At 38.6% G+C, this 58,475-nt stretch overlaps 1 pseudogene; it reads right to left on the bottom strand.

Moving 5' to 3' along the window:
• Window positions 1–21,983: 21,983 nt before the first annotated feature.
• Window positions 21,984–22,077, bottom strand: LOC115068267 (annotated as a pseudogene).
• Window positions 22,078–58,475: the final 36,398 nt, after the last annotated feature.

The raw sequence follows: 58,475 nt of genomic DNA, 5'->3' as shown, positions 1-58,475 counted from the left end.
TAGTTTCTGATTCTTGTGTGAGACTCAAGCCTTCAAGTTTAGGTCTGTTTCTTTTTGTGAACTTTATGAGTCTTTGTGGTTTACTTTTTGGGCATGATAGGCTGGTTCCTCTAAGCTTCTAGTTCTGTCTTTTGATTTTATATTGGAGTGGCCAGATTGCTTTTGTCTTCAGGAGTTCCCACAGAGGCCCAAGTCAGATGAGAATCAGATGCTCTCAGGCTTTCTCCTAAGGTCTGGGTCCCTCCAGGATAGATTTTGGCCTCAGGAATTTGGGGGTTGGACTGGCCTGGGAGCCGGGGCCAGGAAAGATGCTGGTCTAGGGCAGCTGGTGGCTGTACCACACAGAGACTCAAAGGAAGATGGGAGCGGGAGGCAGCCCCAAGGGCCCCTGGGGACTGCACTGAGGAGCTGGGTTGGTCTGGGTGCAAAGGACCAGGAAGAGGAAATGTCAACCCTGGGGTCCAGGAAAGAGGCTGGAGGGTTGTGCAGACCCAGGGAGGCAGAGGGAGGTGAGGGTGGGGCGAGGCCCAGAGCGCCCCTGGGGACCCGAGTAGGAACTGAGTTTGTTTGGATGCACAGGATCAGAAAGAAACAGTGGTGGTTCCCCAGGTGTCCGGGACACCAAGACAATGAATGGAACAGGGCCCAGGCTAGGAGGAGAGCTCCTGCAGGGGAGATGGGAAGGTGAGTGAGGCTGAGGCAATCAAGGCAAGGAAGGCAAGATCAACTTACCCAGGAGAGAGAGGCATGCTGGTAAGAGAGAGGCCTGAGGGTCCAGCAGGCCCAGGGAAGCAGAGGGAGGTGAGGGTGGGGTCAGGCCCAGAGTACTCCTGGGGACCTGGGAAGGAACTGGGTTGCTATGGATCCACAGGATCAGGAGGCAGTGGTGGTTCTCCAGGTGTCCGGGGCGCCAAGACATGGGATGGGACAGGACCCAGGCTAGGAGAAGAGACCCGGGGGAGAGGGGAGGGCTAAAAATTACTTTTAAGCTATTTTTTCTTGAAAAAAAGGAGAAACTCATTGGGCTTAATTTAAACTTTTAAGATTTAATTTATTTTTATAAATTTTTAAAGTTTACAAGTTAATAAATTTCTGGTAGATAACTGGCTAAAACCAAAATGACATTTAAAAAATATTTTACTTATTATTTTTATGAGTATGAGTGTATTGCCTGCGTGTCTGTAAGTGCACCCATGTCATGCAATGCAATATCTGCAGAGGTCAGAAGAAGGTATCAAATCCCCTGGAACTATGATGGATGGTTGTTAGCTGCCATGTGAGTGCTGGGAATTGAACCACAGTCCTCTGTAAGAGTAGTCTGTGCTCTTAACTGCTGAGCCATCTCTCCAGCCCTGGCATTTAGTTTTGTAAAGGTAGGCCAGATAAATTTATTTCAAATAAAGTCTTCAAATTGATTGAATTAACATTATTTAGAATACACAGACATTTGTATGATAAATATAAAACCACGTGCCATTATGTCAAAGTACTGTAAATAAAATGTCATTTGTGATATATATTCACAAAGGTATGTATGTAGAGTGTGTATGTGTGTGTGTGTGTGTGTGTGTGTGTGTGTGTGTGTGTGTGTGTGTGTTGTTTGACTTTGAGAAATGTTTTCTTATTGGGTGATATGATTAGACTCAAAATTAGGCCTAACAGTTACAAAATTATTAAGCAAGTACATTGGTTCCTTGATCCCTTTTGGAGACCTAATTTGGATAAAAGTATTATTTCAATAAAAAAGAATGAATGAAAGTGACATTATTCAATGTGAAACCCGTGACTTGGTTTTTTGTGACTAGCCAATGCTAGGCTAAATATCTGGAGAATGTATACGAGTATTCTTTTTTCAACTACTAGAAAATTCTGTCCTTTTTCTGATGCTTGTTAAATAAGACAACACTTGCTTATCATAAGTCAAAGAAGTTTGAAACACACACGAAAATTTGCTGCTTCTCTGTAAGTGGCAAGATGCTTTGCTTTCACAGAAACTCGGACATCTGCAGAACTCACATTGTATTCTTACGTGAAGGAGCTGATTTCTGCTCAGAGTTCTTCCTCTTTCCTGACCCCATCATGTCATGTTCCTGGATGGAAGAGTAAACCTTCTCCCAGGCTGGGTTCTCTTCTGTTCTCAGGATGGCTTTCAATGTGTGCAGATCTCCCCTTGCTTTCTAGGCCAAAAAGCAGTTGAAACATCTCAAAATATCCATATGACTTGTTTCTCTAAAGATTTAATTTCCTTTAAATCACTTGAAGTAAAAACACATCCCCAACTCTCACAAGACTTATTCAACTGAATAATGTGATTTTAAAAAGTCAATGTAGATTCATTTTGCAGTCTAAGCATCATGTTCTAAGCATCAATAAAACATGATGTACTCATTTCTTGAAAGTGTTCCCTCTGAAGAGCCAAACACCTTGCTAAGAACTTTCTCTGTGTAGCTCTGGGTGTAGAAGGAGTGAGTGCTCACACTGGGGTTTTCACATTATCTTAAGCCCCCAGTGAACTGATCTTTGTTTAATAAAGTTAACTATCATTCAGATGTTTTCCCGTTACACAGTCGAGATGTTTTCGCACCAGTGACTCTGGCGAGAAATGTGTGTATGACGCCAGTTATGAGTTTTCTTAGGGCACCATCCCTACAAATGTCAATGCAGTTCTTGTAATAAAATAGAGCTTCTGCTTTCAGATATGAAGATAAACATCATATTATCTTGTCTTTTACTTATTTTGAATAGTGTTTTGCAGCAAGAAAACAAACACTAAAGCGTGACATTTACTGGTGAAACTTGATTCTTCATCAGTCTTGGCTGAGAAGCTGTTATATTCAAGATTATTACATGAACTATTATCAGCATCAAGAGATACATCATCAGCACATTAGCATTTGCACTGGTTGATATGGAGACCTTTACAATATCTTGTATGGAAACTGGTCCTGGCATTTTCTAAATTATAATTACATACTGTCATTATTTTATACTCAGCAAGTATTCAACTGTTCCTTTCCTAGGTAATACATTATACCCAGAATAATTCCTAATAACTTGTTCCTTAAGCCAAATTCATTGGGTGTGACTGTTTTGTTAGCAAAATCCTTATTTTGTTGGAGATTCAGATTGCCATTTCAAATAATCAGCATCTTGTCTCGTGTGGTGGCTCATTCCTGTCAGCACTTAGAAGGTGGAAGCAAGAGAATCAGGAGTTCAAGGCCGGACTTTGCTACGTAGCAAGTTCAAGGGTAGCCTGGAGCAAAAAACCCAAATAAACAGATAAATAAATAAATAATAAATAATAATAAATCAGTACTCATGTACTCAGCATCTTTACCTGTGAAAGGCTATGATTTAGAGTTAAGTGTTTTTTCAGTTTTCTTTTTTGCTAATTGTATACCATAGATTGTGCACAATGGACTGTTCAAGACATTGATTAGTACTTTTCATGGTGAAAGGGAACCTCTTTTGGTTGTTTTGCTGCACTGGTTCAGGGAATTGACTCAGAGGCTTATGATTCCTCATCATTGACCACATCATGCTTGTCCATGGTTCTATGCTCAGAATCCTTTTCTATCTCGCATCTTGTTTTCTGAAATCACCACACTGTGAGATCAGACATTTTTATGAAACACAAATACAAAGGAACAATAACAGAGGAATCCTTGAGAAATGTCAAACTTGACAGTACAATTTATTTTTAACCTCTGACTCATGTTTTGCATCATTTGCTAAAAACAAAACAAAGTAAAAACAAAACAAAACAAAAAAACTCAAGCCCTTCCCCTGAAAACCAAGCAGCAGGAGAAATGAATCTTGATGTGTGTATCTACGTAGAGTGAAAATGGAACTTGTTCACTTCCTTCATTTTTATACTATGTATAAAAGGAGTTTGGAAATTCAGAAAGAGGTTTGACTCTCACCTGCCTTCCTCCTCTTTGTGCAGCAAACAAGAGAGCCAAGACCAATGAACAGACATAACCAGATGACTGTTGTCCGATGCACTGCTATGAGGTGCTGAACATTCTATAACACTGTTGCCAATAGGAATACTCATTTGCAGTCCGTCTTACAGCACAGGAAGTTGAAAAATGGATGTTTAATATCATCTCTATCACTCTTCCTCAGAGACACCCTAGTAACATTTCACAGACTCTTGGGAGTCTATAGAACTTTTGCCAAGATAATCTCACTGCAATGACTTCACTTTCCTTCTTTCTGACATATACAATCACTCTTCACAGTTTTCCCCTGGACATTTCTTTACAGAAATAGCCAACTCAGTATGTGTGAACCCACATTCCTGACTGTATCTGCTCCCTCTCCTGTCACTCAAAAAGAAACATTACACGTCACTTACAGTGTTGCCTGTCTAGGAACTAATACCAATGTCCAACAACTGTATATCCAAGAAACCTAGCAGCTAGTCTTTACTAAACCCTCCTTCAATATTCATCTAGTTTTCAATTCTATTCTGTTTCCTGATTATCACCAAGTTGAGTATTCTCTTAATCACTGTTCTTACCACCCTTCCGCAAACTCTGTGTTTGCTATGAATTTCCAGATGAGGCTCTGAGGCCATCTTCCTTATCTATTATGAAATCAGTCCACTCTTTGTGCCAATTGGGTGATTTCTAAATGTAAAATAAGTGCAAGGATATTGCTCTCAAGACACAAATAAAAAAGAATCCCTAATGAGACACACTGATTGCTTCTGACCCTGTCTGTGCTCCCCCCAGAAGCTTTGTTTCTAACTTCTCCCCTTCCTTCCTTGCACTCCGCCTGGGCAGACCTGGAAATACCCTATTCTAAGAAGCTCCCTCCTTTCTTGGACTGCGATTGGTATTATTTCTGCCTGTTCACTTCCTGCTCCTTCATTCCCCGCTCACTCATCCTTCGTTCCCCAGAGAAGCTGAAGATTCCTTGGTACTCTGTTCTTCAGCATAACTTCATTCACCACAATTCCAATTATACAATGAATTGCCTAATTTACTGGTAATTATCTACCCTTGAATAATGGTGATTGCTCCTGGAAGGCTGGGGATGCTTTTGCTATGTTTATCAACTCATTTCCAGCTTCAACATCCACCAGAGAAATAACTTATGGGATGAATGTGCAAATGAGTGAATCATTAAATTCATACTTTGCTTCATTCATGCAAGACTCTCAGGTTTAAGAATAAAATTATCATAATCATTGCATATAAGAAATATGAATTTCTATTTTAGTTTTTTGTTGTTGATTGAACTTTTGGTTATAAATAAATTGCTTATCATTCCTTGTGAATTTCTGTTTTAGTTATTTCTATTAATTGGACATTTTACTATACACAAATTGCTTAAATTTGAAGCACTTTTGAACAGTGTATACCCTACCATCTCATGCAGAAGCTTTATGTGATTAAATGCAGCAGCAGCAAAGCAAAAACATGGAATTAAAAATTATAAAAATTCTTATCTGTAGCTTGAGTTTATTGGCATGAAAAAAACTCATTTGTAAGGGCAAACAAAAATATTGATTTGAGACTATCACTGTGCCTGTGGAATATTTTAATGCCTACAGAGTACAGAAGGGCATCATTTTGAAATTACAAAGATAATACAAAGGTCATTTTGTGATTTTATTTTTCTTAGCATTTATTAGAAGATATTTTGAAGTCAGCGTTTCCTATAAAAATACCTAAATGTATAATTTTAATAAATTTATCTGCCTAAATTACTATTTATTTTCTTTTAGGTTTGAATACAAACAAGTGTGGACACAAACTTAGCTCTTTTCTCCTGGGATCCAGGACACACTATTCAAATTCAATCAGCCCATCCACATGTAAATGAACTGTTTCTCCAGAGGCCAGGGGATGTTCATTTTGGCTTCAGTCCTAGACTGGATGCATATCAAGACTTCTTCAGTATTATTATTGTCAATTAGTACTTCTGGTAAAAATTAAATTGTGTTATTCTAGCTTGAAATCCCTTTGACTGGTTATAGCTTAAAAAATGTTGTTAAGACTTGATCAACAGTTTGAAGTATGAAAATTAAAAATTAAATTCCTAGGCTGGGGAGATGGCAGCAAGCGTGAAGGATGGAGTTTGGATCCCTAGAACCCATTAAATACTGAAGGGTATGAGGGACTACTGCAATTCCTGTGCTGGAAAGGTAAAGACATGGAATTACCAGAGAAAGCTGGCTATCTAGACTCACATAATCAGTGAGTGCTGTATTCGATTAAGAGACCTTGCCTCAATGAATAAAGTGGAGAGCTGCAGTGTTATTATGCCAACATTATACTTACTTGAACAAATAGCTTACTCTTAAATTTAGTTTTAAAGAGTGGGCCTGAAATGGGAGGACACACGTTCCCCTAGACATTTCTTGGAACCATCTGCCTCCTGGAACCGTGCTGATGAAGCTGTCTCTGGAACTCTGTTTCTGGAACTGAGCCTGAGCCTGAGCCTGGCCCCAACTACAATTTTATTCAAAATGGTTTCTCCAGCTTCAATTGGGGAGGTTCAAGCTAGGCTCCATCCTAATTTTAAAAGACCATCCAGCCTTTTCATCCCAAGTTCTGGAATATCTCATTTAACCAAGGTCATGAGTCCTTCCTATCTCTTTCCACCATGTCCAGTGGAGATGGTGACTTTCAGAGATCTGATATATTAAGTCTCAAACATTCATTCATTCATTCGTTCGTTCATTCATTCATTCACTCATTCATTCATTCGTTCATTCATTCATAATTTTTAGGTGGAATACCAAATTGAGATTGTCAAAGGATCAAGATCAGGTGCCCAGGTCACAGGACACAAGAGCACATAGTTTTGCTGGGGTTAAATAAAAGTCATGAGTCCAGATTATATCCATGTATAAAAGCTATTCCCATAGAAAGCAATAGAGGAAGACTCCTGATAATCAACCTTGAGCCTCTGCACATACATGCATGCATACCTACAAGCACATGGGAACATGCATACACACACATACATACATATGACTAAAAGAGAAAAAGAATGTAATAATGCAACAAAATAAAAATTAAATTTCTAATATAGTCTGTGAGTACCATGCCCCTTGTAATGGTTAGTTTTAATTGTTAAATTGACAGAAGCTAGCACCACCTGGGAAGAAAGCCTCAATAAAAGGTTGTGTACGTCAGCCTGGCCTGTGGGTATGTCTGTGGAGGATGCTTTTAATTGATGTGGGAAGACACATCCCAAGTGTGGGTGGCACCTTCTGGTGGCAGCCGAGACCAAGGAACACAGAAGAGGGAAAGTTTTTGTTCTTTGCTTGTTGGCTTCCACTCCCACTGGCGAGTTCATTTACTCTACTACTGCTGCTGATTCCTTTGCTGATATTAGTTCATGCTTCTTCAGGCTTCAGGATTGAAGACCAGTGGCCCTTCAAGAATCTTCCAGACCTTCAGTGCCACATTGGAACTGTTGAGGAACTCCTGCCTCGTAATCTGAGCAATTCATTTCCTCTCTGGTCTGACACAGCCATTCTTGGACAACTCTGACTATATTGTTTAAGCTGATGTAATAAATCCTTTTTTTTATGATCTTTTTGAGACAGAGTCTCCCTGTAGCCCCAGCTGTCCTGGAACTCACTATGTAGACCAAGCTAGCCTTGAACTCACAGAGATCCGCCTGCCTCTGCCTCCCAAGTGCTGGGATTAAAGGCATGTGCCACCACCCCCAGTGTAATAAATCCTTTTTAAATGTATATTGATTCTATCAGTTCTGTTCCTCTAGAGTACCTTGATTAACACAAGCTAGATTTTAGGAAAATATTTTAGGTGCTTTTCAGAAAGGAATTTAAAACCAGAGGAGAAAAAATGGTGTGGATTTTCACATCTTCGCCTTCATTTGATCTCTTCTTTCTTTGCACACATCACAGATACAGCCTTATGCCGTACTGCTTCTGAGCACTGCTGTGGTTAACTGACTGTGGATTATCAGGACATGATTGCACCAGTTGTGGAACACTACAGCCAGAACACCTGCCACAGTCACAGAAAATGTAATGCATTTTTCTTGTTAGTTCCAAGGGATGTTGTATGATAAATTACCCAAACAAAAACCCAACAAAACATCAGATACAAAAATTATTTTATACTTCTTGTCTGACTTCAAATATTCCTGATAGTAATTCAACAAATCAGTTATTTTTAAGGTTTATCCCTATGTTTTTCCAAAAATGACAATTTCTTTGTCATTAGTTACCAGCCATTGTGACTTAAGATAGTAATAGCTTGAAGGTCTCTCAGATCTATTTAGCATAAAAGCCTTTAACACTTTATTAAAATGGACCTGTATTTGTAGACTGTCTCCCACACTACTTTCTATTTAACATACATTTTTGTGCAATGCCTTTCTTAGAATAATTCCATCTATTATTCATGCATACCCCCAAGCAGGATCAATACAAAGGAAATCACATCTAGGCACATCATACTCAAACTGCTAAAACCCCAAAATAAAGAACATCTTAGATATGAGGTTAGGGAAAGCAAATGAAATAATGATATGAATGATCTAAGTAAATGAAATAATAATATGAACGATATCCAACTTCTTAGGCCAGAGGGTGCCTAAGTGGTGTTTTAAAGCATTAAGAAAAAAACAAAAACAATATAGGCTTTTGTTCAGTACAACATACATAGCACTAAAAAATGAAAACAATGTAAGAACATCTTCAGGTACCAAAAGTCTTTGGTAGGTCTGCTTTTACAAAACACCAGAACAAAGTTTTCAGGTTAAAAACATTTGAAGGAGAAGCTAGATCTGTAAAAAAGAGTCAGAGCAGAGAGTCTCTGTTTTCAATATATACTTTCTTTAACTTCAAAAATTCTAAGGCAAAATTAATATTACATTGAGCTATAGCATATACAGAAGTAAAATGTAAGAAAAGAGTAGATAAGCCAGAGCTGGAGAAAATGGAATTCTAGACAAAGGCTCTCATCCTGTTTGTGAAGTAATATGCTTTGGAAACACATTGTGATAACTTGATACTGTAACTTCTAGACAAGATGAAAGTAAAAGAGTAGGAAAAACACGAACAGGAGGCCTCTGAAAACGGGACATACTATTTCTTCCAATTAAATTTTTATTGCATTTATTTACTCTCTCTCTCTCTCTCTCTCTCTCTCTCTGTGTGTGTGTGTGTGTGTGTGTGTGTGTCTGTGTGTGTCTGTGTGTCTGTGTACAATGTTGCAGCACTCATGTGAAGGTCAGTTGATGAACTGCAGAAGTCGCTTCTCACCTTCACCTACGATGTGGTCTGGGGATTCAACTCAGGTCACAGGCTTAGTAGCAAGTGCCTTTACCCAACTGAGTCATCTCACCAACTCAGATTATTCTTTTAAAAATTATTAATTTTAATTTTATATGTATGAGTGTTTTATGTCAGGTATGTAAGTACACCTGTGTCATGCAATGCCGATGGAGGCCAGAAGAGGGTGTCAGATCCCCTGGAACAGGAGTAACAAATGGTTATTAGCTGCCATGTGGGTGTTGAGAATCAAACCCCTGTCCTCAGTGAGAGCAGCCAGTACTCTTAACTGTGGAACCATCTCTCCAGACCCCAGATTATTCCTGATATGAATGAGACTCCTCTAATCAATTGAAGACTTGAAAGCAAAACTGGGTTTTCTGGAGAAGAAGATATTTTACCTTATACTGGAGCATTCTCTTCTGCCTGGGTTTACAAGCTGCTTCCTTGTCCTGCAGCTGGCAGACTCAAGACTGTAGTATCAAGTCCTGCCTGAGCTTCCCTTCTACCTGCCTACTCCATTGATTTTAGACTAGCCAGCTCCAATAATAATATAAGCTGATTCTTAAAATAAACCTCTTGACATATAAAATGCACATGTCCTATTCATTACATTTCTTTAAGAACTCTGACTAATATCTCTGTGTCTGTGTATTATGTTTATGGTGCTTATAGATGCTTACATAAGTGAAATGGATGGCAGCCATGATCCAAAAGACAAGAAGACCTTAAGGTATTTGTGCTATGAGAGTGGTGTAGTATTAATTGGAAATGGATTTTGATTAAAGTATACATTACACGCTCTATCATAATCACTTTGATAAGTACAAAAAGAAGTGCAAATGTTGTGCTTAGAGAAAATGCTTTGAAATAAAACGCTCAGTTACAACTGGAGGTGGGAGAGATGGCTTAGTGGTTCAGAGCACTGACTGCTCTTACAGAGGACCTGGGTTCAATTCCCAGCACCCACTTGGTGGCTCACAACAGTCTGTAACTCCAGTTCCAGGAGATCCAACACCCTCTTCTGACCTCGGAGGGCATTGCACGACATGAGTGCACTTACATACATGCAGGCAATACACTTGTATACATAAAATAAAAAGAAAAAAGAAAAAAAAAACTACAAGTGGCAGAAAAGAGCAGAAGACAAAGAGCAAAGAAATCAGTGAAGAGAAGACGCTGATGAACAGGGGACGATCAATGTAGCTACACTGACAATCATCCTGCCTTTCTAAGTTCCAAAATACATCAATTCAAAGACATGTCAGAGTGGATTAAAAAAAAAAAGATAACACAGTTAAAAAAAAAAAGCCCACTTTAGATACAAAGACAAATACAGGTTAAAAGTAAAATGTTGGAGAAAGATTTCAAAATAAATTTCACTAGTTATTTAACTTCAGCTAGAGTAGACTTCAGAACAGGGCATCTCATCCCAGGAGGAACATTACATAGTAAGGAAAGGGTCAGGACTCCAAGCAGACTTCTCCCATACACACACATCAAGGACTTGCTTTTTTTCCCTATTTCTATTTGTATGACTTTGGATAAGGCTGATAAGCTTCTGAGTCTCAATTTATTAATTTGTACAATGGTAAAACCTTGCCTAAGGCACCATCTAGGGCTGTCAATAAATAAGGTAACAGGAGTGTCTGTATGTAGTAGATCCTCAAAGGATAGGGTTGCTCTTTAATTTCTTCAATGTCTTTGATTTTTCTCTAACATGAAGAATGAATATTGCTGGCAGAGTGAGACCAAGTGAGCAAGGCAGGGTAACGGTGCTCTTCACCATGAAATTCTCAACATGATGAGAGGCAGATATCAGGAAACCATTCAAGAGCCATACGAATGTTTCCAACTATCTGAAACTCCTCAAGCTAGCTATAACAATTAACTAAAACTAAATATTAACAAGGAAATCAAGTGACTTCAAAGGTATTATTACAGTAAGTTGTTTTTTTTATCCTAACTAGACCTTCCAATCATTTTAGGCATCCCAGCTATTTTGTAACTATTGTATTAATAGTTAAAAGATAGCTTTAGAGAAACCGAAAATAATGAGTGAACAGTTTGTCTCATCAGCCTTTGTTCATGTCCAAAATAGAGCAGCATAAAGCTCTACTTCTCATACAAAATGAATTTGATGTTGACTTTGTCTTAAAAATCAGCTGAAGCCAGGACTAGAGAGCCCAGTGATTAAGAGCACTACTGCGCTTTCAAGGGATGAGAGTTCGGTGCCCAGCACCCACATTGTAACTAACAACGGCCTGTAACTCCAGTTCTGAGGGGATCCAATGTTCTCGTCTGACCTCCATGGACATTGCATGAAAGGGATGAACTTACACACATGCAGACAACATACTTATACATATAAAATAAAACAACTAATAACTATATTATTTGAAGCCATATGAAACTGTGCATATATTTTCTACTACAGAAAGACCTTCATTGCACATATAATTTTGCATTCTGAAGGGTGAAATGTATTTTTTTATGCTAAAATGTTTTCAAGTTTTTTAATGCATGTATAGGATGATCAGCTATTCCTAAAAAATATTGTATTAAAACTACAGGTTATATTTTATTTTATGAACAAGGGTCAATAATTTAAGTGAATGAGGCTACCATTTAAATAGGGGAGATAGCTTATAATGGCTTTGTTTATGTAATGAGAACAGTATAAAGCATGCCATCTGAACTGTCTAAAGCAGACAACAAAGTTTCCCCGACTGTCTGATTTTAAACCAGATAAGACATGAACAAAGTCTATTGGACATAGGTGAAGAAATGTCATTTCATAAAAGATGGGTGATTTCTGCTTTAATAGAGCATACTAGCCAAAGCCTATGTGTAGGCAACTAATACCAGCCTGGCTATATGAGTAACATTCCATATATATTTCTTCTTTCCTTAGCATGAATTAGCCATCAAAATCTATTTTCATTAATTTAGGACATATTTTCTATGAGAGTGAAGAAAGTAAAAGAAGACCTTCCTCCAAGTAAGAAAGAGAGTTAATAGAAACATAACCGAAGCTGTTCATGGAGAGGTGCAAGGTTAATCAAGGATAAGGGTCACATTATGAAATGTGGTCTGTTCTGATCAGACCTCAAGTGTGTTGACTTTCCTTTAAAAAGTGGACCAGATGGTATGAAGAGAGGCATTACTCAATGAAGGTCATGAGTTCACTGGAGAAATGAAATAAAGCTGGTGGTATGAGTGGCCAGGGCTACAGCCAGAAGAATGCGCCCGAAGGACTAAGGCTAAAAACAGAACTGTGTGGAGCTGGGAGGTATAGCTGAGGCCTAGAAAAAAAAAAAAAGAAAGAAAAAGGTAGTAATAGAGTTGGGAGGTTCAGGAAGCTGGTTGGAGAACAAAGGGAATACACCGGTCTGTTCCTTCATGCAGTGCCAGCAAGTGTTCTCCAGGTTTAAGAGCTCTTGACAGGCACTACTATCCCAGGCCAGGCTCAGAACCAAATGGAATTGTGTTGCTCTGTTCCATTTGAGTAGGTGCCACTTCTCGAGAGCTCAATCTTCTTGCTTCCAATCTTGAACTTTCAGTATTGTTAACAATAAAAAATACATTTTCTTTTTTTTCCCATAAACATCTTTACATTGTATACAAACATTTCTTGTTGTTTTTTAGAACTTGGATTACAAACATAACCCTTCTTAACCCCTCAGCTATTCCCCAACAAATAAATTAAAATGACAAGATGTAGCATTCCTGAGGTTGAAGAATGTCACACACACACACACACACACACACACACACACACACACACACACACAAATAGAAAAACAATCTCATAAGTGAAAACCCTTTTATTCAGAACACAAGATGCATTCTTGAGCTCCTTCAGCAAGAATCTTCCAAACTACCTCAGATGATATCTGTGTTATATACATGTGCCTGTGTAATATCTGCATGCCACTCTGCAGGTGTGTCCCCATTTAAAAATCTCTAGTTGGGGGAGAGAGCATCTAACTTTTATATTACCATCTCATGTTAGCGCTCCAAAGGATGAAGTGCAGGTGTAAGGCATGGCCTCACAAATGACCCACTACTGTGGACTTACAAGTTTAAATGAAAATATTTTCATTGACCTTTGAAATTTTTAATTCATGTCTTGTATCTCTCCTATGTAATTCTTTTGACTAGTCATATCAGAAGAATTTAAAAATATTTGTAACTGACTTGTGAGCTCTTGTTATATATTCATATTATGTATGTGCTATGTATATATCATATATATATATATATTCCCTTTTGGTGGATGCTGGTCTGGAGCTACCTTACAAGTTATTTGTAACCTCTTATGGGTAGAACAATATCTACATACAATCTTAGAGGAAAATTTTATTCTCTTCTTCATTCCTTATTATTGAAAAACACTCGGGTTATATTCCACCATAGCTAGAGAATTGTTTAATGCAGCTAAACTGACTTCCTAATGTGTTCATAACATTTGTTTATGGAAATTGGCTCTAGAGCAGGGATTGCAAACTTGAATGTGCATAGTAGCCACTTGGATATCTTGTGAGTATTCACGTTCTATTCTGTAAGTCACTTAATGTCACTGAATTTGTATGATGCAAGAAGTCCCTTCCTTGCCAGGTATGGTGGCACAGGCCTTTAATCCCAGCATTCAGGAGGCAAAGCCAGGTGGATCTCTGTGAAATGGAGGCTAGCCTAGTCTGCATAGCAAGTTCCAGGCCAGCTGAGGTTACAGGGAGACCCTGTGTCAAAAATCTAAAAAGAAGTCCTTTCCTGAGTCCTGAACTCACAGGTAACCAGGATTCCTTGGAGTTTGTTAGTAATTCCCTCAGGTCCCATTCTAGATCTGCTACATTGGTCAGACTTTTCACTGCTATGACAAATGCCTGGGAGAAGCAACTTAAATCAGGAAAGATTTATTGTAGGGTTTAATTTCAGAGATTTTGCTTCACAGTTTGCTTGTTCTATCGCTATAGGTTTGATGAGAGGAACATCATGATGCCAGGAGCATATGATGGAGGTGGGTGCTTATTTCACAGTGGTCAGGAAGCAGAAAGAAGGCAACACAAAGAGGCTAGGACCAGAAAGCACTCTTCCGAGTATTTTCCCTGGCCAGGGAACCATTTCCTTCAATGAAGCTCTATCTTCCACAGTCCTACCTCATTCCCAAAGTCTCAAATTTTGAACCCGTAAATGGATGAAACCATTGACTATGTCACAGTTTAGGTTTGATAGAAAATTTATGTGACATCCAGTTATTACAATTTTTTCTGAGTGCTTTTCAGTTGTTTATTACAGCAAGACTTTAGGCCTCAAGAGCTTATTACACTCTTAAAAATTGTTGAAGACCCAAAGATTTCTTATTTACATGAGTTACATAAATCAATATTTTAAATTTAGTAATCAAATGGAGAACTTTTAATATTTTTATTTATTTATTTTTATTTTATGTGTATGAGTATTTTGCTTGCATGTATGCAAACGCACCCATGTGTGCAATGTCCATGGGGGCCAGAGATGGTACTGGATTCCATGGAACTGGAGTTACTGACAGCTGTTAACTGCTATGTGGGTGCTGGAAGCTGAACCTGGGTCCTCTGCAAGAGCAGTCAGTGTTCTTAACTGCTGGGCCATCTCTCTAGCCCCCAAATGGAGACTTTTTTAAACTGTCTAGATTCAGAACAATTTGAGACTGATTGCTGCTGGGTGACTTACATATGACCACTGGATGGGCTGACTAGACTTCAGTGGATGCATTTGCACTGAAGGACATTTGGGTATAAACACCTGAATGACTAGGACTCAAAATGTATGGCAGAGTGCATAGGGTTCAGTGGGGGAATAGGGGGAAGCATGGATGGGGGAGGGGGTCTGGATTTGAGTTTTAGGACTGATCATAAACCAAGAATGTAATCACACTCTTAGTGTGTGAAATGTACAAAATTTAAAAAGCTCAATAAAAACAAGCAAACAAAAATATAAAAATAATAAAATATTTTAAATGTAACAAACTACTAATTACATTTTAAAAATAAAAAATCCACCGCCTGCCTCTGCCTCCCAAGCGCTGGGATTAAAGGCGTGTGCCACCATGCCCAGCTGCAACTAATTTTTAAATCAAAATTCAGGAGTTTGTGCTGCCTGTCATCACAAACATCAATAAGTAAAGACAGGAATTGAATCTTCAAATTGGTCAGTGTCCTAGTTTACTTTCCATTGCTGTGATAAAACATTGACCAGAACCAACTTGGGGAGGAAAGATTTATTTGGTTTACATGTCCCCATCACAGCTCATCTTTAAAGGAAGAAGCCTGGGTAGGAACTCAGGAACCTACAGGAAGGAGCTGAAGCACAGAGCAGAGAAAACCTGCTTACTGACCTGTTCTTTGGGCCTGTACTCAGCCTGCTTTCTTATACAACCCAGGACCACTTGCCCAGGGGTGGCACCACCCACAGCAGGCTGGGTCCTCCCACACCACTTCACAAAAAAATGCCCGAACAGACATGCCCACAAGACAATATGATAGAGGAAATTATTTGAGATTCTCTTCCCAGATGTGTCAAGCTGACCACAGAGGCCAACCATGACATATGATTAATCAAATAGTGTATAGCATAAATACACACTCAGTGTTTGACTTGTAAAACTATAGTATCCAATAAAGGAAAATAGGAGGTTTCAAGAGTTTGCCTGTAAGCAGCCTGCTTACTTTTTGAATTCAGTTGACTTGCACTAATACTATCTCTGAACCCATCATGGAGTATTGGTGAGTCTGCGAGAAAATGTACTCAGAGGCCCTTTTTGATCCTTCTTGAAGTTGATGTTCTCTTATATTTTCTCCACATAAGGAATTACCTTTTTTTTTTTTTAATCTAGAGGGAATTTGTCTATCAGGAAAGAATTTGTCTAAGGTCTTGATTAGTAAACAGTAGGACTGAATCATCCTCACCCTAATTTTTTTTTCTTTTTAGTATAAATGCTGCCTATTTGTTAAACGTCTTGATAACCAAATATGCCATAAATTTGTTTATTCATTCACCAAATATTTAGCACCGGGCACTGTTCTGAGCCCTAAGAAGCACAGTGAATAAAGTAGACAAGACCTTGTACTCATGGACTCAACACAGGAGACAATTAAATATGATGTCATTTGGTGTCCTACTTTGCTTTCTCTTGCTGTGATAAAACACCAACCAAAGCCAAGTTTGTGGAGGAAAAGGTTTATTTGTGCTTAAAGATTATACTTCATCATTGGGGGAAACCAAGGCAGAAACTGAAGCCAAAACGGTAGAGGAGAGGAATGCTGCTTATTGGCTTGTGTCCCTGGCTTGCTCAGTTACCTTTCTTACATAGCAGGCCCATCTGCCCATCTGCCTAGAGATGGCACTGTCAATAGTAGGCTGGGCCCTTCCGTATCAAATAACAACTAAGAAAATGCCTCACAGACACAGTCATAGCCAACTTGATGAAGGAAATTGCTCAGCTGGGGCTCCCTCTTCTCAGGTATGTCTAGATTTGTATGCAGTTGACAAAAACTATGACACTTGGCAACAATTACTGGACAGAAAGGGATGGAAAAGATGAGCTCTGTGTGTGTGTGTGTGTGTGTGTGTGTGTGTGTGTGTATGGAGGTTGCCAGACGTCTTTAAATTGTTCGCCACCATACTTTTGGAAATGAGATTCTCTCACTGACCCTGGGGCGTGGCAATTTGACTAAACTGGTTGGCCAGCCAAATCCCAAGGATCATCTTATCTCTGCCCATCACCGTGCTGGGGAGACAGAGGCAAGCTCCATATCCAGCTTTGTACATAGGGGCTGGGAATCTGAACTCAGGTCCTTGGGTATCAGCGGCAGTCTCTACTGACTGAGCAATCTCTCAAGCCCCTCAAAGTGTGCTTTTGACATAAAGTGATTAGGGATGACATTGTTGGGACTTGAACTACGGACCTCTGAGAATCCAGGAAATGTGGCTGGAGGGATGTGGAAGGGAAGGGCATCCCAGATAGCAAACAGTAGAACAAAGACCCTGAATGTTGGCATGTTTATAGGAAACACAAGCAGGCCAGAGAAATGGAAATGATTTGGGGGTATGGAGTGGGGCAGTAGGGGATAAGATCAGAGAGGCAGACAAATGCTGATTTATTCAGAAACAAAAGAGAAATGGCAACTACTCAACAGCATATTCCTCTTTTCTGAAGGACCTCCAAACAAAAGCTTTTATTCCAGTATTTACCTTGAGACAATGACCAAGGGGAACCTATTATTATTTGTACCCTCCACAAGTGACTGCTCAAGTTTAAATGTCCAGTGATTTAGCATTTATTTTTCCATCCAATATTAGTAGGCACCCATGTCACCTAGATTTTAGAGCTATGGAAAAGGAAAAGCTACATAGTTTTCTGTGCTCCAGGACTGCATGTGAGGAACTCACACAGAACAGGAGGGTGATCACGTTGACAAGGGTACCTTACATACTGTCCATACATTTTCCCCAAAGGGTGTTTCTTCCCAGCACTAGTGCAAAGCTTGCCATTTACTGACATGTTAAAAATTTTTAAATGAAATGTTTTACTAAAAATGGTGTCAGTGTGGTAACTGATCCATCTTACTACTGTTTCAGAAGGGCTTAAAAACATTTAATTTCCATGTCACATCCATTACAAATGCACCATGTCACACACTCTGGGGAACAATTAATCTCCTAGTTTGAACTGGAACCAACAAAACATGACCCAAACGGGAAGTGAAGGTGAAGGGCTACAGAGCACCACCAAGCAGTGTCGACACCTATTATGACTCTTCCTGGGGTTAGCCTGATAGAGACCTAGTAGAACGGAAACGAATCACAGAACCAAACCAATTCCATTTTCCTCAGTGCAAAGCAGGACCAAATAAAGTTCATGTGATAGGCAGAAAACATTTTCAGCGTTGGCTTCCTCTGCTCCGAAATGAAGAAAACAGCATAAGGAAGGCCAAATGAGCTGACTGTATAATGAGCTGTGGGATCGAAGGGATGCAGGTCTGCGCAGGGGCCTCTGACTCCACCATCCAGCTGCCGCCGGCCAGCTGGCACCCTCCCTGCTAAGGCTCTTTCATGTGTCTGGCCCTCAGAACAAAAGAGGAAACCTGGGTAGATGCTCTTTCCAATACCCACTCCCTTCCCTTCCTTCTCCTTCAAGCTTGTTTACCTTCATACTCACAGATATTGTTCAGATTACCGCTACGGAGGGCTGCGTTACATTTTCAAAGGTGAGAAAAGGCTGGATGTTAAGCTCAAATCAAATCCTTGCCAAAACTGTCAAAGCTGATGCAAAGGTTGGTAAATATCATTTAAATAGATGAGATGTGGAGGGTAAGAAACCCATGCAGAGCCAACAAATGCCACCAATGTGTAGCATGAGATTTTTCAATGGCGTTTCTTTTGCGTGATCTTTTTGTTGTTTTTGTTTCAGAGATAGGGTCTCCCTGTAGCCCCGGCTGGCCTGGAACTCGCTATGTAGACCAGATTGGCTCGATCTCACAGAGATCCCCCTGTTTCTGTCTCCCCAGTGCTAGGATTAAAGGGCGTGCCACAAGGCTAGGCTTCTTTTGGGTGGTCTTAAAGCACCTGATTTTTATAGCAATTTTCTTTCTTTAAAAAATTTTTTTTGGTTTATTTTTATTTTATGTATATGAGTGTTTTACCGGCAGGTATATAAGGGCACCACCCGTATGCAATCTTTCCTGCAATATCCCCAGAGGGCATCAGATCCCTCGAAACTGGAATTAAGGATGATTGTCAGCTACCATGTGGGCACTGGGAGCCGAGCCTGAGTCCCCAGCTAAAGCAACCATTGTTCTTAATCTCTGAGCCATCTCTCCAACCCCTTTATAGTACTTTTTAATAAATTTCTATGAATTTCACGTTCATAGAAACTTAAGGTAGGCCAAGTGTTATTTAAATTAACAGACTTCTTAATTCTTTGTGCAGTGCGGATGCCCAATAAATTGCCGTTTAATGTAAGTATTTTACACAGATACGAATCACAACAAACCAATAAACATCATATTACAGAAGTGAAAAGTGAGGAGTCGTTACCATCTGAGCTAGTTCTCATCCCCATGGAGGAGAGGTTTGATTAAACTTGGAACTTCCCCTGCATTCTGATATAAATTACTTTGGTCCTATCGCTGTGTCAGGATGCTCCTTGCAGAACATGGACAGGAAGCAGTTTTAATTTCTACAGTGGTTTTCCCCTCTTTCTTCAGTTTTTGGAAGCTTTATCTGGTATGCATTTGCTTTAAAGTTAAATAACATAGGGAATCTTAAAACTCAACTTTTTGAGTCTTTAAACTTTTTTTCAGGACAGAAAGACACTTAGCTTCAAAGACTTTTTTTTTTTTTGAGAAAGAAAGATTTTTTTTATAGTATGGGATACAGTCTTTCCTAGAGGATCTGACAGCCCTGTGCCTAAGCACTCTGGCTCTTTTATATTGTTTATTTTGCTAAGCAAGCAAGCAGAGTACAGAAGCCAATCATTGAGCATAATAAAAGCTAAATCTTTAAGGATCCCTAAATAAGAATTCCCTAAAAGTACCTGGTCAGAAAATGTAAGAGGAGGAAGAAATATTTTCTTTTTAAAATCTCTATAATTTGGTGGATTAGAAATTAGGCAAAACATTAATAAATTTAGTATAATTTTCACAAGACATTATTTTCTATGTATAGTCATTAAAAGGCATAATGTGCTTTATTTTTCCAAGAACTGAGTAATATTCCATTGTGTTTACATACCACATCTTCATTATCCATTCATCACTTGAAGGACAGATCTAGGTTTTTCCAAATTCTGGCCTCTATGAAAAGGGCAACAGTAAACATGGATGGACAAGTATTTTTGTAGCAGGGTATAGGTCTTTTGTGTATATCCAATAGTGGTATGGCTGGATCTAGTGATAGATCAACTTACAGTTTTTGAGGTTTCATCCCTGTTCAACTCCTTGTCCCACATTTTAATTGGGTTGTTTGGTTTTTTGATGTTAAGTGTTTTGAAGAGTTTTTTTGTTTGTTTTTTGTTTTGTTTTGTTTTTGTATATTCTAGATACTAACCCTCAGTCTGAGGTTTAGCAAGTAAGGATTTTTTCCCATTCTGTAGGTTGGCTCTCCAGTCAAATGATGGCATCCTTTGATGTACAGAAGCCTTTTAGTTCCATGAGGTCCCATTTGTTAATTTTTGTACCTAATGCTTGCACTATAGGAGCCTGTTCAGAAGGTCCTTTCCTGTGCCTATAATTTCCACTGTATTCCCTATGTCGGCCTCTATCTGATTTGGTGTATCTGGTCCTTGAGTTTTGTGCATGGTTTCAATCTTCTACGCGTTGCTATTCATTTTGATCAGCAGCATTTGTTGAACATGTGGTCTATTCTCTAGTGTGTGTTTTTCACTTCTTTGTCCCAAATCAGGTGACTGCAAATGTGTAAATTTAAATCTGGGCCCTTAATTCTATTCTACTGATCAGTGTGGCTTTTTTATGCCAGTACCATGCCATTTTTATTACTATAGGTCCCTACTACAATAATTTGAGATCAGAGATGGTAATACTTCCAGCAGTTCTTTTATAGTTTGGGATTATTTTGGCCATTCAAGGTTTGTTTTGTGTTATCATATGAAATTTGAGATCATTTTTTCAATTTCTGTGAGGAATTCTGCTGGAATTTTAATGGGTATTGCATTGAATTTGTAGATTGCTTTTGGTAGGATGACCGTTTTTACAATATTAATCCTATTGATCGATAAGCATGGGAGATCCTTCCATCTTCTGGTGTCTTCTCTAATTTCTTTCTGGTATCTTCTTCAATTCATTTCTTCAGAGTCTTAAAGTTTTTATTGTACAAGTCCTTCACTTCCTTTGTCAGATTTATTTCAACATATTTTATGGATTTTAAGCCTAAAATGGGATCATTTCCCAAATTTCTTTCTTGGTACATTTTTGCTGGTGTATAGGATTTGGTGGATGTTAATTTTATCTCCTGCTACTTTTATGAATGTATTAATCAGTTCTATGAGTTTTCTGGTGGAGTCATTAGGGGGTTTTATGTTTAGAATTATATCATCTTCAAGTAAGTATACTTTGACTTCTTCCTTTCCAATCTGTACCTTCTTTATCTCCTTTGCTTGTCTTCTTGCTGTAGCTAAGATCTCAGTATTGAACAGAAATGGAGAGAGTAGACAACCTTGTCTTGGTTCTGACTTCAGTGTGAATGCTTTGACCTTTTCCCCATTTCTCCATTCAATTTGGCTGTGGGCTTGTGGTATTTTTGCCTTATTATGCTGAGATATGTCCCCTGTAGTCCTTGACTCTCTGTGACTTTTATCACAAATGGATCTTAGTTTTTGTCAGAGATGTTTTCTGAATCTAATGAGATGATCATGTGATTTTTTTGTCCTTGAGTCTGTTTATGTGGTGGATTGCATTTTTGATTTATGTACATAGAACCATCTCTGTATCTCTGGGATGAAGCCAGTTTGATCATGGTGGATAAATTTTCTCATGTGTTCTTCCATTCAGTTTGCAACTATTTTATTGAGAATTTTTGCATCTATGTTCATTAGAGAAATTGGCCTATAATTTTCCTTTTTTTGTTGGGTCTTTGTATGGCTTGGGTAATTAGAGTAATACTAGCTTCATAGAAATAATTCAAAAATGTCCCTTCCTTTTCTATTTTATGGAATAAAAATATAGACTATTTCATGAATTTGCACAGGGGCCATGCTAATCTTCTTTGTATTGTTTCAGTTTTAATATACGTGCTGTTAAAATGAGCACATAATGCTTTTGTTCTAGATCACATTTTAATATGGTTTTACTAAAGTTTTTATTAATAAAGATAATGTAATGACTAAAAGATGCAACTCAAAGAATCAAGTAATATTACACATTGCTAAATCAAAAAAATTGTTATGAGAGTTACAGCAGTATGAACTTTAGAGATGGAGAATGGAAATTGCTTGGACATCACTAGCAAAGTTTAATCAGAGAGAGAAAATTGGACTTTAATTCCTCTTTGCTTTCTGGTTCTTTCCCTCAATATAATTATGGTCAATATTAAAAAGAAATGAGCTCAGTATCTAAATCTAGATGGAGTTACCACATGTTATCTACAAGAAGCACATTCCCTGTCTTCAATAAATGGAGTTGGAAAAAAAAAGGAAAGCAACTTACATAATTTTGTAAAATTCAGTGATGACTTTAATGGTAGCTTTTGAGCTTAGATCTTTTCTTTGGTTGAATGACAGTTTTATGGTATCATTATGATGTACTCAGTGCGACAAGGTATGAGTGGTAAGAATGGGATAAGTCCAAAGATGTGGAAGTAGGGAATAATGGGAACAGAAAGAAAGCCATACTTCCTGTGATGGGTCTCAGAGAGCAACACAGAATGCAGGGTTGGTGGGAGGTGGTGCTACCTCTGTCTGTTAGAGACAGGAATGGTATTTATTGAAAATGTATATCTGAAAGTGTCTAACATGTTCTATAGCTTTAATACAATCACTAATACAATCTCGATTTTCTTTTTTTACAGAGAAAGAAAAAATAAGTGTAAAATTCTGAAGGTACCATTATGACCACTAATAGCTACATCTGTTTTAACAAAGAACAAAGCTGAAGACATGATGCTTTCTGATTTCAAAACCATTGTATCTTTCACTTAAATACATAAGGCAAATATGTATATGTCTAAAGAAAGAGACTGCAATGTGACCATAGGGAACCTCAAAATCCCACTTTAAGCAATGGATAGCTCATAGATCGTATGGTCAGAAAGAAAAAAAAGCCATCAAAGAAAGAATGGAGTAAATTAATACTCTGGATCAAATAGAGAGCTACTAGACAGCTATAGACATTTTGTCCAATAGCTGCAGAAAACATGTCTTTCTCATCAGCAAATGGAGCATTTGCCAGGATAGAGCATATGGTGGTCAAAAAGCAGGACTTAACAAAATTGTATTTTAAAATTTTAGCAACTTATTAAATTTGTTCTTTGACAATTTCACACATGTGTGCAATGCATTCTTCTTACTGTCATCTACCCATCCACTCTTCTCTCCCTTCTACACAATTACTCCACCCTTCTCCAAACAAGTCCCTTTCCCACATCCATGACTTTTTGTTTTGTTTTGTGAACCACTGAGTTTAGGATCATCCATGTGACCATGGGTTTGGAGCTGTACATTGGAGACTGGTGGTTGTCCCTCTCCTCTTTTTAAAAATATTTTGTTATTTTATGTATATGAGTGCATTGCCTGCTTGTATGTAAGTGCACCGGTGCTGTGTAATGCTCATGGAGGTCAGAAGAAGGTGTTGGATTCCCCTGGAACTGGAGGTATAAATGGTTGTTAGCTGCCATGTGGGTGCTGGGAATTGAACCTGGGTCCTCTGCAAGAGCAGTCAGTGCTCTTAACTGCTGAGCTATCTTTCCAGTCCTTTCTTTCTCCTCTTAATCATCAGCAGCCAACAGTTCAGCAGGAAAAGGTAGGATCCTGTCAATCTCCCTGATCCATGACTGAGTGAGGAAAGTCCCAGTCTTGTTTAAGGCCATTTCAAATAGCTGCTATGAAATCTTTGTAGCATTGGCTGTGTCATGCCTAGAAGATAGTGTCCTACAGCCCTTTCCCTTTATTCTGGTTCTTACATGCCTCTCACCCCTTTACTGTAATGTTCCCTGAACCTTATCAGATGTTTAGGACTGAGCATTCAGCTATCTAGAGACCACGGGTTACAAAAGAAAAATCCCAGTTCCAGGTGTGGGATTCCTTCACATAATTTATCAGGAAGGCTCCAGAGACCACTAAAACAATAGAAGTTCATGCTATGCCTCTTGGTTACCCACCACAACTAGCTAATAATACCCTATTGCTGAAGATACCACACTTTGTTTGCATGATACAGAGAAATCAAGCTGGAATTGAGCTGGAAGCTTTCTCCCTTTAAGTTTCTACAGTGTTGGAAGGTGCTATGCAGACTGCTAGTGGAGGGAAAGGTATCTGTAGTGTTACCCAACTGTGAACTCTGTGCACTGCAATATCAATCTGCTAGGCAGGATGTGCCCTTTGATGCAATAGTGGCACAAACTGTTATGGGGGTAATCAACTACTCTTGGATAGATTTGAGGCCTACCCCATAAGAGGGAGTTCATGCCTGGTAATGTAAACCCAGTCAAAAACCTGTAGTTGAGGAGGTCTGAGATGCTAGGGAGGAAATTACTATTGCTATTTAGCTAAATTGTTGTGGTGCCAAGCTCGCTTCGAAATTTATGTACACACACACACACACCTTAATATTCCTTCAAAAAAACTACTGGATTTAAATCAATTCAACGAATTTGCAGGATACAAAATCCACATAAAAATAGTAATTCTATACACCAATAGAAAATTATATGGAAAGAAATCAAGAAAACAGTAATCATGGGGCTGGTGAGGTGGCTCAGTAAATGAAAGCTCTTGCCGCTCAAGCCTGATGTACTGAGTTCAATCACCAGAACCCAAAATAGAGTCAGGGCCCACTCTTGGCTGTTGAACATCATTGCATACTTTCAGGGAGAGCCTGAAAACACTCAGATGATTCTGCCAAAGGAGGGAAGATGAAATGAATTTATCTGAGATCCATAAAAGCATAATTGTTTATGCAGTCTAGACTCAGATCAACACAGGAAATAAGGGGTGAGAATAATCTGCTTGCAAAGACTGTGCTGCATGGAGTTTTTGATGTATCGTTGCAGAAGCTAGAGATACGCTGGGAGTTATCCAGTGCAGTATTTATTTGACATCTAAAGAAATGAAACATGGCTTCTCCTGAACTCTTGCCGAGATTTTCTTCAGATAGTGAAGAGCATCTTGATACTACTGATGATTAACCACCTGAGAAGCTGATTCAATAAAAGGGTGGGAATATCGCTTCTCCATCTTAACTGTATCTCAGTAGTTCGAGTGGCTTTCAAACCATTTTTTGGAGGGGGTCTTGGGAGATCCTGCAGGGTAAGGGGAAGATGAAGCAGAATGGCTCCTATTTCCTGCCACTGCCAACATGGTTTCATATTTAGGGTGCCATGCAAGACTCCATTTGAGAAAAAAAGAATACTTCCACACTATGAGCAAAACAAAACATTTTTCTGTCTTCAGTGTCAAAAAACCTTGGCTGCAGCTTTTGTCATTACACACTGCTCTGCTCTTCCCATTGGCCTTACTGCCTCTGGTCTTCCCCCCTTGGAATCTACCTTCCCTATTACTCTCAAAGCAATCATTCTCAAACATAAATCCAATTCTGGTGTTGGCTTCTGCAGGGCATTTATTGACTTCCTATCATCATTTGCACAAAGTTAAACTTTAAAGAATGACAGTTAAAGAGCAGTTCGTGATCTGGCATGTTCTTTCTTCTTTCAGACTGGTTTTCAGGATTTGTTTGTTTTTTAAGCCTCAGTTGGAACAGACAACTGACTAGCTGCACCCTGGAGGTCCAGAACGCCTTCTCCTTGGCTAATCTACTTCTTGGCTGTAGCTTTGGCACAACTAGCTCATACATGACTCCCTGCACTCTGTCAGTCTGGTTATAAGTCCTCTTTGGGGGCCTCTATGGTGACAAATGCATACCTCTCTGACAGCACATAGCCCACATGATGGTATTAGCTGATCTTTCTGTTTGTCTCCCCAACTGGACAGTGAGTAAGCACCTTGAGGAAAGAAATTGGCTCATCAACCATTTTTTTCTCAGACCATGACACTGCACTTAGCTCTCAGTCTTATTCAATGAGAACATGAATGACTGTCATCCTTTTTAGATATAGTTAAAGCAATCTGTTTGTTTAATCTATTTGACTCATGATCAAAAAAGGACAACAGATCCATATAGACTTACTTCTTAGAAATTTTGCTTATATGTTTTTAGAACTTTTTTGTTTTGCATATTTAGAATTTAATGAACCTTACTGATACACTATTGAAAAGCAACAATTGGGAACAAGAAGAATATAGAGTTTAAAATACAAATAAAGTATGATATATAGAAAAGATATAAAAGAACGTAGATCAAAGATCTTCAGTAGGAAAAAAAATCATCCTAGAAAGGATAGAATGAACCAAAAGGAATGAAGGGAGTGGGGAGAAAAGAGCCATGTTACCCCACATGCTCAACTCCAGCTCAGCCTGGCTGCCAGAGCACCTGCCATCTGATCATATGTGACTTTCCCAAATACATCTCTCACTCACATTCAGCACAGGCTTTTCTGTCTTGTTTAAAGCTTTCTCCTTGACTTTTCATTTAGTCTAGTTTGCCTTTGGTGAGTATTTTCAACCCAAGGGTTTATGTCTTGATTTTTGGAACTTTTTTACCATTATAGATTAGACTATCATTTAACCATTTTTTGTTCATACTTTTGGAATTCCCACAAAGCACTTTTTAGGGGTTCTATGACTCCTAACTGTTGAAATGTCCTTTATTCCTTTCTCTTTCTCCAGCAAACTTCAGAGATCTAATTCATGTACAATTTGCTTTCTGTGTAACCTAGTTGCAGAAATTTTAAGAAAATCTTAGTGATTGTACTTTTACTTGGCTTTACAGTGTTTGTTTCATAAGTTTACATTTTTATTTTATAGATGTAGTTCTTCATTTATACTTTGAACATGGTAAGCACACTTGTAATGCCCTTTCATATGGCTATATTAATATTGCTTCCTCATACCCTGAAAACCACCTTACATTTTTTAAAATTTATTTTTATTTTATGTACATCAGGGCTTTGCCTGCATGTATGTAAGTATACTCATGCATGTAGTGCCCATGGAGACCAGAAGAGGGCATGGATCCCCTGGAACTGGAGTTACAGACAGTTGTGATCTGCCCTGTGAGTGTTGGGGATAAACTCAGGTCCTCTGCAAGAGCAGCCAATGCACCTTACTGCTGAGCCGTCTCCCCAGATTACATGCCAACTTTAATGATGCTGTCTTACATGGTTTTGTTTTGCTTGGGAATTTACTTCAGAGAGAATAATCTTTTCTAGATCTGAGTATTACCCTGGAATAGTTTTGACTAGTACCTTACCTTCAAGATTCACGGATTCTGAATTATATTGTAATTTTTTCATCCAGGAGTTCTCAGTGTGCATTGATAAGGGGAGTTGAGCTCCCATTCTCACCCACCGTTCAGTCTTGAGTTCTCTTCTCCCTGACAATAACTTTTTACCCATGGGTGGGGCTGCTGACTCTTTTCCAGCAGCTCCCATGAGCAAGCAAGCAGAGATGTTTGAGGCCCTTTGGGATCTGTGCAACAACTCCCTGGGGCTCTGATTCTGTGCAGGAAGCCCGGTTTTCATTCTTGCTATAAACATATTTTCCCTGACCAGAGTCTGGCCTTGAATGGCCCTAAAACCTCCAGGTTTTGAGACCTGTTGTCCCTTCTACATCCATAGTTATTGTCATATTCTGTCATTTATGTGTTCTAGGCTCTGGCACTTAGAGATTTTCTTCTCTGTCTTCTGAGTTCTGATATATTTTTCCCTAAGTGAAATTATGCTTTGCCCCATTTTTGCCTGTTTGATAATGAACTGAATTCTCCTGAATCTAGGAACTGCTTAGCATTATTTTTTTGACAGTATAAATAGGTAGTCTTTTTTTCCTTTCCATTTTGAACAACTTCTCAAAAGATTTATGCCCTAGGCAAATTTACTTACCCTTCTAGGACCTGGGGATATACTGAAAATAAGCGTTTTAATGCTTTTGTTTCTTCAGGGACCAAATTAATCAGGACCTGAATCACATCTTTTTTCAATTCTTTTGATACCAATTTGATATTTAGTCATAGTCTGATATAGGTGCTTAATGACTACTATTCTTTTTTATAAGATCTTTGGAATTTGACCTATTTGTTAACTTCTCAAATTTTTCCATAGTAAGTTATACAGAACTGACCTTACAATAAATTCTTCCCAATGGAAGACTGATTGAAGTAAAAGGCATAATTGAATAGAATAAATTTGCAGTGTTTCAGACTTGATTTAGAAAGATCAAGCACCCAGGAAAATAAGATTTGCTTGATTTTGTTTCATTTTATATTCTGTTTACTGGTTTTATTCAGGATTCCTGAATTTATAAGGACAGGGAGATTTTATACAAGGTCTCAGCTAGTGAAAGAGCACTGGGGGGTTTTATATCAAGAAATGTGGAATTAATATGATAGATGCAACTCCAGGGAATATGCTCATAGTAATAAAAGAAGCTTCCTTAAACCAGCAAGAAGAATTAGGTACTTTTGTGGATTCTGCTTACAACTTGGTCCTGAGTAAATGAATAAACAAATAGTTGCTTCTAGGAGCTGTTCTCACAGGGGAATGTTTCTGAGTTCTGGTTCATGGGAGCTTAGGAAGGTACAGGATGCAAATTACATTCCAACACTGAACTGGCCAATCAAGCCTTGGACACTTTTGAGGTCTTTGGCTTTGACTGTGAACATCGGAACACCCAAGGGCACCTTCAAATTAAAAATAAGTACACTGTTCTAAAGAGTCCTGGATGTATAATTTGGTAGAATTTTAAGGGATATCTTTTTATAGTAATAGAGTCTATAAAGAAAATAATTTTCAGGTAAGGTTATGTCCCTTCCAGGCACACGTGTATTTAAATGACCTTTAACTGTAAATTCAAACACTTTGGGCATACCCTGCCTGCCCCCACACCTCCAAACTTGTAGATTAAACACATGGTGTATTTCTTTCAGTTCCAGACAGATTTTTTAAATTGGAAGCTGCCATCAGTGAAGGTAACAGATAACATTTGTGGGACTGCCTCGTGCCAAGCTTATGTTTTACTTTACAGTTACCACTCAATAATCCAAACCACCCTAGGATGTTGCTGCTTTTATCGTCGTTCAAAAGAGTTAATTTACCCAAGTCTAGGGTGGTTTGAAACTACTGTGAAATTCCTTTGGACCTCCTTTCTATTGATGCCCCCCACTTTAACCAGGGTGTGTGTATGTGTGTGACAGATTCTTCTGGAGACTTTATATTTTATTGAGATAAGAAAGGAAAGCAGTGATGTTGATTAACTTATTGCCTTGTATTGCTACTTAATCTCAACCACTTCCTGTTGTCCTGGGCCAATGGCCAGTTTCTTCTAAGCCTCTTCTGCTGGCCGCTGTCTGAGGGTTGACACATCAGCTGTGGATTCAATGTAAATTCAAACCCAGTAACTTTAAAATCCATCTGTAGTCGCTTTCAGGCTGTTTTCAATTTCTGCTCTAATTTGGATCTTCAAAGGCCCCCAAAGCTCATGTGTTGAAGGCTTGTTCTCCAACCTGTGCTGCTATTGGGTGGGGGCGGTGGAACCTCTAAGAGCTGGGGTTTTGTGGGAGGACTTAGGTCATTGGCAGTCTGCCCATTGAAGGGGATTCCTATCTCTTTATTCTGGCAGTGAGGCAAACAGTTTCCTCTACTACACTGCCATGATGCCTTACTGTAAGCCAAGAACCAACACATTTTACAGACCATGGTCTGAAACATCTAAAACTGTGAGACAAAACAAACATATTTCTCTTTAAAACTTGATTATCTCTGGTATTTTGTTATGGTAACAAAAAGCTTATTAACACAATACTGTAACTCAATCAACTTTTTCCAAGCCTGGTGCCTTCTGTTGGCTATCTGAAGGTGTCACAGATTATTCTGTGTGCTTGGAGCCCCAATTTGCATCTTGTTATTCTCAGAGATTGTTATGCTGATATCATTTTTTGCAAATGTATGTGTGTTCCCATATGCATGTCTGCATGTGGGTGTGCACATGTGTGTGTATGTGTGTGTCTGTGAATATGAAGGCCAGCAGTTGATGTTGGTGTCTTCCTTGATCTCTCTCTACTTTATATATTAATGTAAGTTCTCTTATTTAAATCCAGAGTTTGCCAGGTCAGCTACTGCCAGCCAGCATACTTCTGGATCTCCTATGTTGCTTCCTGCATGCTGGGGTGCTGGGATTACAGGTGGGCTGTCATGCCTGCCCACTGTTTACATGAGTTCTAAGAATCTGAACTCCAGCTCTCCTGTTTGCTCAGCAAGCACATTAAATGTTTACTCGTAAAGGCATGATATTTAGAAGCCAAGACTCCTAAAAAGCTTATATTTTAATATTTAGATCTGATTTAAGGACAAGGTATAATCAATGCTTTCTTCTCATTTTCAATATAGGCCCAGATATTGGGTTTTGTATTTGTTTATGAACCATTTTAAATTTAGAGAATTTGGAATGAAAAAATGAACAAATAGGGTTAATAGAAACGTCTGCTATAAATTATCTTCTCTACAGAGTGCATTCTGGGAACCTTTGACTCTGGCCACAATGTACTTGTTCAACAAAAGTCTTAGTACCCTTGATCCTGGGAGTCAAGAGTAGGAAGACTTGAGACAGGCAAGGGAGGAGTCGAGTAGTAGGCGGACGAGCTTCACCGAGCTGCCTCCCAACAGTTGGAGAGTTCAGCTGGCAGTGCTGGGGCTGGAAGGAGGAACTAGGGAAAGCTCCAAAACTTGCTCCCAAATGTGCACTCTTGGCATCACTCAGATAATGTAAGATGAGTTCAAGAGGCAAAGCTTCTTGTTTTGGTTTAGAGAAAAGGTTTTACGATAACTTAGTCTAAACAACATGGCTGAGTACTTAACCATCTGCAATTCACTGCACCTAGTAATGACAGGCAGACAAATGCAGAAGCTCTCTTGCCCCTCACTAATTCTTCAAAGGAAAAAGAATTTCCATCACAATAAGGTCACAAGCTGTACTGCTAATTGCTCATGCCAATTCTGTGGTTGAAAATCATGTCATAAAAGGTGTTACAATACTTTATGACTTAATTCTCTTTATAGTTTCAGCAGCTATATAATATTAGTACAAACTAACTTAAAATAAGTAGCTCTTGTCATTTAAAAACATTAATTCTTTGAACATTACATACAATGTATTTTCATGACAATCATCCTCCTTTCCTCCCCCTAATTCCTCCCAGATTGAACCCCCACCTTCTTATCCCCTCAACTTTATGATCTCTCTTTCTTTTAATATCCTATGGAATCCAATTTGTTGCCTATATATCCCTGGGTGTGGGGCCATTCACTGAAGCATGTTCTCCTACAAGGGACCAAAGCCATTAAAAATGGACTCTCCCTCCCCCAGAAGCCATCAACTGTCCACAGATTCTCATTTAGGGGTAGGGGTCCATGAACTCTCCTCCCTCTATGCTAGAATGTTGATTGGCTTGATCTTGTGCAGGTCTTGTGCAGGCAACCGCAGCTGCTGTGAGTTCATGAGTACAGCAGTCCTGTCCCGTCCAGAAGATACTGTTCTGCTGTGGTCCTCTCTGACCTCTGACTCTTACACCCCCCCTTAATTTCCAGCCCCCTTTCCAAGATAGCATAATTCTTGCTAAATTATCTCTTTGGGGGGGCACTTTTTGAGACAGGGTCTCCCTGTAGCTTCAGCTGTCCTGGAACTCACTATGTAGACCAGGCTGGCCTCAAACTCACAAGAGATCTGCCTGCCTCTGCCTCCCAAGTGCTGGGAATTGCCCGGCAATTCTTATCTTTTAAAAGCATGTCTGATCTAGCACTTCCCATCATTCTGATATTTGGAGTAATTTCACCATGGTTAGTAGATTATATGAATTCAACAATAAATTATCTTTTAAAATTTCTAGAAGAATCTGTATATATATAAAAAAGTGTACTGGGAGAATAGACCATATTATCATATTTTGTACTAAGTACTTTTAATGTGTGTCTTAGTATCAAATGACCTGAGAATTTGAAAAGAAGAATTTGGGAGTACCATGAGAAAACAGTGACCTCATTTGTTCATAGACTTGCTGCTCCTTGGAACCACTGGAGAAATCAAGATCCAGGGCTTCTGATTTAATTTATCCATAGAATGGCCTGAGCTATATGATGGTAATCTGCACACAGTCTGAGAACTATTGTTTTAGAAGCACGAATCCAGCCCATGTTGCTGCAGGATAATCTCACACCCTCCTCCAGCTCCCAGGCCTCTTCCTGATTTCATAGTTTTGGTAAACAATTTTACAATGTTAATTTATCTTCCCAACACTCATCATTCCTCCTGGAAAGAGGACTGTAAATGATTAATTGGCTTTTGGTGAAATTAGTACTTATGAGCCTCTCTGGCAGTGGGAGGGAATTGTCCCATGGAGGTATAGCTGTTTCCTCTGAGCTTGGTATACTTGGGACAACTGTGGGTCTTGCAGTTCTGGCATGAAATCAACAGAATTATGCATTAGATCTACACATTACACACGAGGTGTATGGTGTTGTCAGTATTCCTTCTTGGAAATGTGGAAGCAGGATCATAAGATCCTCCCAAGACTCTTCTCTGACCCTCCCTGAGGTTTCCATCACCATCTCCTCCTTCCCCAAATGTGGGTAATCTAATACTAAAGTACATACATAAGTCTGGGAGTGGGACTTTCGGGGGGGTTCAGCTGCCTGTGAGTCATCCACAATCCTGTAAGTAGCCCAGCTAAATCTGTTAATTCACCAAGCTGGACCTGACAGAATCTTTCGTTTGTTGGCTTCGTCTCTACTTGGGGTGGACAGTCATTTCTTTTATACCTCCCCAGAAAAGTCATGTGGCACCCCTCCCTTTTCCACCTCAGCTGGCCAGCGTTGGAGAGGCATGGTCAAGATTCCAGACCTGCACAGCTGATAGGCCAACCATAGAAACAAAATAGGCAACAGTCACTTCCAGGTCATTCCAGTCTCTCAATCTGTTTTCCCCAAACTGCTGCTCAGCTTGCATCTTAATTGGTTTATACATCTGTTCAATCACACCCTTGGACCAGCTGCTGTTAATCCTGGCTGCAGATCAGAATCACTTGAGGAGCTTTCTGGAATCCTAATGCATGAACTAACCGCACCTCGATTTCTTGGGGAAGGGTCCAGTCAGCTATGATCCCAAAGCTCCCTAAAAGACATTATGACACATACCCAAGGGGGCCAAGGACTGAGGGTTGTACGGAGCCAGGAGATTAAAGGAGCAGCCTGGAGTGGCTGGCAAATGTGACGTACTTTCTTTCAGGCAAGAACATGCACCCTTGGTCCCAAGGACGTTTTTTATGGAGAATCACTACCAGAACTGGTTATATAATAAGTTGCATAGAAGTCACGTTTACTGCTTACTTATGTTTTTGGTGTCCTCTGTCTTAACGAAGTCATTCATTCCTGAAGTCCAAACTGGCACCATCTTGTCTAGCCTTTATTTGGCCCTCATAGCCTTAGTTTTCTTCACCTATCATGCTTTCACACATTTATCTGAGATATTCCTAAATCTACATCTTGTTTTTTTGTTCTCTACAATGCCGGGGATCAAACCTTGTACCACTTGCATGCAAGGCAAGAGCTCAACCACTATGTCACACTCCTAGTCTAAGTTTTTCAGTTGGCAATTATGTACCCATAGAAACTTGGTCATATATAACTTTGTAATTATGCTGACTCCAGCTGATTTGTGTGATGGCAGATAGATACTACTGAATAAAAAGCATTTTTTGATAGAATTCCTTGGTAATACCTTATAGAGCTTTTACAATGGGCAGGTGTTTTTCCTAGCATTATATGGACACTGATTTATTTACTGGTCCCTACCATACAGATGAGAGCCTTGCCTAAGGTATTCGGGCCAATGTTTAGTCAAGTGCAGGACCCTTGCCTCAGAGTAGGCAGGCTCACCTATAGTACATATGACGAGATAGGAGATATTTCTTACTCTTTCATTTTACAAATGAATCACTGTAGTTCAGAGTTTTCTAGAACCACAGTAAATGCAAAGGGAAATTAGAACCCAAAGAGTTTGACTCATAGTTCATGCTCTGTCAGAAATCTAGCCCGTTCTTTTTCCTCAGGAATATTAAATTGACTGAGCTTTTCAGAAATTTCTATGACTACAGATTGGATTTGGTAATAGCAAGTTTCATATGTTTTCTAATAATTTTTACTCCAAATTAAAAAAAAAATTGTGGATTTTTCAACCATTAATAAAAAAAAATACTATAGCTGCTTTCTTAATATTAGCCCTGGCTTTAATTTTATTCAACTTGTAAATATGTTAGGTACCATAAACCCATCGAGATTACATGTAGGAAAAAGAAAAATATTCTCCATGCCTGAAAACACTTTTAATATCCTTTGTTAAGTTGGTATGCATTGATATATTAAAATCTAGAATTCTTCAACCTATTGGACATGGTCCTGCTTCAAACTTTTAAAGAAAATTCATCATAATGTCATGGTAATAACTATATAAATAGAGAAATATATCTCTGCCCTTTGGCAAGCAGCTTGGAGGATTGAAACTCTTTGTGTTGCGAATTCAATCAATGTAGCAGTTAGTGAGCACAGTCTTTGTAAAATCCATTTCAGATTGTGAGAGTGAATTTAGGAGTTCCTTCTTTCCTATATTTTAATGTACAACCAAATCACCCCAGGCTCTTGTTAAAATGCAAAAGCCTGATTTGGGAGATCAAAAGTGAGATACAAAATTCTATTTCTAATAAGCTCTCATATGATCTTTGTGCTTGGGTCTGTGGACCACACTCTGAGTAGCAAGGACCCAGGACTAGCAAAATGACCCACCAAGAGAGGAAAATAAAACTCTAATGTGTAGTGTTTGCCAATTTCCATGATAAAAATACTCTCACAATGGCCAAATTCAAGCAACCAACTCAATGTCATTGAAAACTGAGTTGAGAAGTTTGGTACACTGCACACAACTGATTCTCAAGTATAGGTAGGAATAAACCAGTTTCAACCCCCCACTGAGATCTGTGTGACTATAAGTATACACAACTTCAAGATTCAGTGGCGTGAGTTAGGCTGCTCAGCTCTGAGAAGAATTTCAGTCAGGTTAGGCAGACAAAGAATGCTGTAGGAAAAATGATGAGAGAGAATATTTAAAAATATTTCTTAAATAGGTGCAAAATAATGAAGTTCCAAAGCTGTAGACTATGGAGAAGGCAGATTTGAGGTGATAAAGGACACATGGAGCTGATGCTAATGGAGGCATGGGAGAAGAATGAATGATGGCTTGCACTGGTTGGTTTGGATGAGTGCAAAGGAGAACAGTCACAGGGAAGAGAATGGCAAGGAATCAGCAAAGTATCTGATGCTGAGCAAGAACACTAACTTTGGAATTACTGGAGTAGGGGCTGAGTATTTGGTCCAGGGCCAAATGAAATCACCCCATTTTCACAAATACTTTATTCTCCTACATGACTGGAAAATTAAATATGCAGATTAAACAAGCCTTAGAATTAACAGTTGACTTAAGTATAAGAAAGAGATACCAATATTTAAGAAATTTTATATCTAGAACTTGTAATGCTTATTACTCTTGCCTTTACTTCTTCACTGTCCTATTCATGATTCAGGGACTTTCCTTTCCCCTTAGAGACAAGAGTTATGCAATTTGGGAGTCTTTTAGATAGACCCACTGAAGGGGTACTCCAGTTGCCTCACCCTGTGTCCCTGTTGAGCACGGAAGAAGCCAGAGCGGTCTGCATCCTGATTCTCTACTGGCAATTTGGGTAACCCCTTCAGAGGATGGCATGATAAGAATAGGAGGTAGGAATTGGCTAGGCAGTTAGTGTAAAAAGACCCGAAAGAAAAGTAGCCAATTTCTTGGCTAAAAGTCAAAATGTCCTTGGGCCTCTTAGCAACATACTCTGTTCCAAAGGCCAAAAATGTCAAAAGCATTTGGGAGCTTGTATCTAATCCTTAAAAGATTTTAGGTTTACCTCTTCAGAGGGGGGAATGTTGGAGGGGAGGGAGTGGGCATGGATTTGATCAAAGCACCTTATATGCATGCATGAAATTCTCAATAAAGTTTTTGTAAAAGTTTTTTTAAAAAAAGAAATTTTATGTGCCAGAATATACAAATTCTAATTTCTTTTTTGATGGAAAAAGGACTTCCAGAGTCCTTTTCTGAACATCTTTGGTCCCTCTCCTAGTGAAGGTCAGTGATGGAGCCTGGGAATTTCTGGTTGCAATGTGCTTAAGAAGAGTGTTTAAGCTTACCTCGGAAGGGGCAGTATAAGAGCACCCCAGGAAGACTTACCCTCAAGGAGAGACTTTCAAATGGAGGAAAAGCTATTACCTGAAGTAAAATGAGTACTTAAGGAGCCCAAACTCTTTTCCTCATCTATAAAACAGGGCTTATAGTACCTAACTTGTATGACTTGGTTGTGCCTACACGGCACATAGTTAAGAAATGACATTGATCTAACGGCAGTTTTCCCCATTGTGAGTGTATCTTTAAGAGAGCCTTGAACGTTGTGTTTAAATGCCTAGGAATCACTCCGACCACCCTAGCCATGGACTTCTGTCCACCCTCAAACCTTTCCCTTAGCAGCTGACTACTACATGAAACTGCTTACATGTCTGAGAGTTGAATAGAGCTTTATTTGGAAAAGAAAAATCTTTTCTTTGCCTTTGGAATAAACGTACTATTTCATGTTCTTAATTTTTCTATGTCAAGAACCAGGAGAGGGAACTTAAGGTCAATCAGCCTCTCAGGTTGAGTAACTCCACTCTATAAGTTCCAGAATCTTGTCTTTGTCTCTGATTCCAAATGGGCTTGTGGGGAAAAGTGATACAACATGAGATCACTGTGTTCTTTCAGATGATTTCCTGTTTCCTGTGTATTTAAATACACAGGGAATAATCCTGCTATTAAAATGAGACCCTGAATGTGTGTATGGGCAGAAGTTCAATGAAAAAGGAAGAAAAATATGCTTGCTGAATACCAGATGTAGAATACATAAATCCCATTAGGACAGGCGTGGAGGAGCTTTATGGCTGACGTGCAAGAAGCCTGAGGGGAACTGGGAAGTCAGATAGGCATGTGTCAAACAGACTTATTTAAATCATCCACTTCCTCAGCAAAATAAAAGTTTGAGGGAGTTCTGTTTCCTCTTGTGGTTTGAAATTATACTTGTGGGCTTCAGAAGTCCTGCTTGATTGAGGGCTTCCAAGCAAAGGAGTTACATGACCCAGTTCAGCACCAGGCAACTCTGGGATCACCCAACACTCCTTACTGAGGCCTCCTACATTGTTCTGTTTGTACTTCCTGTCTTTGGTCATCTTGGTAACAAATTGCAGTGCAGCTGACACTACTTCATAGTCATCTGACTTGTTGCTGTGAAAGGCTTTTGAATCTGAAAGAGAAAGGTGCCCACTGGTTGCTGTGTTAGATTAGACCATGGATCCAGAATCCAAGCCTTTGCTCTTCAGCCTTGGAGACAAGGGAACTCTCTTCCTGTCAGCCTTGTCCTGTCCACAGTTCACGCCAGATTCATGACCTTAGATACTCAGTTTGTGCTAAAACAAATGTGACATAAAAGCTGATAGCTTAGAGACCAGGGAGATTTAGTCAGTAGAGTGCTTGTCTTTGATCCTCAGAATCCATGTAGAAAAAGCCAGGTGTGATGGCATGAGTTTGTAATGTAATCGTAACACTGGGTAGATGTGGATAGGTGGGTCCCTGGGCTCACTAGCCAGCTTGTCTAGCCTACTTCTAGGTCAGTGAGAGATCCTATCTCAAAAAAACAAAACAAAATAAAACAAAAAACAAAAAACAAAAAAAACCCAAACAACAACAAAACAACAACAAAACAAAACAAACCAAAACAAAACAAAAAACCCAGAAAGGTGAAGAAGGAACAATGTCTGACTTTTTCCTCTGACCACAGATGCATACACACACATACTCACCTACTCACCTGTGTGTGCACACATACAGATTGGTAACTTGTACACACCAGATATAAGAACCATACTAATTTGTACCTTTTCAGGTATGACATTTTAATAGATATTTTCTTCAGGAAATGCATGATAGTTTAGTAGGTATTCTAGTTTGTTTCTACAATGCTGTGACAAAACATATGACCAATACCAGCTTGGGGAGGAAAGAGTTTATTTAAGTTACCTGTCCAGGGTCACAGTTCATCAAGGAGCCTAAGGTAGGAACTCAGGTAAGGAAACTGAAGGCAGGAGCACAGGCCATTGAGGAATGCTGCTTACTGGCTTACTCCCTTGGCCCCTATTCAACCTGCTTTCTTATACAATACAGGACTACCTGCCCAGGGGTGGCACCACCCACAGTGGGCTGGGCCCTTTCACATCATACAGTAATCAAGAAGATGCCCTACAGTCCAGTCTAATGGAGGCAATTCACCAATTAAGGCTTCCTCTACCCAGGTGTGTCAAGTTGACAACAAACACTATCCAATACAGTAGGTTATTAGCATGAATAATTGCAAGGCAAAGGTATTTATGTACTAACCATTTTCTTCAAGATAATACAGCTCCCAAAATTGTTTTTCTCAGGATAGTTCTGTCCAATATTATTCAGTTAAATATGGCATTTTGTTATGGCTATACCCAGAAGAATAAAAGTTTATGGACTATCATGGGACAGCATGGGACAACATGGGTCTTTTAGTCAGGTGGACTCAGTCCTAGTTATTCTAGCTGCTTCTTACTGGTACATGCATTCTAGACACTATTATGTCACTCCAGTTCCCAGTTTCCTTAGCTTTTTGCTAAGAATGAATATATAAAAAATATAAAGAATCAGCACAGTGTCTAGCACACCGAGAAAGCCTAATAATTTTTACTCCTTAAACTCACAAGGCCTTCATCCATCTTTCTTTCCCTCCTTTCACTAAATACTCCTTGAATACTTTTCAGGTGATAACAGCCCTGCTAGTAAATAGAGTAATAACTAGGAGTGAACTTTGACCTACACTGTCTGAAATAGAGACAAACATGTCTCTAAACACATATACAAGGCACTTTGATGATATGAATGAGGAAATGAATTTTCTGGTGTGAGTGTGAGGAAACAGGAAATATTTAGCCAAGGAAATGAAGAGGACACATCAAAAATGTAAAGACATCCCATGTTCATGGATTGGTAGAATTAAGATTCTTAAAATATCCATACTGTTTAAAACAGTCAATAGATTTTAATACGATTTGCTTCAAAATACCAACAATGTTCTTCACTGAGCTAAAAAAAATCACAAAATTCATGTGGACCCATGAAAGACCTTGAATAGCCAGTGTAATCTTTAATAAAAACAACAAAACTGGGGATCTCACAGTACATATAATATCAAGACGTACTACAAAGCAGTGGTAGTAATAAAAACAGACCTACAACACAATGAAACAGAATTAACAAAAATTTGTAGATTAATCCATGTATTTACAGCCAATTTATTTTTGACTAAAGCACTGAAAACACTGGAGAAAGGGGGTCTTCCTGTCCTGGCACTTGGAAAAGTGGATGTCTCTATGCAAAAGACTAAAACTAGACTTGTCCCTCTCTCCTGATACAAAAACCACATCAAAATGGACCAAGGACCTGTATCCCAAACCATGAAACTATTGAAGAAAAATGGGGAAATACCTTCAAGACATTAGGAGAGGCAAATACCTTTTTTTATAAGACCCAAAAAGCAGAGACAATGAAAGTTACAGTGGACAAATGGAATTCTATCGATCCACTGCCCGGGAAATAGGCCACAGTGAGGAGACAACAGGTAGAAGGGAGAAAGCTTATTGTTTATCTGATAAGGGTTAATGTCCAGATTATACATGAATCCCAACAGTAGCAAAAAGACAATAGACACTCCTTAAAAGAGGATGCATAAATACTCAATATCATTGACCATCAGGGAAATGCAAATGAAAACCACAGTGAAATTTCATACTCCCCCTCAACTTAGAATGACTTTTATCAAAAGAACAAAAAGAAATATTGGTGAGGATTCAGAAAAAGGGGAACTCACATGCTATTAATGGGAATTTAAATTGGTACAGCCATTATGAAAACTGTACAGAGATTCCTCAAAACAAAACAGAACAAAAAACAAAATACAACTACCATATTATACCGCAACCACACTACTGGGTGTATGACCAAGGGAAATGAAATCATTTTCTCAAAGAGATACCTGAGCTCTTATGTTTATGGCAACACAAGTCATATTAGCCAAGACATAGAATTAACCATGCTATCTATCAATGGGTGAATGGATTTTTTAAAAAAAGTGGATTGTATATATACAGGAATACTATTAAATCATAGAAAGATAAAATCTTGTCATTTTGGCAATATAGATGGAACTGGAAAGCATTACATTATGTGAAATAAGACAGACACAGGAAGACTCACTGAAACTGAAGGAGTTCATCACACAAAAGTAGAATAAACATCAGTAAAGGCTAGGGAGAAAAGAGGGAAAGTAGAATACAGAGAGACTGGTTCTGAAACGTATCAAAAATGCAGCTGGAGGAAGTAGCGCTCATGTTCTATAGCACAGTAGGGCAAATGTAGTCTACAATAGGTAATTACACATTCCAACACATATAAATAATATTAGTTAGGTGGAAATACTAAGTGCCCTGACTGGATCATTGCACGTTGTATACATGTATTAAATTATAGTAGTACACCCCATAAATAGTAACAAAATTTTAAAAATGGTTCTAGGGAGTGATTGAGAGAAAGATGGACTTGAGGAGGTTAATGGTGGGAACTGTCCTGAAAGAACCAGTGGGATGTTAGTTATTAGGAAATCATCTGAGACTAGTGTGACAAAAGTTCTCACAAGTGACAGTATCAGCTTTCTGTGACGGCTTCTCCTTCCCTTCTCCCACTCCTCCCCTCTCCTCTCTGCTACTCTTGCTTTTTCAGCAGAGACCCCCTAGAAGCAGATCAAGCAGGGGTAGCAAGCAGGGCCCACGTGGCGCAAAGAGGCTTTTGTTCCCAGGGAAGCAGATGGGGCATGGAGAGAGGTTAGGGACCTGTATATGGGGTGTCTATTGCTGTATAGTAAGTCATAGTAAAAATGCCACAGCTTACAACAACTTAAAATTTCATTATCTCACAATTTCTGAGAAGAATCCAAGCAAGACTCAAAAGTCTCCCTTGAAGATGCAGCCCAAGTGTTGTAGGGTGGCCGTCGGGCGGCACCACAGCAGCTGTAGACAGTTAATGCTCAGCAGCTGCCGCCCAAATCTCCATTTCTCTTATTATGGATGAGGTCAGTCTCTGTTTAAACATTTAGAATCATCTGTACGTACTATGAATTATTTGTTCTTAATCTTTGTCCACTTATATATCGGGTTCGTGTTCTTGCTCTCGATTACTGTGGGACTTGGGGGGCGAAGATTAAAGAAATCAGTTCTTTATTGGACTGTGAGTTTCACTTATATTTTTCTGATTTTTTTATATTTGGTAATTTTTGCATTTAAAAATATTTTTACGTGGAGCTGGAGAGCTGTCTCAGTGGTTAAGAGCATTGGCTGCTCCTGTAGAGGATCCAAGGTTCAATTCCCAGCACCTACATAGCTGCTAACAACTGTAACTCCAGTTTCAGGAGAATCTGACACGTCTTCTGACCTCTACAATCATTATTACATGACACTGGTGCACTTACATACATGCAGGCAATGCACTCATATGCATAAAGAATAAATAAATAAAACATTAAAAAGTATTTTATATGTTTTTTCTTATATCTTCCAGGTTTGTGATTTCCCATACTAAGGTATTTAAGAATTTTTTGATAGTTTCATAATTTTATTGTTCACTATTTAGTTTTGATGAATTGGTTCCTTTAGTTCTTTACTCTCTACTGAAGTAGAAATGCCAAGGGAACTGCTATGTGTGTGTCACTTTCTCTCTGTGCAGTTTCCTATCTTATGCTATTTCCTCATCTGTGGAATAGAAGCCAGTGCTGTTGAGCACTATCCACTGTTTTGGTGGAAAGAGTCCATCTTCCATACTATAAACTAAACTAGTATTTTCTTCCTAATTATTTGAAGACTTCATGCCCAACTGTGTTTGGTGTCTCCATGGGAAAACTGAGATTAACATGGTTTACACAGTGCCTTGTTCTTATAATCAAAACCAAATTCAAATGAGCTTTTTCACATCTGTCTAAAAGGAAAATGACTGATTTTACTCAGAATGTTTACTTACATATTATTTTCAACAATATATAAATATATATCTATATATACAGCTAATACTTTTGAAATAATTTTGGCTATTTATAAAGCAAAGTTGGAGTCTCATAGATTTAAATTGATTATTTGGAACTGATACTACTATTTTACAATAGAATATTTTAAATGTTGGTCAGTTTCTTAGACCGTACCACAAATTCCAGGATATGCATTATGTCGTCCAGGATAGGAGGAATTCTACCATGTCACCTGAACATAATATTTTATATCAAACTTTTCCTGGGTATATACACCTTAGGGCCATCTCAAGAAGTCCCAGACTCCTCTTCCCCTATCATGGATGCAGAAGTGAGAGCTCTAACAGCAATTTGCAAGCAGTTTTGCAGAAGCCAGAAATAGCATTCAAGTCAAGATAATTTGTCTCTATATATGTTTTTTAAGTCTATTATATTTATTTTATGCACATGAGTATTTTCCCTGCAGGTATGAACAGAAGAGTACCTTATTCCTGAACCTTCATTTCCACCTTGATCCCCAAGATAGCTAGATTGCTATCTTATTCTTGTGAATAACTGAGTTGCCATCTCTCAGAGATCTACCTGTTGCCTTATCTTCCCCAGGACTTTCCTACCCTGGGAACCAGCTTGGTGAGAAAGACCATTTTATGCTTTCAAACTTGCCTGTCGGTTGTCTTTGCTGATTAAAAAAAAGAAAAGAAACAATAAATCTAGTGAAGAGACATGCTGATTAAAAAAAAAAAAAGAAACAATAAATCTAGTGAAGAGACAGTCAACAGAGGGGATAAATGTTAGCCAGTCTGGCAGAGGATTTATGTCCAGAATATATAAATAACTCAAAAAAATGAATTGGTAAAAAGCAAATAATCCAGTCCATCAGTGGGTTAATGAAATACATAGACTGATCTCAAAAGATGAAGTAAAAGTGGTCAATAAGCATAGGAGAAATGTTCAACATCCTCGGCCATCAGGGAAATAAATACATCAGGAAATAAAAGCCACACTGAGATTTCCTATCACCTCACTCAGTATGGTTATCATAAGAAAAACAAGTAATAAATGCTGACAAGGATGGGGGAAAAGGAAATCTTTATGCACTGCTGGCAGGAATGTAAATTACTCCAGTTACTATAGAAATCAGCATGGAAGTTCCTCAAAAATCTAAAACTAGAACTACTGTATGACCCAGTTATCACACATCTGAGTATGTACCCAGTGGACTCCAGGTCAACATATCACAGAGATGCTTGCACATTCAGGTTTATTGCAGCACTATTCACAATGCCAAGTTATAGAGTCAACCTTAGTGTCTATCAACAGAAGAATAGAGAAAGAATCTGTGAAATCTGTGCAGGATTTTATCCAGCCATAAACAAGAATAAAATTTCTGCTGTTTGCTGGATAATGGATGCAACTGGAGCTCATTGTGTCAAGAGAAATAATCCAGACCCAGAAAGACAAATATCACATTTGGAAATGAGGGCAGGTAATAATGAGATAGGTCTGATTCCTGAAATTTTCTAGGATCTGGAAACCAGCCACTAGTTTGTGGCTATATTTCCCCACCTGACAAGCTTTAGTGAACCTGTGTCTGTGAAAAGGCTGACGCACTGATGAATCTAAGAAACTTCAAGCTGGCCCACTATGAGCAGCAAAGAGATGATTTCAGGATAGCAAACAGCCTCAGTGTTACAGGCTTCAAAAAATCATGTGGTCAGTTAAATAAAAAATTCTCATTCAAATGGGAAAAAGCAAAAGTGACCACCATTAAAGCCATAAATGTAGGGAAGTGTTTTCTTGATTGCTTTATATGACTTTTAATAATACACCCTAGTTATTTTCTGCTGAGTTACAGTCCATCTGTGTTCATCAGTTTAAAAAAATATATATCATATAAATAATAATTTTTGAAAACTGAAGTTTATACAGGTGAAAATCTTTTGTTTTTAATTACATAATGGATTCTGGGGGAGGGGCAGTCGTACCTACCAGGGTCCAATAGATAATTCTAAACCTGTGGTCACATAGATGGTCCTGGTTAAACTCAGCAGGTCACAAAACAAGCAAAAAGACAAGAATGTGAGAAAAGAGTCTGCAGGGGAGAAGAGAGAGAGAGAGAGAGAGAGAGAGAGAGAGAGAGAGAGAAAGTTGGCAGGGTTGGGAGGAAGATAAAGGAAGGTGGGAAGCTGACTAATCAGAATACATTATATATGTGATTGAAATTATCAAAGAACAAATTGAATGAAAGTTACTAAAAAGAAAATTACTAAAAAAATCATTTTAATTTTGACATGTACTTAAGCAATTAAAAAACTGAAAACATGGTTTTAACCCTGTTATAGATAAACTTTCACAGGCTAGTGGGACCTTTAAATCTTAAAAAATTACAGAATGGCTATGGCTGGTAAAATGAGACATACAAAATCACATCTATTCAGCAGTCAGTCTGCTGAACTGCACTGCTTTAAAAATTATTATTATTATTACTTTATGTGTATGAGTGTATTGCCTGTGTACCTGTGTCACACAATACCCGTGGAGGTCAGAAGAGGGCATCGGATCCCCTGGAGCTGGAGTCATGGACAGTTGTTAGCTGCCATGTTGGTGCTGGGAACTGAACTTGGGTCGTCTGCAAGATCTGCCAGTGTTCTTAATTATGGAACCATATCTCCAGCTCCTTTATTTTATTTTTAATCAATTAATTAATTTTACTTTTATATCATTAAAGAATGAAAAGGACCTTTGAAGGAAGTCGACAGGAACTAAAAGTACTGTCATATATAATCCTAGGGAAGGATAAATATTATTCTCAGCTGGCTATGGTGGTACCTGCTTGTAATCCCAGCGCTTGGGGGTGGAGGCAGGAGAATGAGAAGTCCAAACTCATCCATGCGTGCATAGTGAATTCAAGCCCAGCGTAACCTCCATAAGACCTTGATTTAAACAAACAAACAAAACACAAAACAAAACAAAACCCCTAAAAATATAGAAAATCAGAGGAGTTTAAAAGTGGCCACATTTATATGGCTTATTTATGTGGCTCAGCAGTTAAGTGCACAGGCTGCTCTTCCATAGCCCAGAGTTCAGTTTCCAGCCCCAGATAGCAGCTAGCAACCATCTATAACTCCAATTTCTGAATATTCAAAACCTTCTTCTGGCCTCTTCTGGCCTGGAGGGCACAAAACACACGCATAACGCACATACATACATGCAGACAAAATGCATATAACAAAATAAAAAATAAAAAATAAATCTTAATAGTCAATATTTTAAGCCGGGTATAGTGATACATGTTTTAATCTCTGTATTTGGAAGCAGAGACAGATCTCTGTGAGATCCAGGCCAGCTGGGGCTACAAGGAGACCTTGTCTCAACCTACCTCCCCCCAAAATAAAATAAAATATCTTTAAAAAAATATTTCATGTCTGTATAATCCTAGAACACAGAGTTGCCTAATTACATTTTTAAAGATTTTCTTTTAAAACAGGATCGAGACCATATATCACCTGCCAACCCAACAATATTTGCTGTCTGAAACCACAAGGAACATGTTGACTGATTCCCTATCTAGAGCAAATTTACCTTCTATAATGTCAGTCCAGGCTGCCTCCTTAAAAATCAGAGGTTTATTTTAATTGATAGAATTATTCACTGTTTCAAAATTCAACAGACATTTCTTGGGTATTTGCTATGTATGTGGCATCTGTTTTAGGCTGCAAACTTATAAATAACAGCTCATAATTCTCGAGTTCAGAAAGTCTAAGAAGAAGGCTTTTTAGTTTCATGAGTTGAGAAATTCCCTGTCACCTGGTGACATCATGGCATTTTAATGAAGTTGTACTATACTTTATTCATGAGTTTGTGGTGATGCTGCTATAAACATTCCAATGATGCTGCCAGTTACATGGCATTAGAGACATACACTTATGGACAATTTATAATACTTGATAATCTTAGTAAATGAGTGTTTCTGGTCTGCATATCTACTATACTGTGCTTTTTATCACTATTTGATAGTGTACCCCTCCAATCTACTTAAACGAAATAAATTAACTATGAAATATTATGTCATGTTGTACCAGCCCAGCCTCTTACCTCTCATGAAGCCCACTTCCCTTGATTCATTATTTTCTTCTGTGATTGATTTGACCTTGGGTTGTTTTAGGCATCACAGAGGTAGACCATATATAGTATGTAGTCCAGGTATAGAGTTGGCTGCACCACTAGGTTTGTGTAAACACACTCTGTTGTGTTCATACAATGATAATATTATCTAGAAGTACATTTCTTAGTTTATACTCCTTTCAAACCAGGTGATAACATGATTGTGTCACATAGTTGGGGCAAAGGAACTTATAGACATTGTAAGAACAGCTTAAAAATGGCTATACATGCTTGAGAAATTAGTTGATTTGGAATCATACATAGGTTTTGTATGGTTATATTTTTCTTATGAGGCTCATTCCTTCAAGTAGAGGTAAGACTTACGATAGGGGTGAAATACCAGCTCTCCTAAACTCTCTCAAATATTCACTTTGGGTAAACATGCTGATTGCAAATCAACCTCAAGAACGTTGATATAATCTCTGTTGTAAGATTTTTGTGTTCTAAATCCTCAGCTAGATAGATCATCCCATGTGTTCTTGAAGCCCAGGCTGAGGGCATTTACATTTGTTTGGTATCCAACCAGCAAGCAGAATCAAAGATAAAATTTAAAGTCACTGGACTTTGTATCTGAAAAGGTTGAACTTGTCTAAATCAGCTTATTTTTTAGAAAGTAGAATCAAGGCCCAGAAAGTTAAAAAAGCAATTCACAAAACCAAACCAAAAGCCTTGGTTTCCTATCACCAAATCTGGGTGTTGAGATCTTTCCAACCTTCTCACATGTTTGTAAACTTGTACTCCCTAAATGTAGGCCTCGTGCTATGCTCTGGGTCTTAGATGAGAAGCATTTGTTTTTCAGGAAATCGCTCTCATTATCTAGAACATTTTAGACTAATAGATGTCTCAGTTATGGGAATTTTAATTTAGGGGCTCTCAGTAGCCAATAGGCATTGTTGAAAAGGTCAAAGTGACACAGAGCAAGTCTTCTTCTGCTTGTTCTTTGTTCTCCTGCACCAAGACTATATTAAATAATGTTCATCTGGTTTGGATTTGGCTCGAATGTGCTCATGTATAGAAGGGTTCATGTGTGGAAGTTTGGTCCTTAGTATGGCAATGTTGAGAAAAGTTAGAGCCTTGAAGGGATGGAGCCCAGTGATTAAATCATTGGGTTATAATCAGCAAAAGAGATTAAAGTGGTTCCTGTGGGACCCTCATTAGTTCTTGAGAAAGAATTCTTACAGAAGAGCAAGTCTGACCCGTCCTTGCTCTTTAGCTTCCTCCCTCATCATGTGATCTTTCTTTCTGCTACAGACACCTACCATGATGCCATCTGCCATGATGTGATACAGTCAAGGATCGAGAGATCCTCACTAGAGATCCTATCAATGAGATTGCCAAATCTTGGACTTCCAACCTTCAGAACTATCTGCTAAATAAACCTGCTTTCTTTATAAGGCACTCAACATCAGGGATTTTATTGTAGCAGTGTAAACATACTAACATAGTATCATGTGGAAAAGACTCTGAATGATGTATTTTGAGCTTCAATACAGACACTGAGACACTCGTTTTTGACCTAGGAAAAGTTATGACGTTCTAATTTCTAGTGGCAAATTACAGCAAAACTCACTACCTTGATGTCAGGAACATATAGTAGGCACTCAGAGTAGCTTACCTTCTGTTTTTCTTTATAATTTTAAATTTTCTTATAAGAAGTAAACTTGCGTTTAGAAATGTTTACAAAATAGATGTGTCATATCTGTTCTATTGATGATTTAATGTTTTCTATAATTTTATTATTTTTATTTTATGTGTATGTGTGTATTGCTTGCATGTAGGTAAGTTCACCTTTGTCGTGCAATGCCCACAGAGGTCAGAGGAGGCTGTCAGATCCCCTGGGACTGGAGTTAGGGACAGTTGTTAGCTGCCATGTCAGTGCTGGGATTCGAACCTGGGTCTTCTGCAAGAACAACCAGCGTTCTTAACCGCTGAGCTCTCTCTCCAGCCGTGATTTAATGTTCTTTTACTGAACATATGTCTTAATTTGACTTTTAAAAATTTTCAAATGCTATCACTCAGTTGAGTTAATACACTAATAATTATCCTTTTTTGATTGGAACCTGATTTTATGGTATGAAATTGTATCCCTTTGAACCTCTTCTAACATTCCTATACCAAATGTAGATCAATGCACGTTATTTATATTACATTGCTATTATCATTACAAGTAAAAGCAGAACAAAAGATAGATTCTTCCATTTACTTCTTTCCTCTTTCATACACAGGCCAAACTATACAAAAATAGAAACATTAGGCAGCCACAAAGACAGAAAATATGGCTTTAGTCTCAGTTCTTATACTTACTATCTGAATGAATTTGGGCAAGATGACTATACTTTTAAGCCATAGTGCCCTCCTCTAGGGTAGGTAGACAAGAAATGTACCACGGGATTGCTGGGAAGATAAATGATTTCGACAATGTTCTTACAAGTAAAAGTGCTCAATAAACAGTAACTATGGTTTTTAATGTCATTAAATACTACTTTCTAAACAAAGTTGTTTGATTTTCAAGAGTTCATTGATGACTTCTGTTGACACAGAGGAACTTAGATGAACATTTGAGATTCTCTCTCATTTTTTGAAGGCAATCAGTATAGAGCAGTATAAACACTATCCAGAGTCTACTTCAGAGGCTCTTAATGAGAATTAATTAAGAATTTTTTTGACAAGTACCTATTAATACCAACAGTGTGGAAAGCATTGTATTTGTTTTTCTGAGGGAGAATAAATTAATAAAATATGGACCTTTTTCTCAAAATTCCAAAAGCTGTACAATAAACATAATGTGTGGAGAATGATGTACACACCTTTTCCTCTCCATACCCAACCTCTCCCCAAGCTTTCCCCAGTTTTCCCATGCTGTCCCCTGGAATTCATAGTCACTCATAAGAAACTAGCTCCTATGTCCTCGGTCTTTCCTATAACTGAGACTGGTTCTTGCATGGCACTGCTACTTCATAAGCTGACTCATAACTGGGCTTTATTCTCATATCTCTGGTCCACTGAGGCTCGTGCTAAGGTAGATGCCCTCCTTGCTTCTCCTCATAGATGTATTGTTCTATATGGTAACCAACAGCCAGCCACATGTGACTTGAATTTAGATTCATTAAAATTAAATGATACTAAAAATTCAGTTTCCCCATTCTACTTACACTTAAACCTGTAACTAACCACTCATAGCTTGGCATGGTGGCGCAGGTCTTTATTCCCAGCATTGGAGAGGCCAAAGTTGGTGAATCTTGTGGCCATCCTGATCTACATAGCAAGTTCCAGGCCAGTTGGGGTTCCAGGGAGACTCTTTCTCTAAAACAAAAAAATGGGGATGAAGAGATGGCTCAGCAGTTAGGAGCATGGGCTACTCTTACAGAGGACCTGAGTTCAGTTCCCAGCACCCACATCGCAGCTAACAACTGACAGTAACTCCAGTTCCAGGGGATCCAACACTCTCTTCCGGCATCCGAAGACATTGCATGCATGTGGTACACTTATATATATGCAGACAATACACTCATATACATAAAATAAAAATAAAAATATTTTTAAAAGACAACAAACAAAATAAAACACTTGTGTGACTAGTGGAAAATTGGTATAGGACCTTTCCATCAATGGACAAAGTTCCATTATGTACTGTAATAAATCTTATTTTAACCTTCCTCCCCACTGCAAACCTCTGTCCTCTGAGGATTTTGTGTTTCATTCTTCCTCAGTCCCAACTCTTGTGTTCACACCTTAGATCTTATCATTACCAACTATGTTCCATCCATAACAAACCCCTTTGATCATCTCATTCTCAAATGACTACATCTACTAGTTCAGCTAGCTCTGTAATATCCCAATCTGTACACAGCTTGGGTTCCATGATTCATCTTAGACTCATAACTTGCATACACTCTGAACTCCTTACCTTGGTCTCCTATTATATCATTCACTTGGTAAAACAGTCCTAGAAAAATTCAGTTCGCCATCTGTGCTGAACCTACACACATTAACATGAACATAATTGGAGAAAAGCTATAATTATTTCAACTATATTGACTTAAATTCATCTTTTATCCCTAGCCAACATTTCTTACCTTTTTCCTTAAACTCATAAGGTTTCCTATCCTTGATGGATTCCATCTCTTACTGTAGTGAATTCACTCAGAAGAGAGATCTCAAATTCAGTCATTTAATAAAGAAATCCCTTCGTCTCTTCTCCAGTTACCTCATTTTCCTTTTACAAGCAAACATCCTAAAACTAGCTTTGTCCACTCATGCTTCATCTCACCCATCCCACCCCTCCTAGTCTCTCCAGAACCCTCTCCAATGGCTTTTCACCCTATCCCTTTACTAAAGTTGTTTTGGTCAAGGTCACAATGATTATCAGGTTATGAAATCTAATGACTCAGTCTCAGTTATAATTTTACCTGACTGGTCTCTAATGTTTTACAAGGCTCATAACTGCCTGTTTTTAAAACCACTTTCTTTTGCTTGGCTTCTAATACATCACTTTCTTTGGTGTTTTTCTTCTAACTGACCATACCATTCAGTTGTTTTGTTTATTTTTTTCTCATCTCTCTAACAGCTAAATGCTGTCATAGGCTAGGACTCAGTATTTGAAGAGCTCTTTATCATCCATCTGCATTACCCTTAAATGCTGTCAAACACACAATTCAGATGTATTTGATATTAATTATCTTTAGAGTTAGAACTCCTGACTCATACCTAACTTACCTCTTAAGATATTTACTTAGTTGTTTAAAAAAAAAACATTTCACAAGAGTCCCTGATTTCTATTTCTACCACTGAATACCACCCTGTTGTAATTCCCCCACTTTATAATATAGAAACTATATTGCTATGATCAGAAATGTTATTTTTGATGTCTCTTTTTTTCTCACCCAAGGTTCAGTTTATCAGTAAACATTGTTCATTCTATCCTCATAAGACTTTGAAATCTTTTTTAACCTCTTCGCCACTGCTGGTTTGGTTGAGCCACCACTGACACTTGCTCAGATGATGCAATAGCCACTTATTCAGTGTCTCTCTACTTCTGTTTTGTCTCTCTTCAAAGGACTAGGCAGAGTGATCTTAGTAAAATCACTAAAAGTCAAAATTAATCCTTTGTTTCTCCCCTGCCACAATATATTATTGATTTCTCATCTCAGTAAAAGTCAAAGTCCTAACCGTGGCCTAAAATGTTCAACAGAATCCAACTATAGAAAGTCTCTGATTTGATCTCCTATTATTCTTCTACTCAACTTCTCTATTTCAGCCATGTTGAATACTGCCTGTATATGTGCATTTTAATATATCATGCAAATTCCTATCTCAGGACTTTTCTACCTATGGTGTCTTCCACAAATGGCTTTCTCTTAGAGAGCTGCCACAATCTTTCCCTACCTTCAGAGTGAGGCCTTTCTGTCTGCCCTATTTGAAATTGCAAAGCCCTGTCCAATTCTCAATTATATATGTGTATGTGTATATAAATCTGATACATATAACCTATTTATCATCTACCTATCTACATTATTATGTAATTTATCTATCATGCATCTACTTACCTGTTCATCCATCCACTGTATTTTTCCACTAAAATTGGTGCTGTAAATTGTTTTCTTCATTTTTGTTTTGTTTCCATATCTTTTAAAAATATTTTGGGTTTTTTGGTCTTTTTTTTTTTGAAGCAGGGTCTCCCTGTAGCCCCAGCTGTCCTGGAACTCACTATGTAGACCAGGCTGGCCTTGAACTCACAGAGATCTGCCTGCCTCTGCCTCCCAAGTGCTGGGACTACAGGCATGCACCACCACACCCGGCTATTTGTTATTTTTCTTTTACGTGTATGAGTGTATTGCCTGCATGCAAGTACACCCATGTCTGCACTGCTCAAGGAAGTCAGAAGAGGGCATCGGATATCCTGGAACTAGAATTGCAGACAGTTGTTAGCTGTCATGTGGGTGCCAGGAACTGAACTCAGATCCTTTGCAAGAGCAACTAGTGCTCTTAAGCGCTGAGCCATCTCTCCAACTCCTTGTTTTTATATCTTTAGTGACTAGAAATGAGTCTTTGATGGATAGTGCGTGCCACAAGAATGTTTTTCTGATACGTGGTGCTAATTAGAGCAGATTGAATTAAGATGTGTTATTTCTTTCAAAACTTTTATGTCTTTTGAAATGAGTCATATCGGGAGCCTGTAGTGTCAACAATACAATGGAGGCATATATGAAAACTACTTACTGCATTTTAAAAGCAACTATCACAATGAATTTTATAAATGTTAAAAGTAAGGCAACCAGAAGTATGTGGGGAGGGAGGGCTGGGGTTTGTTGATTCTTGTGAGCTAGAAAAGAGAACGTACATTAATATATCAGAGTTAGGGCAAAAGAAAGCTACAGGCCAGATGGCCAAACAGATCCAAATTTGGACAAAAGGAGTTGGGACTTCAATGACTGTTCAAGAAGAGAAGCTGAGCATGTGTACTGAATAAGGTGGAAGACCAGAGTGGGACCACCAGTGGAAGGCTGGAGGTGGAGAGGGAGGGTGGTGAATTAGTTTCAGTCAATGAGGAAGACTCACCCATGAAGGCTGGAGCTCTGCCCATGTTATTTGCACGGGGTCCAATATTGCACAACTTCCATGGAATCAGAGCCCCAAGGCTCTCATTTAAAGCCAAGTTTGGAGCCATGAAACTTGGCGCTCTGTATTGGGGCACCTTAAACCCACAAGAGAGGCCACTTCTAGGATGAGGACGAGTGACAGAGTAGTGATCCAAGAGGACTTCAACTTTACCATATTTGTTAGGTGATAAAAGAATTGTGAGAAAATTATCATTTTTAAGTTATTATGTAAAACAGTATTTTTCTATGATTCTGTGTACCTTTCTGTAATTATTTCAATATTACAATTTTTAATGGGAAAATATGTGTGTGTTTGTGTGTGTGTGTGTGTGTGTGTGTATGGGAGAGTGGGGATACGTGTGTGTGTATGTGCACTAGGGTGTACATGTATGTGGAAGCCACAGAACAACCTTGAGTGTCATTCCTCAGCATCTTCCACATTTTTTTCTGAGACAGGATGCCTCACTGGCCTGGAACTCACCATATTGGCTAGACAGAGTCTCCAGCAAGCCCAAGGGATCTGTTTATCTCTGCTTCTCAGGCACTAGATTACAAGCATATGCTGCATTGCCTGGCTTTTTTTAAAACTGTGGATTCTAGAGGTCCAGCTGAGGTCCTCCTGTTTGTAGGCCACTTTTCTCACTGAACTATCTTCCCAGTCCCAGAGGAAAAACTTTTTAAGAAATAGAGATAGTGTCTCTAGACTTTCTGTGATATTTCTTGTAGGTCTTTTTCTTATAAACTTCATTAAGTAGCACCAGAAGAGGTTAAATGTCTATTCATATATTTTCCCTGTTTCTTTTAATGTATAATGCATCGAAATCTGTTAAAAATTATTTCTTGGTTAAAAACAAAAGAAAAAACAGAAGAAAGAAGTATGTGTTTTTCCCTTCATTCCATTGATCAATTGTGATACCACTAAGTTGTCTTAAATTCATACAATTCATTGTGATACCACTAAATTGTCTTAAATTCATACAATTCACATCATAGTCACTTTATAGTGGATGCTAGTTGAACCCCAAAGAAGCAGTTAAATAGCTTTGAATGTTTATATATGATTGCAAGTAGATCTTATATTGAGTATGTAATTGTATGTGTATGTGCCTGAGTACATGTATGTGTGTGTGTGTGTGTGTGTGTGTGTGTGTGTGTGTGTGTGTTGTATTTTTATGTTACTGGGGATTGAACCTAAGGTCCTGTAGACTCAGGAAAAATACTGTCCCACTAAGCTATATCTCCAGCCCTCTTTTTACTTTCCAATTTTGAGACAGGGTCTCTCCACATTAACCTTGAACTCACTGCAGCCCAGGCAGGCCTTGAACTTGTTGTGATCCTCCTCTTTCAGCTTCCTAAGTAGCAGAGACTACAGGACTGTATCACCAGGCCTGATTTGTGTATATATTGTTTTAAGTTTAAATCTCAGGGAAATAATCCAAGATGTTTTCCTCCTTTAATGAAACTGCTCAATTGAAATCTGTAATATTTATTTGCTGTAAGACTTACTGAAAATTTTCTACTAGATAAGCTAATTAATATGCTATTAATTCATATCAATGCCTTTACCGAGAACAATGCTTTGCTTATAGCAGATAGCCGTTATACTGATACATCAGGATGAAAAAGTTCTGACATCCTGAATGACAATTTGTAATAAGAGCAAGTTTGTTTTTCTGCATAGTCTATTGTGCTTTCAGGAGTGAGTTTTCTCTCTTAAAACTTCACCTGTAGAGAAGATTGTCTGCTCTTCAGAAATATATGTATTTCCCTCCTAGAAATAGTTTCCATTTAAAATGTTATTTTAGAAAATATTCTTCTGAGTCACTCTACTGCATCCTTAATTCACTTTTTGTTTTGGCTCATGGAATATTTGAGAACTGTTAAACAGATCTTACTCAAATTTTCCAAAACATTTCTTTAGTGGAAGAAGACCAAGGATCAGAAATGTAATATACTGATCCCAAGAATGCTCTTCCAAATTTTAATAATTTTATAAATCCAGATGTTTAAAAATGTCTTTTTCTTTTATACATTTAGCTAAATTTCCAATGTAAATTACTTATCATTTTGTGAGATATTTATGTAGCCAAATTTTATAGTCTTTGTAAATATGGCCTGCTTAGATCACATATTCAGTCTTGGACCCTGTGACCTGGGGATGACACCCTGACCCTGTTCCTAAGAGAGTGATCATGGGTTCCTCCACCGTGCACTTCACTTAGAGCACATGGGTATGTGAATGCCTGAAAAACACTTGGTCATATTCATAGGAGAAGAGTTTTATTAATTCCAGACTTATGACTGAAGAGCATAATGAAAATGGCAATTAGAAAAAACACAACAAGAACTAGAAGAACTAGAAGAGGTGATTTAACTGAGAAGAGGAAGTTTATGAGAAGTAGAACAATAGAATGTCAAAAGATCTGGATCTGGCCCTATCTCAGGAGTAGCATGTCCGGGACTTAAACAGCAGCTGAAAATTCATATTCTTTTTTTTTTTTTTTTGTGTGTGTGTGTGTGTGTGTGTGTATGTGTTTGAAGCAGGGTCTCCCTGTAGCCCCAGCTGTCCTGGAACTCACTATGTAGACCAGGCTCACAGAGATCTGCCTGATTTGCCTCCCAAGTGCTGGGACTACAGGCGTACACCACCATGCCCGGCTCAAAAATTCATATTCTTATTGATCATAAATTGTGTTGCAAATCATGAACAGCACTAATATCACAGTGGCAGCGACAGGCTTCAGGCACCTGCTATTGTCCTAAACATGTCAAAAGTATGAATAGCTCATGAGGGCTGTGCGTATGCGTATACTAAATTTTGAGGCCAGCACAGTTGAGAAAGACAGTTATATTAGTGAAAAGGCTTAACTAGAAATGAGCCTATTGAGAGGAATTAAGCCACTTTGATTAATATAATTACCTTTCCCTTTGAATTAATCAAGACTAAACCCTTATACGTGACCTCAGATCTTTTGCTGAAATTCTGACTAGAAACTAAAGTTTGAAACTTAGTTTTTATGAAATTCATTATTGCTGTCTTCCTCAAGTTATGAAATCTTAAGAACAACTTCGGAACTTAACAAAGAGTCTGGAGTCCTGATGTTTATCACATATTCAATATCTCAGAACCTTGAGGAGGAAGATAGGGACAGGGCCTTGTAAACTCTCTAAGTGTCTCAGTGTCATTGCACAGCCATTCCAATAGCAAAAGATTAAGAGCTTTGACTTACATGTTAAAATTTTGTGTATTGGATAGCAATAAAACTAATCATGTATCTCACTCTGTGTGTGTGTCTGTGAGTGCACATGTGTGTGTGTGCTATGTGTCCGATGCTAACAAGCACTTTCCCTATCCGTGTTCTGATGCTTCTGGGTATAATCATTCCCATTTATCAAATTAGAAGTTAAATAGGAGAATGAGTCTGCCCTTGCCTAACATCTTAGTAATTGCAAAGTTACCCTAACTCCAGTGCCTGTGAGCCTCTCAGGAGAGCATGATACCTTTGCCCGTGTCCTGCTGCATACATTAGGTTTGATCTGGGCTTAGTAAGCAAAGCAAGTCTCTTTCTTCTTTTTTTGAACTTTATTTCCAGAAAGTTCCAAAATTTTTTAGAATATCATTTGAGAGATAGGCTTTCTCTCTTCCTATGTAAAGAATAAAATATATGTACGCATGTCTGTATGAATGAATGAATGCATATATATATATAATATATGTATATAGTGCTTGGTTTTAGATAAAATGTCTGAGCCTTTAGCTTTTCTCCTGTTGCCAACTTCCCATTCTTCTCAGGATGTCTAAGATTTGGACTAGTCCTAAGATGCAGGTGGCAAAAGGATGTCCACTGTGGCTGAGGGAGAGAAAGCTCATTGGTAATGTTCTTCTATTCCACAGATACAGAATGGACTGCCTTTTCCACAGGTAGGTAGGGCTTTTGCGATTAACAGGAGGACCGAGACTTCTTATTTTCAGGTAACTACTTATGTTTCCAGCAGCTTAATTCATTCTTTGGAAGGTAAATTTGTAAATTTGATGTAATCTCATTGTACTGCAAAACCAAAAACATACAAGCCTCCTGCAATGCAAGGATGTCCTACTGTTGATTCCCTGCATAATGAAAACCCTGTGAATAAAAAACCTACAAGAAATAAACCATTATGACAGTCTTCACAGAACCAGTGAAAGATTTCCATCTTTTAACTGCTAGTGTCCTAAATTATAAAAACTAATCAGGAAGATTAAAACAAAGAACATGCCTGGCTCGCAAAGGAAAGTTAAGCATTACCTGTTTGCATCAGGCTGGGTTCCCAGGATCATCTTGTCAAATTATTTTTCTTATATTTTCATCTCTATGCTGCAAATTATGAACTGGACAACTCTATATTGGTCAGAAGAATGAAGATGCTGTGTGGGCTGGCAACCTGGCATGCTGAGGAGGACTGTATTCTATTTCCAGTCTCTCTGCTTCCCTGAAGCCATCAGGTTAATTACTTATAAGCTGAGTGTTTATAGTTCAAAGCTGTGGAGGAAGGGAAAATATTTTGGCTAATGGCCTACTCGTTTGAGGGGCTCTCATTACTTAGCAAATTCCTGCTTGTTTTCTAGTTTAGCATGAAAAATGTTGACAGTTGTCTTATGGTTATATTGAAAGGGTGTGATCTATCATTGAAGAAATCGTTCTTCTGGCACAAGTGCAGTGTGTAATGGTTGACGCACATCTTTTCTGTATGCACACACCAATATATATTGTGCTTGTATGTATTTATTTACAATATAAATATGCATAATATAGTACAAATATATGAAATGAATGAATATGCTTAAATATTTGTGAAATAATGATCACATTTCTATAACAGGAAATAACAAAAATAGCATTTAGATTTCAGCTCGGCTGTGGGCACAGTAGTAAAGCTTCCTTCTCTTGCTCCATCACAGCCTCCAGGCTGTGGAGAGCCACAGCCTCCGCCGCCATTACAAGATGGCGCCGGTATCTGGACCTTCTTAACAGTAAACATCCTGCTGCGCCCATAAGGGGCATGCACAAGAGCCTGCTCTCCCTCGCCTCCTCCCGTGGCGTGATCTCCAGCAACCAATCCGCTTCTTATACGTCATAGATGGGACCTTTAGACTATATAAGCAACCGCTCTCCCGCTTCTCGGCGTCTTCGGTCTTTAAGCTTCTAAGAGTGTAAGATGCGCATACAATAAACTGCTGCAGAAGGATCCTGACTTGTCCTCCCGCGTCGTTCTTGCCGGCGAGACGGAAAGCGGTCGGGGACAGTTAAGAACACTGTCTGCTCTTGCAGAGGACCTGAGTTTGATTCCCAGCACCCACATGGTGGCTAACAACCATCTCTTACTCCA

The sequence above is a fragment of the Nannospalax galili genome, unplaced genomic scaffold (genome assembly GCF_000622305.1).
Source record: "Nannospalax galili isolate Female #2095 unplaced genomic scaffold, S.galili_v1.0 scaffold186, whole genome shotgun sequence".
NCBI classification, from domain to species: Eukaryota; Metazoa; Chordata; class Mammalia; order Rodentia; family Spalacidae; genus Nannospalax; species Nannospalax galili.
Note: the sequence above shows the minus strand (reverse complement) of the source record. Positions and strands in the feature narration are given on the sequence as shown.